Genomic DNA, 68,708 nt, shown 5'->3' with positions numbered 1-68,708 from the left:
GGGGACAGCGGGGACACCCTCGGGACGGGCGGGGGGGACAGTGACAGCCTGGGAATGGGGGGTGGGGACAGGGCTGGGGACAGGGACATTCTTGGAATAGGGAACGGGGACAGCGACACTCCCAAGATCAGGGGGTGGGGACAGCTGTGCCACCCCTGGTGGCCCTGGCAGAGGGGACAGCTCTGGGGACAGTGACACGCTCGGAATGGGGACAGGGACAGCTCTGGGGACAGTGACACCCCCAGGATCGGGGAATGGGGACAGCTCTGGGTGCGGCTGTGCCACCCCTGGTGGCCCCTGGAAACCGGGGACAGGGCCAGCTGTGCCACCCCTTGGTGTCCCCCGGCGGTGACAGCGCTGTCCCCTCCCGCAGGAGCCGCTGGCGCCGCAGAGCGGCCGGAGCCGCGCACGGGGTGATGTCCCCAAGGTGTCCCCTCCTCTCTGGGGACAACCCCAAACCCCGGCGGTGACGTCAACTGTGTCCCCAGAGCCGCGGTGGCCCCGCAGGTCCCTGTCCTTCCTGACTGAGGATGGCAGCGACGGCAGCGACACCGGGGTGGCCCTTGGGGACATTCCCGGGGCCGGAGCGCTCAGGGCCCTGCTGGACGGGCCGGGGGACAGCGCTGTCCCCTCCCTGTGGCCGGAGTGTCCCCTGGGGCCCCGCGGGGACAGCGCTGTCCCCTCCCTGTCCCCCCTGGCCTCCAGCACGCTGCTCTGGGACCGCCCCCCCCGCCAGGAGCGCCCCCCGGGCCGCGCTTTGGGGACAAGGACACGCCGTGCCCTCAATCCCCGCCTTGGGGACACCGCTGTCCCCTGGCCCCGCTTGGGTGGCCGCGTGTCCCCGAGGCGGCACCAGGGCGGGGTGTCCCCCAGGTCCCCCCACGGCCGCTCGGTGACACCTCGGGGCGGGGGTGACACCAGGGGTGACATCAGGGGTGACACTGGGGGTGACACGGCGGGTGACACGGCGGGTGACACTGGGGGTGACATCCCCTGGGGACGGGCCGCTGTCCCCGGCACGGAGGTGACACAGCCGGGGGATGGGGACCCGCCTGGCCTTGGGGACAGTGACGGCCCTGGGGACAGTGACAGCCCCGGGGACAGTGACAGCCCCGGGGACAGTGACAGCCCCGGGGACAGCACCGAGAGCTTCGTCACCGCCCGCGAGTCCCTGGGGGGAGCAGCCCCCGCCCCAAACCCAACCCCAGCGGATTTGGGGCTGGATTTGGGGTTGGGGTGGGATTTGGGACGAGATTTGGGACCGGATTTAGGTTTGGGGCAGGATTTGGGTTTGGGGCAGGATTTGGGTTTGGGGCGGAATATGGGACAGAATTTGGGTTTGGGGCAGGATTTGGGTTTGGGGCAGGGTTTGGGTTTGGGGCAGGATTTGGGTTTGGGGCAGGGTTTGGGTTTGGGGCGGGAGCGCTCCGGGGCCGCCCCCCAGATCCCCCCGTCCCCCCGGGCTGTGGGGGCGCTCCCGGCCCAGCTCGGGGGGTCCCCTCCCCTCTCCCCGCGGGGTCCCGGCGGTGTCACCCCCCGGGGCTGCGACAACCCTGGGGACCGGCACGTCACCCCCCGGAGCAGGAGCCGCCTGCGGGCGGTGGCAGCGCGGTTCTGCTCCTCCTCCTCATCCTCACCTTCCTCATCTTCCTCCTCCTCCTCCTTCCCCGAGACCCTCCCGATGTCCCCGAGAGTCCCCAGGGTCGCTGTCGCCTCCCCCCCGGGTCGCGGGGACAGGGACGTGTCCCCTGCAGACGGAGAAGGGACCGGCGGCTCTTGGGGTGACACCCAGACCGTCCCTGGATTGTCCCCAAGGGGTGGCAGCGTCCCCAAACCCGGCCCCGGGGTCCTGCGGGGACTTGGGGACAGGGGACACCCCCAGGACTGCTCAGGGTCCCCTCCCAGGGGATTTGGGGACAAGGACAAGGGACACCCCCAGAACTGCTCAGGGTCCCCTCCCAGGGGATTTGGGGACAGGGGACACCCCCAGAACTGCTCAGGGTCCCCTCCCAGGGGATTTGGGGACAGGGGACACCCCCAGACCCCTCTGTCCCCCGCCCGGGGCTCCCCCAAAGCCACCACCAGGCTCCGGCCGGTCCCGAGGAACCGGCGACACCCCCGGAAGTCCCCGTGTGTCACCCGGGGTGTCCCCAGTGCCACCAGCGAGCCTGAGGGTGGCTCGGGGTGCCACTCGCCCTTGGGGACACCCTCAGTGCCACTGTCACCTGTCTGTGCCACCCGCCCCGCCGAGAGCCACCGAGAGGACACACAGGAGGTGACACCCCGCGAGTGTCACAGCCCCGGGGGTGGCACAGGTGCCACCAGCGGCCCCGGGGGTGTCACAGGTGCCACCAGGAGCCCCGGGGGTGTCACAGGTGCCACCAGCGGCCCCGGGGGTGTCACAGGTGCCACCAGCATCCCCGGGGGTGGCCCCAGGCCGGGTGGCCGAGTGGCGCTCCAGGACAATCCCAGCCCTGTCACCGCATGGGAACAGCGGGAGTGGCACCAGGGTGAGTACAGGAGGTGACACTCACGGGTGATACCGCAGGGACCGCCCTGAGTGGGCAGGGGGTGTTGGGATGGGCACTGGGGGGTTTGGGGTGGGTATTGGGGGGTTTGGGGTCATTGGGGTGGGAATGGGACTGGATTGGGGTCATGGGGCTGGAATAGGTGGTTTGGGATCATGGGGGTGGGCATGGTGGGTTTGGGGCCATGGTGACGGGCATTGGGGGATTTGGGGCCATGGCCATTGGGGTTTGGGGCCATGGGCACTGGGGTTTTGGGGCCATGGCCTTTGGGGTTCTGTAGCAATGTGCATTGGGGTTTTGGGGCCATGGCCATTGGGGTTTTGGGGCCATGGCCATTGGGGTTTTGGGGCCATGGCCATTGGGGTTTTGGGGCCATGGGCACTGGGGTTTGGGGCTGGGCCGGGCCCAGGGGCCTCCCCTTGGCGCTGCCCCGCAGGGCACAGCCCCGAGCTGCTGGCTGCGCTCAGGACTGGCCATGTCCCCAGCTGTGCCCATGTCCCCAACTGTCCCTGACTGTCCCCACATCCCCAGCTGTCCCCACGTCCCCAGCTGTGCCCATGTCCCACAGGTCACAGCCCGGAGCTGCTGGCCGCGCTCAGGACCGGCCACATCCCCGACTGCGCCGAGGACGAGCGGGCACTGACCGGTCACTTCGAGCGGCCGGAGCACGGCCAGTCCTGGCCTGGGGGGCGGCTCAAGTCCAGCTTCAATTACCTCCTGCTGGACCCCAGGTGTGAACACCCCCCTGCCGCCCCCGGGCCGGGGTTTGGGGGCTCAGACCCCAAAACACTCGGGGTTTGTCCCGCAGGGTCACTCGGGACCTGCCCCGGCGCAGCCCCGGCCTGAGCCCGGCCGAGCAGTTCCGGACATTTGTCACCGCCGTGTTCTACGTGGGCAAGGGGACACGGGCCAGGCCATGGTGGCACCTGCACCAGGCGCTGGCACAGCACCGCCGGGGGACACAAAGGGTGGGGATTTGGGATTGGGATTGGGGATGGAAATGGGGCAATGGGGTTGGGGGAATGGGATTGGGGGAATGGGAATGGGGCTGTGGCATTGGGAAGGGGACACGGGCCAGGCCTTGGTGGCACCTGCACCAGGCGCTGGCACAGCACCGTCAGGGGACACAAAGGGTGGGGATTTGGGATTGGGATTGGGGATGGAAATGGGGGAATGGGGATTGGGGGAATGGGGATTGGGACTGGGGATGGGAATGAGGGAATGGGAATGGGGCTGTGGCCTTGGGAAGGGGACATGGCCAGGCCCTGGTGGCACCTGCACCAGGTGCTGGCACAGCACCGCTGGGGGACATGCAGGGTGGGGACATGGACATGGGGATTGGGAATGGGATTTGGGATGGGGGATTGGGAATGGGGGACTGGGGGCTGTGGGATTGGGAATGGGGGACTGGGGGCTGTGGGATTGGGAATAGGGGATTGGGAATAAGGGAATGGGAACATGGGAACAGGGCTGTGGCATTGGGAAGGGGACACAAGCCTGCACCAGGTGCTGGCACAGCACTGGTGTGGGACACAGAGGGTGGAGATGGGAATGGGATTGGGAATGGGAATGAAGGTGGGATTGGATGATTTGGATTGGGGGCTGGAAATGGGGTGTTGGGATTGGGAATGGGGGCTGGAGTCCATTAGGGTGCGAATGAGTGGCTGCACTGGGGGGGCTGGAGGGATTGGGAATGGGGCTGTGGTGACAATGCCGCTGTTCCCAGGGCTCTGGGACTGTCCCCAGGACTCTGTGGCTGTCCCGGGGCTCTGTGCCCACAGCGACAGCCCCACTGTCCCCAGGACTCTGTGACTGTCCCCAGTCTCTGTGGCCATCCCCGGGGCTCTGTGGCCCACAGTGACAGTCCCCCTGTCCCCAGGCTCTGTGACTGTCCCCAGTCTCTGTGGCCACCCCCAGGGCCCTGTGCCCACAGTGACAGCCCCACTGTCCCCAGGCTCTGTGGCCACCCCCAGGGCCCTGTGCCCACAGTGACAGTCCCCCTGTCCCCAGGGCGGCCCCAAGGTGCGGCGGATCCTGTCCATCTGGGCGGGCGGGCAGGGGGTGGTGCCCCTGCAGTGCTTCCAGCACCGGGTGCCGGCGGAGGCGCTGACCCGAGAGAGCTGCATGCTGGAGGCGCTGGGTGAGCCCCAAATCCCACCCCATAGCCAAACCTACATAGCCCCGAGCCCCAAATCCCACCCCAGTGCCAACCCCACACAGCCCCGAGCCCCAAATCCCCCCCCATGGAGCCCCAAATCCCACCCCATGGGAACCCAAGCCCCAAATCCCACCCCAGTGCCAACCCCACACAGCCCAGAGCCCCGAATCCCACAGCCTTCATTCCCAACCCCAAACCCCAAATTCCACAGCCCCAAACACCCCAATCCCAAATCCCACAGCCCCCATTCCCATAGCTCCCATTCCTAATCCCAAACCTGCCATTCCCAACCCCAAATCCTACAGCCTCCATTCCCAAGCCCACGCAGCCCAGAGCCCCATTCCCAACCCCAATCCCAAATCCCCCATTCCCACCCTCCCAGACCAGTCGGGGGGTCCCAGGACTGTCCCCGTCCCTTTGGGTGCTGGCCCCAATTCCTGTGGGGGCTGTGGGTGCTGACCCCATCCCTGCGGGTGCCCCCTTGACCCCATGGGTGCTGACCCTAATCCCTTTGGGTGCTGTCCCCATCCCTGTGGGTGCCACCCTTTGTCCCCATGGGCACCACCCTTGTCCCCATGGGTTTCCCCCTTCTCCCTGTGGGTTCCCCCTTTGTCCCCATGCACGTAACCCCTGACCCTGTGGGTGCCTCCTGGCCTGGTTGGGTTCCCCCTTGTCCCTGTGGGTTCTCCCCTGACCCCGTGGGTGCCCCCTGACCCCGTGGGTGGCCCCTGACCCCATGGGCACCACCCTTGACCTCGTGGGTGCCCCCTTGACCATGTTGGTGGCCCCCTTATCCCCATGGGTTCCTCCCTTGACCCCATGGGTTCCCCCCTTGTCCCCATGGATGCCCCTCTTGTCCCCGTGGGTGCCCCCTGACCCCATGGGTTCCCCCCTTCTCCCTGTGGGTGCCCCCCTGACCCCGTGAGTTCCCCCCTGACCCCGTGGGTGCCCCTTGACCCCCCGGTGTCCCCCCAGGGCTGCAGTCCCTGACCAACACCCGTCGGGGTCCGTGTTACGGGGTGGCCGCGGCCTGGCCGGGCCCCCGGCGCCGGCGCCTCGGGGTGCTGCTGCTGCACCGGGCCCTGGGCGTGCTGCTGGCCGAGGGCGAGAGGCAGATCTACCCTGGGGACATCCCTGGGCCACCCTGAGCACCCCGGGGTGACACTGAGCACCCTCCTGCTGCACCGGGCCCTGGGCGTGCTGCTGGCCGAGGGGGAGAGACAGATCTACCCTGGGGACATCCCTGGGCCACCCTGAGGTGACACTGAGAGCCCCAGGGTGACACTGAGCACCCCAGGGTGACACCTGCTGCACCGGGCCCTGGGCGTGCTGCTGGCCGAGGGCGAGAGGCAGATCTACCCTGGGGACATCCCTGGGCCACCATGAGCACCCTGGGGTGACACCAAGCGCCTCAGGGTGACACTGAGCGCCCCAGGGTGACACTGAGCACCCTCCTGCTGCACCGGGCCTGGGCGTGCTGCTGGCTGAGGGCGAGAGGCAGATCCACCCTGAGGACGTCCCTGGGCCACCCTGAGGTGACACTGAGAGCCCCAGGGTGACACTGAACACTCTCCTGCTGCACCGGGCCATGGGCGTGCTGCTGGCCAAGGGACAGTGCCAGCTGCACCCTGGGGACATTCCCAGGGTGACACTTCAAGCCCTAGGGTGACACTGAGTGCTTCAAGGTGACACTGAGCACCCCAGGGTGACACTGAGTGCCCAAGGGTGACATTGAGTGCCTCAGGGTGACACAGCGCCCCAGGGTGACACCAAACACTCCAAAGTGATACTGAGCACCTCAAGGTGACACCCAGGACCCCAGGGTGACATTGAGCACCCTAAAGTGACATCAAGCGCCCCAGGATGACATTGAGAGCCCCAGGGTGACACTGAGCTCCCCATGGTGACACCAAGCAGCCCAAGGTGACACCGACCACCCCAGGGTGACACCGACCACCCCAAGCTGTGACATTTTTCATTTTTTGGAGACCATTTTTCTTTCCCCTTCAATAAATCCTTTAACCCCTTCCTCCCCAGGGGATTTTTGGGGTCCCGTCCCCACCCCGCAGTGTCCCCAGCACGAACAGGACACGTTGGGGACACAGCACGGCTTTACTGGGACAGGTGACACGAACACGGTGGTGGCAGCACGAGGGGACACAGCTGTCACCCCCCCACAGCCGCCTGGCGTTTCTTGGGGGGCGTTTGGTGGCGTTTTTGGGGGTGCCAGGGTGGGGTAAAATTCTCATTATGAGACAGCAGCGGGCGGGGCTGGCACAGGGGACACCTTGGGGACACCTTGGGGACATTGTGGGGTGCCCTGAACACCCTCAGTGTAGTGCCAGCCCCGTGTGGGGCACGGGGACAGAGGGGTGACGCCTTGGGGACATCAGTGGGGACAATGTGGGGTGTCCTGAACCCCCTTGGTGCAGTGCCAGCCCCGTGTGGGGCACGGGGACAGGATGGGGACATCAGTGGGGACATCAGTGGGAACATTGTGGGGTGCCCCGAACCCCCTGGGTGCAGTGCCAGGCCCTTATGGGGACAGGCTGGGGACACCCTGGGGACATTGCAGGGTGCGGTCCCAGCCCCATGTGGGACAGGCTGGGGACACCCTGGGGACATCAGTGGGGTTCTCTGAGCCCCCTGGGCGCAGTGCCAGCCCCCTGTGGGGCACGGGGACAGGGTGGGGACACCTTGGGGACATCAGTAGGGTGCCCTGAACCCCCTGGGTGCAGCGCCAGCCCCCTGTGGGTCACAGGGACAGGATGGGGACACCTTAGGGACATTGTGGGGTGCCATGAACACCCTCAGTGCGGTCCCAGCCCCATGTGGGACAGGCTGGGGACACCTTGGGGACATCAGTGGGGTGCCCTGAACCCCCTGGGTGCAGTGCCAGCCCCGTGTGGGGCAGGGTGGGGACACTCTGGGGACACTCTGGGGACACCCTGGGGACAAGGGACACGGTGAGGTTTCCCTGGGGTCCGCGCTCTCTTTGGTTTCAGTGTCGGGGATTTGGGGCGGGGGGTGACAGGTGACACGGCCCGGACCGCGGGGGGCACCGGGGACATCCCCGGGCGGCTCCTCTGATGGTGCCGGGCGGGATCGGGGGGTCCCGGATCCCGGGGATCCGTGCGGGAATCCCGGGAATCGTCACCGGGAACCCTGGAAATCATCCCTGGGAATTATCACCGGGAATCCTCACCAGGAATCATCATCACTGGGAATCCCAAGGAATTATCACCGGGAATCCTTGGGAATCCTCACCAGGAATCCTCGGGAATTATCCCCGGGAATCTCCGGGAATTATCCCCGGGAATTATCCCCGGAGGAGGATCCCGGGGTCGGAGCCGCTGGGAAGGCGCGGGGGGGGGCCCGAGGGACCCTCAGAGCGATGGTGACAGCGGGGACACGGCCGAGGTGGCATTGAGGACACGCGGGATGGTCCCAAACCTTCATCCCGGGAATCCTCCTCATCCTCATCCTCATCCCAGCAGGAGCCGCCAAACCCCGCAGGGAACCCCCAAACCCGCCCCAAAAATCCCCTCCCGTGTCCCCCGGTGCCACCTCCGTGTCCCCCTGTGCCACCTCCGTGTCCTGCCCGTGTCGCCGCCTCCTCTGGGGGTCCCCGGAGCTGTCGCTGCGTGCGGCGATGACAACGATGGGGACAAAAAAATTATCCGGGATGGAACCGCTGCAGCGCCGGTGGGTGGGGACAGAGGGTGGGGACAGAGGGTGGGGACAGCGGGTGGGGACAGCGGGTGGGGACAGAGGGTGGGGACAGAGGGTGGGGACAGCGGGTGGGGACAGAGGGTGGGGACAGCGGGTGGGGACAGCGGGTGGGGACAGAGGGTGGGGACAGAGGGTGGGGACAGAGGGTGGCGTGTCCAGGGTCTGGTGATCAGGTGTGGCATGTCCCCACTGTCCTCCAGGGGTTGGGGACCAGATGTGACACGTCTGGGGATGGCCAGGGACCAAGTGTGACATGTCCAGGGTTGGGGACCAGGTGTGACATTGTCCCCGCTGTCCCCGGGGCTGGGGACCAAGTGTGACATGTCCAGGGCTGGGGACCGGCCGTGCCATGTCCCCGCTGTCCCCGGGGCTGATGAGCAAGTGTGACATGTCCAGGGGTGGCCGGGGACCGCGTGTGACATATCCAGGGTTGGGGACCGGCTGTCCCCGCTGTCCCCCGAGGTTGGGGACTGGCCGTGCCGTGTTTGGGGTTGAGGAGCGGCTGTGCCATGTCCCTTCTGTCCCCGAGGGTTGGGGACCGGCTGTGCCATGTCCCTTCTGTCCCCGAGGGTTGGGGACCGGCTGTGCCATGTCCCCGCTGTCCCCGGGGCTGAGGAGCAAGTGTGACATGTCCGGGGGTGGCCGGGGACCGCGTGTGACATATCCAGGGTTGGGGACCGGCCGTGCCATGTCCAGCCTTGGGGACCGGGTGTGCCATGTCCAGGGTTGGGGACCGGCTGTCCCCGCTGTCCCCGCTGTCCCCTGGGGTTGGGGCCCCGCTGTCCCCGCTGTCCCCCGGGGCTGGGGGCCGGCCCCGCCGCCTCTCCGCTCTGGCTGTCCCGGGCCCGCACATCCCGCACATCCCTGGCGGAGCCTCCTCGCTCCGGGCGCAGGGACACAAAGCGGGCCCTGGCCGAGCCCCCTGCGCGCTCCCGGGGGAGCAGCCCGGGTGTCGCCGGCCCTCATTTGGTGTCGCCGTCGCCTCGGGGCGTGTCGGGCTCCCAGAGGACGAACTCGTGCAGCAGCGTGTTCACCGTGTCGGGGCACTCCAGCATCACCATGTGGCTGCCCTCGTCGATCACCTTCAGGAAGGCGATCAGCAGGATCTGCGGGGGGACGGGCAAGGGGTGAGACCCTCGAGGGCGGCACGGGAGCCCAGAGCCTCTAACGGCACCTGTGTCACCTCCCTCGGGAGTGGCAGTGCCAGGGTGACCCCTCTGAGAGGCGGCAGGAGACCCCAGCCCTCCAAAGCCACCTCCTGTCCCCTCCCTTGGGAGTGGAAATGTCAGTGTGACCCCTCTGAGAGGTGGCAGGAGACCCCAGCCCCCCCAAAAGTCACCTCCTGTCCCCTCCCTCAGAGTGGCAGCGTCTGGATGAGCCCCAGGACTTCCCCAGTCCCCCAAATGCCACCCCCTGTCCCCTCCCTCGGGAGTGGCAGTGCCAGGGTGACTCCTCTAAAAGGTGGCAGGAGATCCCAGTCCCCCAAAGCCACTCTGTCCCACCCCTGGAAGTGTCCCTGGACAGGGCTTGGAGCACCCTGGGACAGTGGGACATGTCCCATGACCCTGTCCCTGCCCATGCCAAGGTGTCCTTGCCTCTGTCTCTGTCCCTGTCCCTGCTCTGTGTCCCTGTCCCATGTCCCTGTCCCTGCCCATGCCAAGGTGTCTCTGCCCACAACCCTGTCACATCCCTGGCAGTGTCCCTTCGAGCACCCTGGGACAGTGGGACATGTCCCTGCCCATGCCAAGATCTCCCTGTCCCTGTCTCTGCTCACACCAAGCTGTCCCTGCCCCTGTCCCTATCACACCCTGGCAGTGTCCCTTTATCACACCCCAACCCATCCCTGCCCACTCCACCCTTTCCACCAGAACATTTCCCCTCCCACTCCACCCACAACCCCAAAACCCCAATTTTATTTTTTTTTGTGGAGAGAGAGGATGGAAACCCCCCCCCCCAAACCCCCCTGAGAGAGGAGTACTCCTGCACCTCTGCCATCCTCTGGTCCTCCTCCACGGGCACAAACTTGTCGTGCATGCCGTGCACCAGCAGCACGGGCACGGCCAGCTCGGCGTGGTACAGCTCGTCCCCCTCGGGCCAGTACTGGCCGCTCATGGTGGCCCTCAGCACGAAGGACGAGACATTGAAGGCGTTGCCTTCCTTCAGCAGCTGCTTCTCTTTGGCACCTTGGCGGGCAAAGCCAGCCCTGAAATAGGGGAAATGGGGTTAGTCTGGAATTTGGGGTGTGGGAACACTCCAGACCCCAAAAAAGTCATCCCATTGTCCCCTCCTTCAGCAGCTGCTTCTCTTTGGCACTTGGTGGGCAAAGCTGGCCCTGGAATAGGGGAAAAATGGGGTTTGGGGGGTGGGAACACTCCAGTAACACTCCAGGCCCCAAAAAAGTCATCCCATTGTCCCCTCTGTCACAGTGACAGTGCCAGGATGAGATGTCAGAAGCCGCCAGTCCTCTAAAAGCCATCCCTTGTCCCCTCCCTCAACAGTGGCAGTGCCAGGATGAGCCCCCTGAGGGGTTCCAGAAGCCCCCAGACCCCCAAAAAGCCACCCCGTGTCCCCTCTGTCACAGTGGCAGTGCCAGGGCACCCCCCTGGGTGGCACAGGAAGCCTCCAGCCCCTCAAAAAGCCACCCCCTGTCCCCTCCCTCAGCAGTGGCAGTGCCAGGGTGACCCCCTAAGATGTGTCACAAAGTCCCCCCCACTGTCCCCTCCTTCAGCAGCTGCTTCTCTTTGGCACCTTGGCGGGCAAAGCCAGCCCTGGAATAGGGGAAATGGGGTTAGTCTGGAATTTGGGGGGTGGGACAGAGGATGAACACCCCAGACCCCCAAAAAGTCACACTTTGTCACCTCTGTCACACCGGCAGTGCCAGAAGGAGCCCCCTGGGGGTGGCACAGCACCCACCAGCCCCCCCAGAAGCCACCTCCTGTCCCCCTCCCTAAGCAGTGACAATGCCAGGGGTGTCCCCAGGCTGTCCCCAGTGTCACTCACTTGAGGAAGCTCCAGGCCAGGCAGGGGACAGGCAGTGCAGCACTCAGGGCCATGGGACAGTGACAGGGTGTCCCCAGCCCCACAGGCGCAGTACCAGGGGTGTCACTGGGTGTCCCCAGGCTGTCACCAGGGTGTCCCCAGGCTGTCCCCGGGTCTGACTCACTTGAGGAAGCTCCAGGCCAGGCAGGGGGACAGGCAGTGCAGCACGCAGGGCCATGGAGCAGTGCCAGGGTGTCCCCAGCCCCACAAGGTGTCCCCAGGCTGTCCCCAGGGTGTCCCCAGGCTGTCCCCAGGCTGTCCCCGGGTCTGACTCACTTGAGGAAGCTCCAGGCCAGGCAGGGGGACAGGCAGTGCAGCACCACGTAGCAGTGCCAGGGTGTCCCACCCCACAGTAGCAGTACCAGGGGTGTCACTGGGTGTCCCCAGGCTGTCACCAGGATGTCCCCAGGGGTGTCCCTGTTGTCACTCACTTGAGGAAGCTCCAGGCCAGGCAGGGGGACAGGCAGTGCAGCACGCAGGGGGGCAGGTTGAAGATGGAGCACAGGCTGGGCTCCAGTGCCGTGGGGCCGCCGCCGTTGATCATGATCACCTTGTGCACCAGCTGCGGGTACTCGTGGGCCAGGAACGTGCAGAACGACACCCTGGGGGACAGACGGGGGACACTGTCATGTCCCATGGCCCCGTGTGTGTCCTGGTGTCCCATGGCCACATCCTATGTCACTGTGCCATCCCTGGAGGTGTCCCTAGGACAGTGGGACATGTCCCTGCCCATGTCCTGGTGTCCCATTCCCATGTCCCTGTGCATGTCCTGGTGTGCCATGGCCATGTCCCATGTCCCTGTCCCATCCCTGGCAGTGTCTCTGGGACAGAGGGAGGTGTTCCTGCCCATGTCCCTGTCCCTGCCCCTCTCCCTGTTCCTGTCCCATCCATGCCCCTGTCCCTGTCACACCCCTGGCAGTGTCCCTTGCTCACACCTGCAGCTGTCCCTGCCCACGCCACCCTTGTCACCAGAGCATTTTCCCTCCCACCTCACCCCACCCCACCCACCCAGGGCTGCCCAGCAGCTCCCCCACAGTTTTGGGGAAGCCCCAGAGCCCCCAGACCCCCCTGGAGGGGATTCTGTGTCACCGTGCCCGGCCCAGCCCTGCCTGGGTGACCTCAGGGCTGTCCAGCCTTGTCCTGAGCCAATCCTGCCCGGATCTGACCCAATCCCACCTGTATCCGACCCAATCCCACCTGGATCCAAACCAATCCCAACTGGATCCGACCCAATCTCACCCAGGTCTGACCCAATCCCACTCAGATTTGACCCAATCCCACCTGGATCCAAACCAATCCCAACTGGATCCAACCCAATCCCAACTGGATCCGAACCAATCCTGCCAGGATCTGACCCAATCCCAACTGGATCCAAACCAATCCCAACTGGATCTGAACCAATCCCACCCAGATCTGACCCAATCCCAACATGATCCGACCCAATCCTGCCAGGATCTGACCCAATCCCAACTGAATCCAAACCAATCCCACCTGGATCTGAACCAATCCCATCCGGATCTCAACCAATCCCAACACGATCCGAACCAATCCCATCCGGATCTGAACCAATCCCAACACGATCCGAACCAATCCCAATTGGGTCCAAACCAATCCCAACTGGATCCAAACCAATCCAGTCCAGATCCGACCCAATCTCACCTGGATCCAAACCAATCCCACCTGGATCCAAACTAATCCCAACAGGATCCGAACCAATCACACCCGGATCCGAACCCAATCCCAACTGGATCTGAACCAATCCCAACTGGATCCAACCCAATCCAGTCCAGATCCGACCCAATCTCACCTGGATCCAAACCAATCCCAACTGGATCTGAACCAATCCCAACACGATCCAAACCAATCCCAACTGGATCTGACCCAATCCCACCCGGATCCGAACCAATCCCACCTGATTCCAACCCAATCCCACCGGGATCTGAACCAATCCCACCTGGATTCGACCCAATCCCAACTGGATCCAACCCAGTCCCACCCGGATCTGACCCAATCCTAACTGGATCCAATTTACCCACCTGGATCCAAAGCAATCCCACCTGGATCTGACCCAATCCAGTCCAGATCCGAACCAATCCCAACTGGATCCGAACCAGCTCCGGCTCCTCCTCCTCCTCTAGTCCCCGCCTAAGGAGGGGCCCTAATCCCGGCTTTATCCTATTTATAGTCCCTGCCCTTCTCCTTCCCTGTCTGGGATTAGCTCTGGGACACCGAGACACATCCCAAGGGTGCTCGGGAGCTCTGAAAACCGGGATAAATGGGATAAAACGGGATAGAAGTGGGACAAAAATGGGATAAAAATGGGACAAAAGTGGGATAAAAGTGGGATAAAAGTGGGATAAAAGTGGGACTTTTATCCAGAACGGGAACCCCACACTTCTAACACATGGGATTTTTGGCTCTTCCCATTTTCCGGGACAATCCCACCTCCCTTACCCATAGGAGTGCCTGATGAGGACATTCCTATTCTTGTCGTAGCGCTTGAACACAACCCAAGGATTCAGGAACCCTGAATCCCGTGATAACCCCAAAACGGGAACCCTACACTCCTAAAACACATGATTTTCGACCATTCCCATTTTCCAGGACGATCCCATCCCCTCTTACCCATAGGAATGTCCAATGAGGATGTTCCTGTTCTTGTTGTAGTGTTTGAACACAACCCAAGGATTCGGGAGCCCCGAATCCCGCGATAATCCCAGAACAGGAACCCTACACTTCTACAACATGGATTTTCGACCTTTCCCATTTTCCATCCCCTCTTACCCATAGGAATGTCCAATGAGGATGTTCCTCTTCTTGGTGTAGCGTTTGAACACAACCCAAGGATTCGGGAGCCCCGAATTCCGCGATAATCCCAAAACGGGAACCCTACATTTCTAAAACATGGGATTTTTGACCATTCCCATTTTCCAGGACGATCCCATCCCATTCCCATCTCCCTTACCCATAGGAAGGTCCAATCAGAATATTCCTCCTCTTGATGTAGCGTTTGGACACAACTCAAGGATTCAGGAGCCCCAAATCCCGCGATAATCCCAAAACGGGAACCCTACACCCCTAAAACACGGGATTTTGACTATTCCCATTTTCCAGGACAATCCCATCCCCTCTTACCCATAGGAATGTCCGATGAGGATGTTCCTCTTCTTGGCGTAGCGTTTGAAGACGGCCCTCATGTCCTCGGCCAGGGCGTAGAAGGTGTACGCGGCGGCCACGGGCGGGGCCGAGCTGCAGCCGTGCCCCGCCAGGTCCGGGGCCACCACCTCGTACCCCAACCCCGAAAAAAACTCCAGCTGCTCCTTCCAGATGTCCAGCGATCCTCCCACGCCGTGGATGAAGAACAGCACCACGTCCCCGTGGCTGCCTTTACAGCTGGTGATGCGTTTCTGGCAATCCACCGTCACCACCTTTTTGGGTTTGCGCTTGCGGCGTTTCCCCGGCGTGGGGACCCCGGTGGGGTCCGGCATCTCCAGCTCGGAGGATTCGGGGTTTTGGCGCTCGGGGGTGGTGGAATCGCTGAGATTCTCGATGAGGAGCTGCCCGTTGCGGTACAAAGTGATGCGGCGTTTGCAGCGCACGGTGCCGCGGGATGATTTATCCTCATCCTCATCCTGGTTTTGGGGTTGTCCCTGCGGGAGCTCGGGGCGGTTTTTGGGGACGTTGTGGCGCACGCGGAGGATGCGGCCGGGTTTGACCTCCAGGAAGGTGAAGCCGTCGCCGTGGTCAAGGCTGTCCAGAGGCCCCACGGCGTTGGGGCTCTTGCCCAGCAGGCAGCACAGGAAGCCGTCCGTGATGCTGGTCAGCATGGTGGGGGGTCCTGGGGAGGGGAAAAATGGGGGGAAATTAGAGAAAAATATGTGGGGAAATGAGGGAAAATGTGAGGGGAAAAATGTGGGATAATGTGAGAAAAATGTGGGGAAATTACAGAAAAAACGTGGGGAGAAATGTGGGAAAAATGGAGAAAAAATGTGGGAAAATCAGGGAAAATGTGAGGGGGAAAATGTGGGATAATGTGGGGAAAATGTGGGGGAAAATGTGGGGGGAAATGTGGGGGGAAATTACAGAAAAAATGTGGGAAAATGTGGGAAAAAATGTGGGGGAAATGTGGGGATAATGTGGAAAAATGGGGAAAAAAAGGTGGGGAAATGTGGGGAAATTACAGAAAAAACGTGTGGGAAATTACAGGAAAAATGTGGGGGAAATGTGGGGAAATGTGGAAAAATGTGGGAAAATGTGGGAAAATCAGGAAAAAATGTGAGGGGGAAAATGTGAAAAAAATACGGGAAAAAATGTGGGGAAATGAGGAAAAAAATCAGGAAAATGTGAGAAAATTACAGAAACGTAGGAAAAATGGGGAAAATGTGGGGAAAATGTGGGAAAAGTGAGGAAAATTGTGGGAAAATGTGGGAAAATCAGGAAAAATGTGAGGGGAAAAAGTGGGACAATGTGGGGAAAATGTGGGGAAATGAGGGAAAAATGTGGGGGAAAAGTGGGGAAAATGTGGGAAAAAATATGGGGAAAGCATGTGAAAATGTGAGGGAAAATGTGGGGAAAACGAGGAAAAAATGTGGGATAATGTGGGGAAATGGGGAAAAATGTGGGGAAAATGTGGGGAAATTACAGAAAAAATGTGGGGGAAATTACAGGGAAAATGTGGGAAAATGTGGGGAAAATGTGGGAAAATCAGGGAAAATATGAGGGGAAAAATGTGGGACAATGTGGGGAAAATGTGGGGAAATGGGGAAAAAAAGGTGGGGAAATGTGGGAAAATTAAAGAAAAAATGTGTGGGGAATTACAGGAAAAATGTGGGAAAATGTGAGGAAAATATGGGAAAATCAGGAAAAATGTGAGGGGAAAAATGTGGGACAATGTGGGGAAAACGTGGGAAAAATGTGGGGAAAAATGTGGGAAAATTACCAAAAAAAAAAAAAAAAAAAGTGGGAAAATCAGGAAACACGTGAGAGAAAGAATGTGGGATAATGTGGGAAAAATGTGGGGAAAATGTGTGAAAAATGTTGGGGGAAATGTGGGAAAATGTGGGAAAATGGGGAAAATCTTGGAAAAATGTGGGAAAAATGTGGGGGGGAAGTGGGAAAGTTAAGGGAAAAATGAGGGAAAATGGAGGAAAATGGGGAGAAATGTGGGAAAATGTGAGAAAAACATGGGAAAATGAGAGGGGAAAAAAAAGAGGGAAAATAAGGGAAAGTGTGGGAAAACATAGAAAACAGGGATTCAGCCCCAGTTCCAGCAGGTGGTGGAGGAAATGGGAACCCGTTGGTGATGCTGGTCAGGATGGTGATGACTGGGGGAAAATGTGGGGAAAATTTGGAAAAATGTGGAAAAAACATGGAAAAATGTGGGGAAATGTGGAAAAATGGGGATTCAGCCCCAATTCTGGCAGCTGGTTGTGGCAATGGGAACCTGTCAGTGATGATGGTCAGCAAGGTGATCCCCGGAAAAATGTGAGAAATTGGGATTTATCCCAAATTCCAGCACTGGGGAGCGGTGATGGGTTGGTGCCCTAAAAGCAGATCCCAGAGGATCCAACATTCCCCATCCCACTTTTCCTGGGTCACATCCCTGTCCCCGAGCCCTGGAATCCATCACAGCCCCTGGAAAAGGGATTTGTTCTGGCTGAAGGAATAAAAATCCCGTTTGGAACAAAAAACTCTGTTTTTCCCAACAAACATGGAGAGCAGGGAAGCTCCAGCCCTGGGAATTCGTGATTTATCCCATTAATTATAAATATTTATCCCATTAAATAGAAATATTTATGTCATTAAATATAAACACAGGAAGCAGCATCTGAGGTGGGAATGGCAGAGATGGGATTAAATTAAAATTGAATTGAAATCCTTCAATAAAATAAAATAAATAAAATAAATAAAATAAAATAAAATAAAATAAAATAAAAATAAAATAAAAATAAAAATAAAATAAAATAAAATAAAATAAAATAAAATAAAATAAAATAAAATAAGGAATGGAGGGTGTGGAATCGGCCTGGCTGTTCCCAAAGCTCCTTCCTGGAGTGGAAACGTTGGGATTATTCTGGGAAAAGCTGGAATGGGGGCACAGAGGTTGGGAATGGGTTAATTCTGGATGAGGGAAAACGAAGGTGGTGAATTATTGATGGGGGTGGGAAATGAGAACAAGGGGGATCCTGTGGGGTCGGGAACCCGGATCACAATCCCACAGGATCCCAGTTCCCAATGCCATGGAATCCCAGTTCCCAATCCTGCAGGATCCCAAATCCCTCTGGAAAATCTGGATCCACTTGGATCCTCCCAGGCTGGAGATCCCGGTCCGGGATCTGCCCTTTCCCAAGGAAATCCCCCTGAAATCCTGGAATTAAGGCTGGAAATTCCCTCTGCCATCCCCAAATCCGGCATTTCCAGGGATAAATCCCATTGGGAACTGGAGATCCCGAGGATCCAGCCCCATCCCAGCCCTCATTCCTGGACTTCCACCTCCTGGGAACATCCAGGGAGGGAAAAAGGATCCCTGTGGATGCAGGAAATCGGGAATGCTGCTGTTGCCATGGAAACCGGACAGGATTATCCCAATTCCCAATTCCCATCCCAGATCCTGCACATCCCATCCCGGGATTTGGGGAATTTGGGGCATTTAGTGCCCATTATGTGATGGGAATGGTGGGATCCAGCTGAGGGATCCAACAGAGGGATCCAGCCAAGGGATCCGACCCTGGGATCATGACTGAGGGATCTGGGTGAGGGATCCCAACAGAGGGATCTGAGTGAGGGATCCTGGGGCCAAAGGGATCCAACACAGGAATCTGGCCAGTGGATCCTGCCAGAGGGATCCAGCCAAGGGATCTGACCCTGGGATCATGACTGAGGGATCTGGCCAAGGGATCTGGTTGAGGAACCAGCCTTGGGATCCCAACAGAGGGATCTGGGTGAGGGATCCTGGGGCCAAAGGGATCCAACAGGGGAATCCAGCCAATGAATCCTGCCAGAGAGATCCAGCCAAGGGATCTGGCTGAGGGATCCGGCCATTGGGATCCTGCTGTGAGGATCCTTCCATCGGGATCCTGACACCGGAGCTGGCACAGGGGACACAAGGGTGGCACAGGGGACATGGAATGACTTGGGAGACGTGGGAATGGCACAGGGAGGGAACAGAAAAAGGGAACAGGAAAGGGGGAAAAAGGAAAAGGGAATAGGGAAAGGAGAACAGAAAAAGGGAGCAAGAAAAGGGGAAAAGGAAATGGGAGCAGGAAAAAGGAACAGGGAAAGGGAACAGGAAAAGGGAACAGGAAAGGATGAAAAGGAAAAGGGGAACAGGAAAACAGGAAAAATAAAAGGGAACTGGAAAAGGGGAACAGGAAAAGGGAAGAGGGAAAGGGAGGAGGAAAAGGGGAGCAGGAAAAGGTGAACAAGGAAAGGAGCAGAGAAGGGGGAGCAGGAAAAGAGGAACAGGAAAAGGGGAACAGGAAAAGGGAACAGGGAAAGGGAGGAGGAAAAGGGGAGCAGGAAAAGGTGAACAAGGAAAGGAGCAGAGAAGGGGGAGCAGGAAAAGAGGACAGGAAAAGGGGAACAGGAAAAGGGGAACAGGAAAAGGGGAACAGGAAAGGGGAATCATCCCTAAGGATCAGAACAGGAAAAAGGAGCATCCATAAGGCAAAGAGAGGGGAAAGGGGAGCAGAGAAAAGGGAACATCCCTAAAAAACAGGGCTGGGAAAAAGGAGGAGAGGAAGAGAAACATCCCTAAAAAAAAGAGATGGGAAAAGGGAACATCCATAAGGAAAAGGGAGCAGGAAAAGGAAATATCCCTAAAAAACAGAGCAGGAAAAGGGAACATCCATAAGGAAAAGGGAGCAGGAAAAGAGAACAGGGAAAGGGAATCTTCCCTAAGGAAAAGAGAAGGAAAGGACAGCAGGGAAAAGGGATCATCCCAAAGGATCAGAGCTGGAAAAAGGATCACCCCCAAGGCCTCCTGTCCCCCTTTCCCCCTTTTTGGGAAGCACAAAAACCTCGGGACACGAAAGAGCCTTTGGGATCTGGGTTTGGGATCAGGATTTGGAATTGGGGTTTGAAATCAGGGTTTGGAGTCTGGGTCTGGGGTCAGGATCTGGAATCAGGTACTGGAATGAGGGTTTGGAATCTGGGTTTGGGATCAGGGTCTGGAATCAGGTACTGGAATCCGGGTTTACAATCAGGGTTTGGAATCTGGGTTTGGGATCAGGGTTTGGAATGAAGGTTTGGGATCAGGGTTTGGAATGAAGGTTTGGGATCAGCCCTTGGAATGAAGGTTTGGGATCAGGGTTTGGAACCAGCCCAGCCTCTCCCCCTCCCCAGCCAGGGGCAGCTTTTCCCGAAATCCCAGCCGGAATTCCAGGGGGGATTGGGACCCTCCCGCAGCAATCCTTCCCCGCCGTTGCATCACGAGCGAAGCTCTTCCTTAAGTTGGATTTCCAGGATAAATCCCCCCCTTCCTCCTCCTCCTCCTCCTTCCCCTCCTCCTCCTTCCCCTCCTCCCTCCCTGCGCGCACCTGGAGAAATCCAGGTTATTCCAACCCCCACTCCTCGCATCCCAAATTTTATTGGGTTTTTTTTTTTTCCCCGATGGGAAAATTTCCCGCATTTTTTGGGTCATTTTCCGCCCCCCTTTGGCGTCAGGACATTCCCGCAGCACCGCAGAGAGGGGAGGAAAAAAAAAAAAATCAAAAAAAATCAGCGCTCACCTCATTTATTGCCGAGGGTTGTCGGAGATCGGGATGGAGGCGAAAAAAAAATTTTAAAATGCTGGAATTCCGCAGAATTCCCGATGGGAAAAGCAGAGCAGGCGATGCCCGAGGCGGTGGGGAGCAGGGTGGTTAAAATCCTGATTTTTAATTTATTTTTTTTCCCAGGCGTTTTTGGAAAGGCGGGAGGGAGGAAACCTCTTCAGCTGCCTTCAGCACCCCTCCAAAAAATCCCCAAAATTCCCCAAATTGCCGGAATTCCTCCGGCAGGCGCCTGTCCCCCGCTCCGGGGGGACTCGGGGGGGTTTGTCCTTGGAGCTGTCGCCATGGAAAGCCCCGAAATCCCTCCTGAGGGGGCGGGACCTGCCCCTGATCGACACCGGGATCGGCCAGTGACAGCGGGGGAGGGACAGGGATGGGGATGGGGATGGGGATGGGGATGGGGATGGGGAAAAGGGAAAGGGAAAAGGGGAAAAGGAAAAGGGGAAAAGGGGAAAAGGAAAAGGGGAAAAGGGAAAGGGAAAAGAGAAAGGGGAAAGGGGAAAGGGAAATGGGAAATGGGAAATGGGAAAAGGGAAAAGGAAAAGGGAACTGGGAAAGGGGAAAGGGAAAAGGGAAAAGGAAAAGGAGAAGGAGAAAGGAGAAGGGGAAAGGGAAAAGGGAAATGGGAAAATGGAAAAGGGAAAAGGGAAAATGAAAAGGGAAAGGGGAAAGGGAAAAGGGAAATGGGAAAGGGGAAAGGGGGAAAAGGGAAAAAGGAAAAGGAAAAGGGAAAAGGGAAAAGGGAAAGGGAAATGGGAAAAGGGAAAAGGGAAATGGGAAAGGGGAAAGGGAAAAGGGGAAAAGGGGAAAAGGAAAAGGAAAAGGAAAAGGAAAAGGAAAAGGGGAAAGGGAAATGGGAAAAGGGAAATGGGAAAGGGGAAAGGGGAAAGGGGAAAGGGAAATGGGAAAAGGGACAGGAATGGGGACAGGGATGGGGATGGGGACACGGACAGGGATGGGGACAGGGACAGGGATGGGGACAGGCATAAGGGAGAGGGACAGGGATAAAGGAGGGACAGCGACAGGGGACAGGAGGGGACAGGGATGGGGACAAGGATGGGGATGGGGACAGGGACAGAGATGGGGATGGGGACAGGGAAAGGGGGACAGACACGCGGATGGGGACAGGGACAGGAGGGACAGGAAGACAGGAGGGGACAGGGATGGGGACAGGGATAAGGGAGGGACAGGGATGGAGATGGGGACAGGGATAAGAGAAACAGAGACAGGGACAGGGATAAGGGAAAGGGATAAGGGAGGGACAAGGATGAGGACAAGGAAAGGGGGACAGGGATGGGGATGGGGACAGGGGGACAGGGATAAGGGGCAGGAATGGGGGACGGGAATAAGGGAAAGGGACAAGCACAAGGACAGGGACAGGGATAGGGATGGGATGGGGACAGGGAAAAGGAAAAGGGAAAAGGGAAAAGGGAAAAGGGAAAAGGGAAAAGGGAAAAGTGTCACCTTGATTCTTCAGCCCTCTGATTGTTTCTCATTCTACTAGAGCTTTCTCAGGATTTAAACATAAATAAAGACTGACGGTTTTGTAAACAACATTCTTTCCAGGGGGAAGGACAAAGTGATGGACTTCTGAGTTGAGCACTGGGGTCAGAGGGGTGTTCCTCTCATCCCCCAATCCTTCATCAAATCCCAAACCCTATTTAAACCCCAAATCCCAACAAACTCCTCCTCTTTCGCTCCTCACTTCAACCTGACCTGTGAGTGTGGTTCTTTTGTGTCGTGCAGTGTGACAGAAAGGGACAGGGGACAGGAGGGGACAGGGATGGGGACAGGGATGGGGACAGGAGGGGACAGGGATGGGGACAAGGAAAGGGATAAGGGAGGGACAGGGACAGGGACAAGGACAGGGACAAGGACAGGGAGGGACAGAGGTGACATTTGGGGTGGGGTGGTGACACTGTGGTGATTATGGGGTGACAAAGGGCACGAGTGTGGCAGTGCCACCAACCTGTCACAGGTGTGACAGTGCCATGAGTGTGTCACTGCCACAAAGGCGTTACACATGTGGCAGTGCCACCAAAGCGTCTCAAGTGTCACAAATGTGTCACTGCCACAAAGTGTCACACGTGGCAGTGCCATGAGTATGTCACTGCCATGAGTGTGTCAGTGCCACAATCATCTCACAATTGTGTCAGTGCCAGAAAAGTGTCCCAGGTGTGGCAGTGCCACCCCTGTGTCCCAGCCCAGGTGTCCGTGCCCTCTTTGGACAAGAGGCCAAACACCAAATCAGGCCTGATTTTTGGGTTTATTTCCATTAAAATTTCGGGGTTTGGGAGGGTTGAGCCTCCTCCCTGCTGAGGCACAAAACCAGGAGGGAAAAGCCCGGAGCTGCTCCTGCTCTTGGGATGGGGCTGGGATTGATCCAGAAAGGGAAAATCCTGGGATTGTTTGGCTTGGAAAGACCTTAAACCCCATCCAGCCCCATCTTGGACCTTCCATTAACCCACCTTTCTCCAGCCTCTCCCTGGGCACTCCCAGGGATCCAGGGGCCAGTTTATCTGCCACAGTTTCTCAGGGAATTCCATCCCATTCCCTCTCCACCCCCACGGCCAGGAATTCCTTCCCAAATTTTCCGGTTTAAATCCATTCCCTGTGTCCTGGAATTCCATCTATCCCTTACCGCTCTCTGGGAGCCGTTTCAGGCACCGAGAGTGGCTTTGAGGCCTGTCGCGACAGCCTTGGTGACAATGACAGCCCCCAATGAGGCGACAGGGCCGCAGCGCCATTGCCATGGTAACCCCGCCACGACCCTAGGGACTACGACTCCCATCAGCCCTTGCGGCGCGACGCCGGCTGTGATTGGCTGGGAGGACGGAGCCAATGGGAAGCGGCGTTGTTGGCGGGCGGAGCAAAATGGCGGCGCTGGGCCCGGTGTGGGCGCGGGCTGGGGGCCGCAGGTACCGGGAGGGGGAATTCCAACCTTAAAATTCCAAATTTATCCCGATTTTCCCTCTCCTCACTCCTTGTTCTTGCTTTAATTTTTCCCAAGCCTCCTCCTGCTGCGAGGTTTTCCCTTCCCGCTGCTCCCAAACCCTCTGGAGCCTCTTCCCAGGACTCTCAACCCCTCCGTTCTCTGCCGCGTCCCGGTCCCGGCCTGGAATTCCCAACAGATCCGTGGAAAATCTCGAGGGAACGAGTACCAGCCCAACAACTGGAAGCGGAAAAAGACGCACGGCTGGATCAAACGGATCAGAACTCCCGGCGGGATCGCCGTGATCCTGCGGCGGATGCTCAAGGGCAGGAAATCCCTGAGCCACTGAGGGACCCTCTGGGATTCTTCGGGGATTCGGGATGATCCCGCCGAGGCACGGAGGTGGTGCCCAGCCCTGCTGTCCTCGTCACCCGGGCGGTCTCTGAGGGTTTGGGGTCGCGGCTGCTGCTTCAGTTGTTAAATTCTTCTCGTTTTTTCCCTATGTTTATTCCAAAGAGGTTTTTTTGTTTGTTTGTTTATAAACGTGGGAATGCGGAGTGTGTTTAATGCGTTAATTAGGACGGGAAACTTAATGAGGAGGGGGGAATTTGGGGTGTTCCGGGGTCAGGTATTTGGGAAGGATTCGGGATGGGGAATCAGGAGTGGAATTCACGTTGGCTTCACTCAGCAGCGCCTTCGCTGCTCCGTCCTGCGGGATCCTGATTCCAGCGTCACCTCTGGGATGGGATAAAGGGAAGGAATTCTCCTCTTCCTCCTCCGCGCGCCGCTAATGAGCTGCCCCTTAATTAACAAGAGAATTCGCCGGCGGAACTATAACCCCCAGCCCAAACTACAACTCCCAGCATGCCCCGCGCTGGCTCCATCCGGGTCCTTTCGCACTCCACCCGCCCCGCCCTTTCCGCGCGGCTACTTCCTGCCTCAACCCAACCTTCCCTTAGATGATTGACAGGCGCAGCGCCCAATAGCAACGCGGCGTCCCGCGGCGCGGCCCAATCGAAGCGCACGAGGCGGGCGGCCATGACAGTGGGCGGGCCGGGGCGGCTCCTCCCGGCTGGCGGCGGTGAAGATGGTACGTGAGACCCCCGCCGCAATGGCGCCCCCGGCCCGCCCTCAGCGGCCCGGCCGCGCCTCCCGGGCCCCGGCGAGCCGGCCCAGGCCTTCCCGGTACCGCAAGGGCGGAACCGCGGCCGCTGGCGGCCTGTAGGGCCCGCGCCTTCCGTGGCCTGGGCGGGGGTGGTGGGGCTGAGGGGGGTGAGGATCAGGGGGACCCTCAGGGGGCTCCGCAGGGTTTGGGGGTGCGGGGGTTGGAGGGTTCGGGGGTTCCGGGGGTGCCGCAGGCTCGGGGTGGGGTTGGGGTACCCCAGTGTGGGCGGGGGCAGCCTGAAGGGGGTCTGAGGTGTTTGTTTTGGGTGGGGGGCGCCCCGAGGTGCGGCTGGGCCGTTGGGCTGGTGGGGGAGCCGAGAGGAGACCCTGAGGGGGGGCTGAACCACTTGTGTTATGGGGGGTTCAGGGGGACACCCTAAGGAGAGGGGACACCCTAAATTTAGGCTGAACCATTTGTGTTATAGGGGATTTAGGGGCACCCTAAGGTGGGGCTGAACCATTTGTGTTATGAGGGGTTCAGGGGGCGCCCTAAAGTGAGGGGGCACCCTAAATTTGGGCTGAACCATTTGTTTCGGGGTGGGGGTTCAGGGTAACACCCTGAAATTGGACTGGGGGGTTCAAGGGGGACCCTAAAGAAGAGACTGAGCCATTTCCTTGCATGGGGGCGCCCTAAAATTGGACTGAACCATTTGTTTTGTGGGGGAGTTTTAGGGGGGCACCCTAAGGTGGGGCTGGACCATTTTTGTTATGGGGGGATTTAGGGACACCCTAAGGTGGGGCTGAACCATTTCTTTGGGTGGGGGACACCCTAAAATTGGGCTGAGCCCTAAAAGTTTGGGGTGGGGGTTCAGGGGGCTGAACCATTTGTTTTATGGGGGGATTTAGGGGCACCCGAGGGTGGGGTTTAACCATTTGTTTTATGGGGGGTTTAGAGGTGCTGGGTGCTCCCCCTTGGAATATTTTGGGATGCCCCCTGGGATTTGGGGGTTCCCCACCTTCAGTTTTGGGTTTGGTGGGTGGAGTTGGGTGGCTCCTCCACCCTCAGGATTTTTGGGAATTCAGGAATTGGAGCCTCCCCAGTTCTGGGATGATCCTTTGGGAATTTTTGGGATGGGAATTTTGGGATTTGGGCTCCTCTGGGATGATCCTTTGGGAATTTTGAAGTGGGAGTTGTTCCATGGCCTTGGATTAGCAACATTCCCAAATATCCCAAAGGTTGGGAATTGCAGCTTTAGGGTCACCCTGGGAAAACTTGGGGCTGCCCAAATCCTGGGAATTTTCTGTTCAAATCCCTGGAATTTGGGGCTTTGGATGGACACAAATCTCTGGGATCTGTCAACTCTTCCCTGGGGTTTTTTTTTGGGAATTCTGATTCTCCCTGGGTTTTTTGTTTTGTTTTGTTTTGGTTTTTTTTGGATTTGTGTCTCTCCCTGAGGTGTTTTTTGGGAATTGTGTCTCCCCAGGCAGATTTCCTGAAGGGGCTCCCCGTGTACAACAAGAGCAACTTCAGCAGGTTCCATGCGGATTCCGTCTGCAAGGCCTCGGTGAGTGCTCTGGATCCTGGGATTCCTGAATCCTGGAATTCCCACATCCCAACATTCCCAAATCCCAGCCTTTCCATTCCCAGAATTCCCAAATCCCAGCATTCCCTATCTCAGTGTTCCCAAATCCCAACGTTCCCCATCCCAGTGTTCCCAAATCCCAGAATTCCCAAATCCCAGACTTCCCATGTTCCATTATCCCAAATCCCAGCATTTCCAATCTTGGAATTCCTGAATCCTGGTGTTCCCAAATCCCAGTGTTTTCCCAGGGTTCCACATCCCAATATTCCCACATTCCCACCTGCCCATACCGCAACGTTCCCCAGTCCTGGCATTCATCATTCCAGGATTCCCAAATCCTGGTGTTCCCAAATCCCAGCATTCCTAGTATCCCAAATCCCAGCATTCCCAACATTCCCAATCCCACATCCCAATGTTGCCAAAACCCAACAATCCCAGTCCACACATTCCCACTATCCCAAATCCCACCATTCCCATTTCCAACATACCCAGAATCCCAAATCCCAACATTCCAACTCTCAACATTCCCAAATCCCGGCATTCCCCATTCCAGGTGTTCCCAAATCTCAGCATTCCCAGCATTTCCCAATCCCAGTATTCACCAGTCCCAGCATTCCCAGAATCCCACATCCCAATGTTCCCAAATCCCAACAATCCCAATCCTGACATTCCCAATATCCCTCCCACATTCCAACATTCCCAAATCTAAACATTTTCCAAACCCACATCCCAGTCTTCCCAAATCCCAGTGTTCCCTAATTCTAGCAATCCCAATCCCAACATTCCCACCATTCCCATATCCCAGCATTCTCAAATCCCAACATTCCCAAATACCAGGATTGCTAAATCCAGGTGTTCCCAAATCCCAGCATTCCCAGTATCCCAAATCCCAACAGTCCCAATTCGAACATTCCCAGTATCCCTCCGACATCCCAGCATTCCCAAATCCAAACATTGCCAACATTCCCCAATCCCAACATTCCCAATCCCACATCCCAATGTTCCCACATCCCAAAATCCCAATTGAAACATTCTCACTATCCCAAATCCCAACATTCTCCAATCCCGGCATTCCTCATTCCCAGATTCCTAAATCCAGGCGTTCCCAAATCCCAGTGTTCCCAATCCCAACATTCCCAGAATCCCAACATTCCCAAATCCCAACACTCCCAATCACAGCATTCCCAGAATCCCACACCCCAGCATTCCCAAATCCTGGCATTCCCCATTCCTGGATTCCTCAATCCCAACATTCCCAGTATCCCATATCCCAGTGTTCCCCAATCTCAATATTCCCAAATCCCAGAATCCCCAATCCAATCATTCCCAGGATTCCCATAATCCCAAACCCCAGAATTCCCAAATCCCACCATTCCCAGAATCCCAAATCCCGCCATTCCCATTGCTGATGGCTGTTGGGAATTCCCGTTTCAGAACCGCCGGCCCTCGGTGTATTTGCCCACCAGAGAATTCCCCTCGGAGCAGAGTGAGTTACCCCGGAAAATCCCACTTTTCTTGAGCTTCATCCCAGAATCACAAATCCCAAATTCCCCTCTCTGTATTCCCAACTTTCCCCCTTTTCGTTCCCAAATTTCCCCTTTTTATTTTCCAATTTTCCCCTTTTTTATTCCTAATATTCCCCTTTTTAATTCCCAAATTTCCACTTTCTTTATTCCCATTTTTTCCCTCTCTTTATCTCCAATTTTCCCTTTATTTATTCCCAACTTTCCACCTTTTTTATTCCCAATATTCCCTCTCCTTATTCCCAATATTCCCCCTTTTTATTTCCCATTTTTCCCTTTATTAATTCCCAACTTCCCTACTCTGTATTCCCAGTATTCTCTCTCTTTATCTCAAATTTCCCTCTCCTTATTCCCAGTATTCCCTTTATTGATTCCCAACTTTCCCCTTGTTTATTCCCAATATTCCCTTTTTTATCCCCAATATTCTCCTTTTTATATCAAATTTCTCCCTATTTATTCCCAATATTCCCCTTTTTATTTCCCAATATTCCCCCTTGTAATTCCCAATTTTTCCCCTTTTAATTCCCAAATTTCCACCTTTTTTATTCCCATTTTTTCCCTCTCTTTATTCCAAATTTTCCCTTTATTTATTCCCAACTTTCCCCTTCTTTTTTCCAAATTTCTCCCTTATTTCTTCCCAGTTTTCTCCTTATTTATTCCAAATTTTTTCCATTATTTATTCCCAATTTTCCCTTTTATTTATTCCCATTTTCTCTTTAATTATTCACAATATTCTTCTTCTTTATTCCCAAATATTCTCTTTATTTCTTCCCATTTCTCATTTTTTGTTCCCATTTTTCCCTTTATTAATTCCTAATTTTCCCTTTATTAATTTCCATTTTTCCCTTAATTATTCCCAAATTTTCTCTTAATTACTCCCAATTTTCCCTTTATTAATTCCCAATATTCCCCTCATTTATCCCCAATATTTTCCGTATTTGTTCCCATTTTTCTCTTTATTTATTCCCAACTTTCCTCTGACAATTCCCGATTTTCCCTCCCTCCTTCCCCATCCGAATCCTCCTAAAACATGGAATTTTTTCCCTGTTTTTCCTTGGAATTCTCTCCCAGTTATCGTGACAGAGAAGACAAACATCCTCCTGCGCTACCTCCACCAGCAGTGGGACAAAAAGGTGAAAAAAATTCCATTTTTGGCATCAAAAATTCCCAATTTTTCTGGGAATTTGGGACTGATTAATTCTGATGTTAATTATTAATGTGGGAATTCCAGTTGGGAAATCCTGGGATTGTTTTTTTGCCTCTGGAAATGAGGGAAAAATGGGAAATTTTGGGGGGTTGAGGGAGGGGGAAATTGGGATTGAGGGGAGGAGGGTTGAGTTTGGGATTTGGGAATTTGGGAATGTTGGGATTTGTGGGATTGGGGATTTGGGATTGGGAATGCTGGGATTTGGGAACCATCACAATTGGGAATGCTGGGATTTGGGAACCATCACAATTGGGAATGTGGGAATATCGGGATTTGGAATTTTGTGGGAATGCTGGGATCTGGGAACTCTGGGATTTAGGAATGCTGAGATTTAGAATTTTGTGGGAATATTGGGATGTGGGATTTTGGGATTTGGGAATCCCACAATGTGGGAAAACTGGGAATTCCCACCCTGGGCCTGTCCTCTTCTTCTGGACAATCCCCCTCTGGACAATCTCCTCCAGAATTCCCCCTCTGGAATTCCCTGTGGACAATCCCTCTGGACAGTCCCTCTGAATTTCCCTCTCTAAAATCCCTTTAGAATTTCTCTCTGGAATTCCCTCTGTAAAATCCCTCTGGACAATCCCCCTGGACAATCCCCTTTGGAATTCCCCCTCTGGAATTCCGTGTGGACAATCCCTCTGGACAATTCCCTCTCTGAAATTCCCTCTCTAAAATCCCTTTAGGACTTCCCTCTGTAAAATCCCTTTAGAAATTCTCTCTGAAATTCCCTCTGGAAAATCCCTCTGGAATTTTCCTCTGGACAATCTCCTCTGGAATTCCCCCTCTGGACATTCCCCTTTGGACAATTCCCTCTGAAATTCTCTTTGGACAATCCCCTCTGGAATTCCCTGTGAACAATTTCCCTCTGGACAATTCCCTCTCTAAAATCCCTTTAGGATTTCCCTCTGTAAAATCCCTTTAGAATTTCCCTCTGAAATTCCCTCTGGAGAGTCTTTTCTGGAATTCCCGCTCTGGAATTCCCTGTGGACAGTCCCTCTGAATTTCCCTCTGTGAAATCCCTTTAGAATTTCCCTCTGGAATTCCCTCTGGGCAATGCCCTCTGAAATTCCCTCTGGAGAATCTTTTCTGGAATTCCCGCTCTGGAATTCCCTGTGGACAGTCCCTCTGAATTTCCCTCTGTGAAATCCCTTTAGAATTTCCCTCTGGAATTCCCTCTGTAAAATCCCTCTGGAATTTCCCTGTGGACAATCCTTCTGGACAATCCCCTCTAAAATTCCTTTAGGATTTCCCTCTGGAATTCCCTCTGTAAAATCCCTCTGGACAATCCCCTCTGGAATTCCCTGTGGACAATTCCCTCTGGACAATTCCTTCTCTAAAATCCCTTTAGGATTTCCTTCTCTAAAATCCCTTTAGAATTTCACTCTGGAATTCCCTCTGTAAAATCCCTCTGGAATTTTCCTCTGGACAATCTCCTTTGGATAATCCCCTCTGGAATTCCCTCTGGAGAATCTCCTCTGGAATTCCCTGTGGACAATCCCTCTGGACAGTCCCTCTGAATTTCCCTCTCTAAAATCCCTTTAGAATTTCTCTCTGGAATTCCCTCTGTAAAATCCCCCTGGACAATCCCCTTTGGAATTCCCCCTCTGGAATTCCTTGTGGACAATTCCCTCTGGACAATTCCCTCTCTAAAATCCTTTTAGGACTTCCCTCTGTAAAATCCCTTTACAATTTCCTTCTGGAATTCCCTCTGTAAAATCCCCCTGGACAATCCCCTTTGGAATTCCCCCTCTGGAATTCCTTGTGGACAATTCCCTCTGGACAATTCCCTCTCTAAAATCCTTTTAGGACTTCCCTCTGTAAAATCCCTTTAGAATTTCACTCTGGAATTCCCTCTGTAAAATCCCTCTGGAATTTCCCTGTGGACAACCCTTCTGGACAATCCCCTCTGAAATTCTCTTTGGAGAATCTCCTCTGGAATTCCGTGTGGACAATTTCCCTCTGGACAATCCCTCTGAATTTCCCTCTGTAAAATCCCTTTAGAATTTTTCTCAGGAATTCCCTCTGTAAAATCCCCCTGGACAATCCCCTTTGGAATTCCCCCTCTGGAATTCCCTGTGGACAATCCCCTCTGGACAATTCCCTCTCTAAAATCCCTTTAGGACTTCCCTCTGTAAAATCCCTTTAGAATTTCTCTCTGAAATTCCCTCTGTAAAATTCCTCTGGAATTTCCCTCTGGACAATCTCCTCCAGAATTGCCCCTCTGGAATTCCCTGTGGACAATTCCCTCTCTAAAATCCCTTTAGGATTTCCCTCTGTAAAATCCCTTTAGAATTTCTCCCTGGAATTCCCTCTGTAAAATCCCCCTGGACAATCCCCTTTGGATAATCCCCTCTGGAATTCTCTTTGGAGAATCTCTGGAATTCCCCCTCTGGAATTGCCTGTGAACAATCCCTCTGGACAATCCCTCTGAATTTCCCTCTCTAAAATCCCTTTAGAAATTCTCTCTGAAATTCCCTCTGGAAAATCCCTCTGGAATTTTCCTCTGGACAATCTCCTCTGGAATTCCCCCTCTGGACATTCCCCTTTGGACAATTCCCTCTGAAATTCTCTTTGGACAATCCCCTCTGGAATTCCCTGTGAACAATTCCCCTCTGGACAATTCCCTCTCTAAAATCCCTTTAGGATTTCCCTCTGTAAAATCCCTTTAGAATTTCCCTCTGAAATTCCCTCTGGGCAATGCCCTCTGAAATTCCCCCTGGAGAATCTTTTCTGGAATTCCCGCTCTGGAATTCCCTGTGGACAGTCCCTCTGAATTTCCCTCTGTGAAATCCCTTTAGAATTTCCCTCTGAATTTCCCTCTGTAAAATCCCTCTGGAATTTTCCTCTGGACAATCTCCTTTGGATAATCCCCTCTGGAATTCCCTCTGGAGAATCTCCTCTGGAATTCCGTGTGGACAATTTCCCTCTGGACAGTCCCTCTGAATTTCCCTCTCTAAAATCCCTTTAGAATTTCTCTCTGGAATTCCCTCTGTAAAATCCCCCTGGACAATCCCTTTTGGAATTCCCCCTCTGGAATTCCCTGTGGACAATTTCCCTCTGGACAATCCCTCTGAATTTCCCTCTCTAAAATCCCTTTAGAATTTCTCTCAGGAATTCCCTCTGTAAAATCCCCCTGGACAATCCCCTTTGGAATTCCCCCTCTGGAATTCCCTGTGGACAATCCCCTCTGGACAATTCCCTCTCTAAAATCCTTTTAGGACTTCCCTCTGTAAAATCCCTTTACAATTTCCTTCTGGAATTCCCTCTGTAAAATCCCCCTGGACAATCCCCTTTGGAATTCCCCCTCTGGAATTCCTTGTGGACAATTCCCTCTGGACAATTCCCTCTCTAAAATCCCTTTAGGACTTCCCTCTGTAAAATCCCTTTACAATTTCCTTCTGGAATTCCCTCTGTAAAATCCCCCTGGACAATCTCCTCTGGAATTCCCCCTCTGGAATTCCCTGTGGACAATTCCCTCTGGACAATTCCCTCTCTAAAATCCCTTTAGGATTTTCCCTCTGTAAAATCCCTTTAGAATTTCCCTCTGGAATTCCTTCTGGACAATCCCTCTGTAAAACCCCTCTGGAATTCCCTCTGGAATTCCCTGTGGACAACCCTGTGGAATTCCCTGTGCCATTCCCATCCCCAGAATGCTGCCAAGAAGCGGGACCAGGAGCAGGGGGAGCTGGAGGGGGAGAACTCGGCTCCTCCTCGGAAAATCGCCCGGACCGGGAGCCAGGACATGACCGAGGACACTTAAACCCCAACCGCGGAAAAATCCGGGAATTCGGGAATTCCCAAAGCTCTTCCCGCTTTTTTTTGTTTGTTTGTTTTCTTTTTTTTTTTTTTTTTTTTTTTTTTTCCCACCTTCCTTCTTCAACCCTCTGGGAATTCCTGGGATCTGCCCTATTTATTTGGGATTTGCCTCTTTCCCGGGTTTTTTTTTTTTGTATTTATGGCACGGGGGGGTTTTTTATGGAGAGGGGAAATTTGGGGTTGGTCCTTGTTCCCAAAATTCCCAGTTTTTTTTTTTTTTTTTTTTTTCCTGGGATTTCTTGGATCTGACCCTGAGATCTCCCAGGGGAATTAATTCTTTATTCCAAAAAAAAAAAAAAAAAAATCACTTTTTTCTGGGATTTATCCCCTTCCCAAAATTCCCAGTTTTTTCCTGGGATTTTCCTGGGATTTGCTCCTGAGATCTCCCAGAATTTATTTCCCCAAAATTCCCATTTTTTTTTTCCCTGAGATTGTTCCTGTGATCTTCCAGAATTCCTTATTCCCCCCAAAAAAAATTCACTTTTTTTTCTGGGATTTGTTCCCTTCCCAAAATTCCCAGTTTTTCCTGGGATTCCTGGGTTCTAGTTCCCCTGTGGTATCCCAGAATTTCTTATTGCCCCAAAATTCCCATTTTTTTCCTGAAATTTTCCGGGATTTGCTCCTGAGATCTCCCAGGGGAATGAATTCCTTATTCCCAAAAAATCACTTTTTTTTCTGGGATTTATCCTCTTCCCAAAATTCCCATATATTTTTTTTCCTGGGATTTCTCAGATCTTCTCCTTAGAAAATTCCAGGATAATTCTTCTTTTTTTTCCCCAAAATTCCACTTTTTTTTGGGATTATTTGGGTTCTCCTCCCTGTGACATCCCAGAACTCCTCATTCCCCCAAAAAATTCCACTTTTTCTGCCATTTCCCTTCCCAAAAATCCCATTTTAAGCATTCCCCACATCCCTTTCCCTATAAAAATCCAGGGGTTTTTTTCCCCCTTGATAAATTCCCAGGAATCTTTTGGATATTCCCAAAATTCCCAACTTTGAGGCCTTTCCCATTTTTCCAGAAAATTCCCAACCCCCTTTTTTTTCCATGCTCCAATCATGGCTGGAGCCAATTCCTGGGAATTTGGATCCTGGGATTTATTTTTGGGATTGGGAGGGGATTTTTTTAAATCCTTAAATCCCCCAAAATTATTTTCCTGGGAAATCATCGGATCCTCTCCGAGGGAATCGCTCGGAATTCCAAAGGGAAGGACTTGGGGAGCTGCTCCTGCCTCGGATTTGGGAAAAATCCTGGATGGAATTCGGGAATTTCAGGATTGGAATTCAGGAATTTCTTGGATGAAATTTGGAAATTTTGGCGATGGAATTTTGGGAATTCCCGGATGAAATTCCAGGAACGTGGAGCTGAAAATCCTCAGGATTGAGACAATTCCCAGCCGCCTCTCCAGGACCATCCAGAGCCTCGGAATTCATGGAAAAAAACCCAAAAAACGCTCGGGAAAAACCAGGAAAAGGACAAAAAAAAATCCCAAAAAAATTCCAGCTGCTTCTCCACAAGGAAAAATCCTGGAATTCGGGGCCTTTCTTTCCTTCCCCTCGCTGGAAAATCCCGAAAAAAACCCCAAAAAATTCCCAGCTTTGACTCTCTGGGAGAATTCCTGCCTCTCCTTTTTTTCCTGGAATAAAATCCAGGATCCATCCTCGGAATTCCAGGTTGGAAACGGCCAAAAATTCCTTTGGACATCAGAAGAGGAACCTCGGGAAGAGCAGCAGGACACGGATCCCGTCGGAATTCCCGGAATTTTGGGACTGGAATTCCAGCCAGAACTTTTGGGGGCTTTGCCTCCATTTTTCCCCAAGTTTTTTTTTGTTCTTTTCTTTGATTTTTTTTTTTTTTTTTTTTTTTCTTTTTTTTTTTTTTTTTTTTTTTATGGAAGCAACTTTGGAATTCCTGGAATGCTGAGAGGGGGTGGAGGGTGGGAAGGGAGGGAAGGAAAAGCGGAATTCCCGGAATTTTGTTTTATTTTGTTTTGGTTTTTTGCGGGTTTTGTTTTGGGTTTTTTTTTGGCGGGGGGGGGTGGATGGGGAAATTTCCAGCTGGAAAAGTCCTGGGATGAGCCGGATTTTTTGGAGGAAATTCCAAGGGGGGAATTCCCCAAGGAGAGGAAGGCGGATCCATCCCGAGGATTCCGGAGTTTTCTCGGGAATTGTTGTTCCATTAAAGTGTTGGCACTTCCTGCTGGAATTCCCCCGGATTTTCTTCCCCAAGGGGGGAAAAAGGGGAACGATGGGAAAAAAACAGGGAATGGGGAATTCCAGAGGGGGAATTCCAGCAGGGACAGATCCAGGTGGTGGCACCATCACGGATCCCTCGATGTCACCAAGAGCCACCAAACCCTCTGGAGCCTCTCAGGGGCAGAATCCAGTGGGACAGGGATGGATCCATGGATTTGGGGTCCCTGTCTGAGGTGGTGGCACCATCCCAGATGTCACCAAGGGCCACCAGACCCTCCTGAGGACACCCCCAATCCCTTGGTGCCACCCTCATTCTGGAGCTGGGGGACACCCAGTGACCCCAAGATCCTCTGGGGACCCCCCCCATTGGGACAGGGACACATCCAGTGACATTATCTGAGATCCCTCAATGTCACCAAGAGCCACCAAACCTCCCCAGAGACACCCAGAGCCCCTCAGTCCCTTGTTGTCACCCTCACTCTGGAGCTGGGGACACCCCAGTGACCCCAGGATCCCATGGGGACCCTCCCAGTGGGACAGGGACACCTCCAGGGGGTGGCACCATCCCAGGTGTCACCAAGGGCCACCAAACCCTCCTGGAGACACCCCCAGTCCCCCAGACCCCCTCAGTCCCTTGGTGTCACCTTCATACTGGAACTGGCGACACCACAGTGACCCCAGGATCCCACGGGACGGGGACACATCCAGGTGGTGGCACCATCCCAGATGTCACCAAGGGCCACCAAACCCTCCTGGAGACACCCCGGGCACAGCGAGGGCCCAGCACGGCCCTGCCTCAGTTTCCCCGCGGAGAGGAGCCGCCGGCGCCGCATCCAGGGAGCTCCGAGAGGATCCCGGGGTGGGATTGATGGGATGGGATGATGGGATGGGAATATGGGATAGATTAGGATGGGAATAATGGGATTTATGGGATGGGATTTATGGGATGGGAATATGGGATAAGATGGGATGGGATTGGGATGAGAAGATGGGATGGGAATATGAGATTTATGGGATGGGATTTATGAGATCCAAGGGATGGAATGTCTTGAGATTGGGATTGGATTTATGGGCTGGTATGGAATGGGGAATATGGGATGGGAACATAGAATGGGATGGAAACGTTGGATGGGATGGGATTGATGGTATCCATGGGATGGTATGGAATGGGAATACGGGATGGGATCCATGGGATGGGATTTATTGGATGGGATTTATTGGACTTATGGGATTGATGGGACAGGATTGGATGGGAATATGGGATGAGATTGATGGGATTGATGGGACGGGATTTATTGGATTTATGGGATTGGGTTTATGGGATTGATAGGATGTGATTGGATGGGAATATGGGATGGAAATATGGGATGGGATTTATTGGATTTATGGGATTGATGGGATGGGATTGGATGGGAATATGGGATGAGATTTTTGGGATTGATGGGACGGGCGCTGTGGCAGGAAGGAGGCAGAGCCGGCGGGGTGGAATTTATTAGAAAATAAAGTGTTTAATAAAAGAGCAGCTCCTGCTCCATTCACAGCACGGGCGGGGCGGGGACAGCGACAGGGACACCGGGAGGAGCAGCAGGAGCAAAACCAGGGGGAGGAAGAGGAGGAGGAAGAGGAGGCGCCCCCTCCCCAGCCCCCTCCGTCCAGTGTTTCCAAATCCACACCAAGAACCGCGGGGGGACCCCGGGGGGGCTCAGGACCCGGCCAGGTAAATCCCTGTGGGGGAAAGGAGAAGAAAAGGAGCCCCTGAGCGCCCCAAAGAGCAGGGAAAGGACCCCAAGTACCCCAGGGAAGGGACCCTGTGCACCCCAAGGAGTGCGGAAGGGACCCCAGATAGGAAAGAGACCCCCATGCACCCCAAAAAGCAGGAAAAGGACCCTAAGTGCCCCGGGGAAAAGACCTTAAATACCCCAGGAATGGGACCCTGAGAACCCTAAAGAGCAGGGAAAGGACCCTAAATACCCCAAAAAACAGGGAAAGGATCCTAAACACCTCAGGGAAGGGACCCCAAATACTCCAGGGAAAGGACCCTATGCACCCCAAAGAACAGGGAAAGAACCCCCAAAACCCCAGGAAAGGGACACTGTGAACCCCAAAGAGCAGGGAAAGGACTCTAAATACCCCAGAGAATAAACCCCAAATACCCCAGGGCAGGGACCCCAAATACCACAGGGAAGAGACTCTAAACGCCCCAGGAATGGGACCCTGAGCACCCCAAAGAGCAGGGAAGGGACCCCATGAACCCCAGGGAGCAGAAAAGGAACCCTTGAGCACCCCAAGGAGCAGGGAAGACACCCTAAATACCCCAAAAAGCAGGGAAAGGATCCTAAATACCCCAGGGAAAGAACTCCCTAAATACTCCAGGGAAAGGACCCCAAAAACCCCAGGAAAGGGACACTATGAACCCCAAAGAGCAGGGAAAGGACCCTAAATACCCCAGGAAAGGGACCCTAAACACCCCAGGAAAAGGACCCCAAATACTCCAGGGAAAGGACTCCCTAAATACTCCAATGAAAAGACCTTAAATATCCCAGGGAAAGGACTCTGTGCACCCCAAAGAACAGGAAAAGGACCCCAAAAACCCCAGGAAAGAGACACTGAACTCCAAAAAGCAGGGAAAAGACTCTAAATACCCCAGGGCAGGGACCCTAAATGCCCCAGGGAAAGGACTCCCTAAATACCCCAGGGAAAAGACCTTAAATACCCCAGGGCAGGGACCCCCTGTCCCCCCATGACCCAGAGGATGGAGAGAAAACCCCACACCCCCAAACACTGTCTGGAAAGGACCCCCATCCCCATCCCCATCCCCGCACCTGTGGCAAACCTCTTCTTGACCAGCGACATGCGGTACCCGGCGCCCGCCAGCTCCACCTCCACCCCCGACAGGGTGCTGCCCTCGCTGCTGAACTGGGCGGCCACGGGGCTGGGTTTGCTGGGCCCCCCCAGCGGCTCCCAGCTGGCCGAGAGCCGCCCGCAGCCTGGGGGGGACAGCCAAGGGGTTGGGGAGGGGGTCGGCATGAGGAGACCCCCCTCCCCACACTGTGTCTCATCCCTCTTTTCCCCGGGGGTCTCACCTCCCTGCCCCGGGGCGCCAGGAATGTCCAGCAGCTTCCAGAGCAGCCGCTTCTCCTCCAGGTTCCTGCCGGGAAAAGGGATAGGGATCCGCTTTTCTGGGGCTCAGATACGTTTTCTCTGGGCTCAGAATCCCCTTTTCAATCCCCTTTTCCCCGGGCTCAGGGTCTGCTTTACCCGGGGCTCAGAATTCCCTTTTCCCAGGGCTCAAGATCCCCTTTTCCCGGAGCTCAAATCCATTTTTCCTGTGGTTCAGAATCCCCTTTTCCCAGCACTCAGAATCCCCTTTTTTGGGGGCTCAGAATTCCCTTTTCCCAGGCTCAGAATCCCCTTTTCAGGGGGATCAGAATACCCTTTTCCCAAGCTTAGAATCTCCTTTTCCCGGCACTAAGAATCCCCTTTTTTGGGGGCTCAGAACTCCCTTTTCCCAGAGCTCAGAATTCCCTTTTCCCGAGCTCAGGATCCCACACCCCCAAATTCCATCCCCACCTCCCTGCCTTCCTCACCCCATCAGTGACCCCATTTCCTGCTCAAGGTTCCCATTTCCCAGTTCAGTGTCCTCTTCTCCCACCCCGGGGGGGTTCAGGACCCCACTCCTGTGGGCCCCATCTTGGGGACCCCCCCAAGTCCTGTGTCCCCCAACCCTGGGGGAGTTTGGGGCCCCCAGCCCTGTGTCATCCACCACTCTGTGAAGGTTTGGGACCCCAAACCCTGCATCTCCCACCTCATTCAGGCCCAGGACCCCAGACCCCACATTTCCCACCCTGTGGGTTTTTGGGACCCCCTCAATGCATCTCCCACCCTGTCCAGGCTCAGGACCCCCCACCCTTCCTCTCCCACCCTGTGGGTTCTTGTTACCCCATCCCTCCATCTCCCACCCTATGAGTTTTAGGACCTCAGACTCTGCATCTCCCTCCCTGTTCAGCCTCAGGACCTCAGACCCCATGTTTCCCACCCTATGAGGGTTCAGGACCCCAGACCCTGCATCTCCCACCCTGTGGGTTTTTGGGACCTCCTCTCCCACCCTCTCCAGGCTCACAACCTCAAACCCTCCATCTCCCACCATGTGGGGTTTTGTGACCCCAAACCCTGCATCACCCACCCCATTCAGTCTCAAAACCCAAACCCTGCATCCCCCACCCTACGGGTTTTTGGGACCCCAGACCCTGCATTTACCACCTCGCTCAGCCTCAAGACCCCAAACCCTGCATCTCCCACCCTGTGCCGGCCCAGGACCCCAAACCCTGTATCTCCCACCCCATGGGTCCAGGACCCCAAACCCTGCATCTACAACCCCAGTTCAGCCCCAGGACCCCAAACCCTACATCTCCCACTCGGTTCACCCCATCACCCCCCACCTGTCCCCTCCTACCCTGTGGGTTTTTGTGACCCCAGACCCTGTATCTCCCACTCCATTCAACCTCAGAACCCTGCATCTCCCACCCTGTCCAACCTCAGGACCCCCCACCCTTCCTCTCCCACCCTATGGATTTTTGTGACCCCATTCCTCCATCTCCCACCCCATTTAGTGTCAGGATCCCAAACTCTCCATCTCCCAGCCCCAGGACCCCCCATCCTTCCTCTCCCACCCTATGAGGGCCCAGGACCCCAAACCCTGCATCTCCCACCCCATTCACCCCCAGGACCGCAGACCCCGTGTCTCCCACCCTGTGAAGGTCCAGGACCCCAAACCCTCCATCTCCCACCCTGTGGGTTTTTGTGACCCCAAACCCTGCATCTCCTACCCTGTAGGTTTGTGAGACCTCAAACCTTTCCTCTTCCATCCTGTGGGTTTTTGGGACCTCATCCCTCTTCTCCCACCCTGTCCAGGCTCACAACCCCAAACCCTGCATCACCCACCCCATTCAGCCCCAGGACCCCAAACCCTTCATCTTCCACCCCCAGGACCCCAGACCCCGTGTTTCTCACCCTGTGAGTGTCCAGGACCCCAAACCCCTCCTCTCCCACCCTGGGCCCACCCCTGCTGTCCCCATCCCGGTACCAGCTGGCGGGGGGCTGCAGGCGCAGGTTGTTGAGGGGCTCCTCCAGGGGCAGCAGGACGTGCACGTTGCCCAGGGGCACGGGCAGTGCCAGGGCGGCCGCGTTGTACCCGTACTGCACCGAGACCCGCGTGGAGCCCGGAGAGCACTCCCAGCGCACACACAGCCTCAGTGGGGCCGAGCTGGGGCCCAGCCGGGAGAACTGGGGGGTTACAGGGGGGTTAGTGGGGTTTGGGGGGCACCGGGACTCTCCTGTGCCCGGGGTGGATACCCCGTTGTACCCATACTCCACTCCCAGCGCACACACAGCCTCAGTGGGGCCGAGCCGGGGCCCAGACGGGAGAACTGGGGGGTTACAGGGGGGTTAGTGGGGTTTTGGGGGGGTTTGTTGGGGTTTGGGGGGCACCAAGACCCTCCTGTGCCCAGGACTGTATCCATATTCCACAGCCACCCGCACACTCCCAGCGCACACACAGCCTCAGTGGGGCTGAGCCGGGGCCCAGCTGGGAAAACTGCGGGGTTACAGGGGGGTTATTGGGGTTTGAGGGGTTTCTTGGGGTTTGAGGGGCACCGGGACCCCCGTGCACAGGGTGGGTCCCCTTGTTGTACCCATACTCAATGCTGACTCGAGCGCTCCCAGCGCACACACAGCCTCAGCAGGGCCGAGCCGGGGCCCAGCCGCAAGAACTGGGGGGTTTGGGGGGGTTTATTGGGGTTTGGGGGGCACCAGGACCCTCCCGTGCCCAGGGTTGTACCCATACTCCACACTGACCCACACACTCCCAGCACACACAGCCTCAAGGGCACTGAGCCGGGGCCCAGCCACGAGAACTGTAGGGTTTGGGGGGGGTTATTGGGGTTTGGGGGGCACCAAGACTCTCCCATGCCCAGGGTTGTACCCATACTCCACTCCCAGTGCACACACAGCCTCAAGGGGACCAAGCCAGGGCCCAGACGGGAGAACTGCAGCACATCAGGGGGTTCGGGGGGTCTAGGGGGGCACTGAGACCCTCCTGTGCACAGGGTAAATGGATCCCAAACACTGCGTCTCCCACCCCATTCAGCCTCACAACCCCAAACCCTGCATCTCCCACCTTGTTCAGCTCCAGGACCCCAAACCCTGCATAGGTTCAGGACCCCAAACTGCACATCTCCCACCCTGTGGGGGTTCAGGACCCCAAACCCTGCATCTCCCACTTCATTCAGCCTCACAACCCCAAACCCTGCATAGGTTCAGGACCCCAAACCCTGCATTTCCCACCCCATTCAGGCTTAGGACCCCAAACCCTGCATTTCCCACCCCATTCAGGCTTAGAACCCCAAACCCTGCATTTCTCACCCTGTGGGGGGATCCAGCCCCCCAAGCCCCACATTTCCCACCCTGTGGGGGTCCAGCCCCTTAAACCCCACATCTCCTGCCCTGTGGAGGTTCAGGACCCCAGATCCTGCATCTCTCACTGTAAGAGGGTGCAGCACCCAAACTCTGCATCTCCCACCTCATTCAGCCTCACAGGCCCCAAACCCTGCATTTCCCACCCCATTCAGGCTCAGGATCCCAGACCCCACATTTCCCACCCTGTGGGGGTTCAAGATCCCAAACCCTGCATCTCCCACCTCGTTCAGCCCCAGGACCCCATACCCTGCATTTCTCACCCTGTGGGGGTCCAGCCTCCCCAAACCCCACATCTCCCACCTTTGGGGGGTCCAGCCCCCCAGACCCCCCATCTCCCACCCTTGGGGGTCCAGCCTCCCCAAACCCCACCTCTCCCACCTCGTGGGGGGATTCAGCCCCCAGACCCCCCATCTCCCACCCTTGGGGTCCATCCCCGGGGCCCACCTGGTACTTGAGCAGGGCCACGTTGTGGTATGGCGCGGCCGGGCTCTGCTCCGCCTGCCGCTGCAGCTGCCCCGTCAGCGCTGCCATGTTCAGCCAGAAGTCCTTGGTGCTGGGGTCGCTCTGGGAGGGGTCGCTGTGGTGTGGGGGGACAGGGGAAGCACGGTCTGGGTACCCCCGGAAGGTGGGACCCCGGTACCCAGCTCCAAACCAGCCCCCGGATTGCTGGGGGTCCCAAAATTCAGCTCCCTGTTGCTGCATTTGCAGGATGCCCAGAGACCGAAAAATCCCAAATCTCAGCTCCCCATTGCTGTGTTTACAGGATGTCCAGAGCCCCAAAAATGCCAAAATCTCAAATCTCAGCTCTCCATTGCTGCATTCATAGGACACCCAGAGTCCCAAAAATCCCAAAATTCAGTTCCCCATTGCTGCGTTCACAGGACGCCCAGAGCCCCAAAAATGCCAAAATCCCAAAACTCAGCTCCCATTGCTGCGTTCACAGGACGCCCAGAGCCCCAAAAATGCCAAAATCCCAATATCCAGCTCCCCGTCACTGCATTTGCAGGATGCCCAGAACTCCAAAAAACGCCAAAATCCCAAAACTCAGCTCCCCATTGCTGTGTTCCCAGGATGTCCAGAGCCCCAAAATCCCAAAACTCAGCTCCCATTGCTGCGTTCACAGGACACCCAGAGCCCCAAAAATGCCAAAATCCCAAATCTCAGCTCCCCATTGCTACATTCACTCTGTCCCCAGGAATCCCCAAAACTCAGTTCCCCATTGCTGCATTTGCAGGATGCCCAGAACTCCAAAAAATGCCAAAATCCCAAACCTCAGCTCCCCATCACTGCATTCACTGTGTCCCCAGGAATCCCCAATATCCAGCTCCCCCTTGCTGCATTCACAGGATGCCCAGAACCCCAAAAATACCAAAATCCCAATATCCAGCTCCCCATTGCTGCATCCACTGTGTCCCCAGCAATCCCCAATATCCAGCTCCCTGTCACTGCATTCCCAGGATGCCCAGAACCCCAAAAATGCCAAAATCCCAAATTTCAGCTCTGCATTGCTGCGTTTACAGGATGTCCAGGGCCCCAAAATCCCAAAACTCAGCTCCCATTGCTGCATTCCCAGGACACCCAGAGCCCCAAAATCCCAAATCTCAGCTCCCCATCGCTGCATCCACTGTGTCCCCAGGAATTCCCAAAACTCAGCTCCCCGTCACTGCATTCACAGGACGCCAAGAGTCCCAAAGATGCCAAAATCCCAAAATTCAGCTCCCCATTGCTGCATTCCCAGGAAGCCCAGATGCCTCAGAATCCCCAGATCTCAATATCCAGCTCCCCATCACTGCATCCACTGCATCCCCAGGAACCCCCAAAACTCAGCTCCCCATTGCTGCATTCCTCAGCTCCTGAGGGCATCCCCAGGAAAACAGGGACACTCTGTACCCCAAAACCATCCATCACCTCCCAAAGTTCCCTGTGCCCTCCTGTACCCCCAAATCCGCCCCCATCACTCCATCCACCACCTCCCAGAGCCCCTGTACCCCCCAGACACCCCCTGCACCCCAACACCAGCCCTCATCACTGCATCCATCACCTCCCAAAGTCCCTGTGCTCCTCCTGTACCCCAAGCCCCAACCCCATAACTGCACCCACCACTTCCCAAAGTCCTCTGTACCCCAAACCCTGCATTCACATCTCCCAAAGTCCCCTGCACCCCAACACCATTGCCCATTACTGCATCCACACCTCCCAAAGTCCCCTGTACCCCAAAATCTGCCCCCATCACTGCATCCACATCTCCCAAAGTCCCCTCCTGTCCCCCAAAACCCTGCATCCATCACCGCCCAAAGTCCCTGTGTTCTCCTGTACCTCAAAACCCACCCCCATCACTCCACCCATCACCTCCCAAGTGTCCTCCTGTTCCCCAAGACCCTGCATCCATCACCTCCCAGAGCCCCTGTATCCCCCGGACACCCCCTGCACCCCAACACCTGCCCCCATCACTGCATCCACCACTTCCCAAAGTCCCCTGTACCCCAAAACTTGCCCTCCATCACTCCATTCATCACCTCCCAGAGACCCTGTATCCCCCGGACACCCCCTGCACCCCAAAACTTGCCCCCATCACTGCACCCACACCTCCCAAAGTCCCTGTGCCCCCCTGTACCCCAAAACCTGCCTCCCATAACTGCACCCACCACTTCCCAAAGTCCCCTGTACCCCAAACCCTGCATTCACACCTCCCAAAGTCCCCTGCACCCCAACACCAGCGCCCATCACTGCATCCATCATCTCCCAAAGTCCCTGTACCCCCTAGACAGCCCTTGCACCCCAAAACTTGCCTCACATCACTGCATCCATCACCTCCCAAAGTCCCTGTGTCCTCCTGTACCCGAAAACCCACCCCATCTCTCCATCCACCATCTCCCAGAGCCCCTGTACCCCCCAGACACCCCCTGTACCCCAACACCAGCCCCCCACCTCTGCCCCCCGTGTCTCCCGGGCTGTCCCCGCTGTCCCCGCACCTGTAGAGCAGCTCGGCGTTGGGCAGGAACTGCTCGATGGCGCCCGCGTTGAGCAGCCTGAAGCTGAGCACGGGCGGGGCCGCGGGGCCGCTCAGCACCCGCACGATGCCCGCGGGGAACGACATGGTCAGCTCGCCTGTCACCTTCACCAGGCAGCTGCGGGGACAGGCAGGGGATCAGGGGACAGCCCGGGGACAGGGGACACCCCGGGGACAGGGGACAGCCTGGGGTCAGGGGACACCCCGGGGACAGGGGACAGCCCGGGGACAGGGGGACATGCCGGGGACAGGGGACAGCCCGGGGACAGGGGACAGCCCGGGGGTCAGGGGGACATGCCGGGGGTCAGGGGACAGCCTGGGGACAGGGGGACATGCCGGGGGACAGGGGACAGCCCCGGGGACAGGGGACAGCCCCGGGGACAGGGGGACATGCCGGGAACAGGGGACAGCCCTGGGGTCAGGGGACACCCCGGGGACAGGGGACATGCCGGGGACAGGGGGACATGCCGGGGGTCAGGGGACATCCCTGGGGTCAGGTGACAGCCCGGGGACAGGGGACAGCCTGGGGTCAGGGGACAGCCCCGGGGACAGGGGGACACCTCCAGGGGACAGGGGGACACCCCGGGGACAGGGGGACAGCCCTGGGGTCAGGGGGACATGCCGGGGGACAGGGGGACATCCCTGGGGACAGGGGGACATCCCTGGGGTCAGGGGACAGCCCGGGGTCAGGGGACAGCCCGGGGACAGGGGGACATGCCGGGGGACAGGGGGACATCCCTGGGACAGGGGGACATCCCTGGGACAGGGGGACATCCCTGGGACAGGGGACAGCCCGGGGACAGGGGGACATGCCGGGGGTCAGGGGACATCCCTGGGGTCAGGGGACAGCCTGGGGACAGGGGACAGCCCGGGGACAGGGGGACATGCCGGGGGTCAGGGGACATCCCTGGGGACAGGGGACAGCCCGGGGACAGGGGGACATGCCGGGGGACAGGGGGACATGCCGGGGTACAGGGGACAGCCCGGGGACAGGGGGACAGCCCGGGGACAGGGGGACAGCCCTGGGGTCAGGAGGACAGAGGGACTTTGGGTTACAGGGGTAACCCCGGGAGTCAGGGGACACCCCTGAGGACCAGGGGGACATCCCAGGGGTCACGGGGACAGCCCTGGGAGTCAGGGGGACATGCCAAGGGTCAGGGGGACACCCACAAGGGTCAGGGGGACACAGGGACTTTGGGGACTTTGGGTCAGGGGGACATGCCAGGGGTCAGAGGGACACTCCTGGGGTCAGGGGGACACAGGGATTTTGTGGATTTTGGGTCAGGGGACACCCCTGAGCGTCAGGGGGACACCCCCAGGCAGGACACGGCAGCCACAGGGGGGAACTGACGATGTGGGGAAAGGATTTTGTAAAAAATTCCCAAAGCCTGACAGACAAGTCACATAAATGGATGTGTCTGCAAACTCTGAGATGGGAAATGCTGGGCTAGAAATGCCACGGGAGGGGAGGGACGTTGCTGAGAGAGAGAAATGGAACTGGGAACAAAATCTGAAATCACGGCCTTGCAAACAGACCAGATAATTTGGAGAAGTAGAATTATGAAAGTTCATATTTTCATGTAAATATGAAAACAGAACTATGAAAGGCGCATTGTAGCCCACGAGGGGTGATTTTAGATGATTTGCTTTAAGGCATTAATCAATTCAGAAGATTGGCTTTAAGGCATCAACACCATCGTGTGGCAAAAGCTGATCAGCCAAGAATCACTTATAATGAATTGTAATTAAAAAAATAATTTGGCTTCTGATTGTGATGGTGTGAATTGTAACACCTGTATTGTCTGACCCTTCGCAGGAGACTAAAAATGGAATAAAAATCTTTAAAATCCTCTGAGTTGCCCCATCTCTGGGTCAGAAAAGGATCAGATAATCTTTAACCCATCTCTGGGTCAGAAAAGGGAATAATCCCACAGGTGACAACCCCATCACCCAGAGTAACATCTCTATTGTTTCATCCTTCACATGAGAATAAAAATGGAACAAAATTCTTTTAAAAACACCTCTCAGTTGCTCCATCTCTGGGTCAGAAAAGGGACAATCTCTACCCCATTCCTGGCTCAGAAAAGGGACAACCTTGACCCCATCTCTGGCTCAGAAAAGGATATTCTCTAACCCATCTCCAGGTCAGAAAATGCACAATCTTTCCCCCATCTCTGGGTCAGAAAAGGGACAACCTTTCCCCCACCCCCGGCTGAGAAAAGGCACAACCTTTACTCCATCCCCAGGTCAGAAAAGGGACAATCTTTCCCCATCTCTGGGTCAGAAAAAGGATAATCTCTAACCCATCACAAAGTCAGAGAAGGGACAATCTTTACTCCATCCCCAGGTCAGAAAAGGCACAACCTTTCCCCCATCCCCGGCTCAGACAAGGGCCAATCCCAGCCCGGGGGTCCCCGGTACCTGTCGGCGTCGCGGCCCTTGAAATAGGCGTGCACGTACTCGGTGAAGGCGGCGGCCACGGGCAGCGCGTCCTGCGAGCCCAACACCACCGGGCTGGGGCCGCGGGACAGCCCTGGGGAGGGGGCAGAGGGGTCAGGGCAGGGCTGAGACCCCCTCCCGGGCCTCCCCCCTCCCCAGGAGCGGCCCCGGCACGCACCGAGCGCGGGCGGCGCCGCGGAGGAGAAGAAGCCGCGCTCGCCCAGGCTGGCGGGGGCCGAGTGCGAGGGGCCGCAGCTCCACGAGGGCGACGGGCTCAGCGAGCGGGACTGCGGGGCCGGAGGGGACGGGAAGGGAAGGGGGGGTGTCTGCGGGGCTGCGGCCCCGGATCCGGTACCCCTGCAGCCCCAAATCCTGTACCCCTGCAGCCCCAAATCCTGTACCCCTGCGGCCCCAAATCCTGTTCCCCTGCAGCCCCAAATCCTGTACCCCTGCGGCCCCAAATCCTCCATCCCTGCAGCCCCAAATCCTGTACCCCTGCAGCCCCAAATCCTCCATCCCTGCAGCCCCAAATCCTGTACCCCTGCAGCCCCAAATCCTGTACCCCTGCGGCCCCAAATCCTGTATCCCTGCGGCCCCAAATCCTGTACCCCTGCAGCCCCAAATCCTGTATCCCTGCAGCCCCAAATCCTGTACCCCTGCAGCCCCAAATCCTGTACCCCTGCGGCCCCAAATCCTCCATCCCTGCAGCCCCAAATCCTGTACCCCTGCGGCCCCAAATCCTGTATCCCTGCAGCCCCAAATCCTGTATCCCTGCAGCCCTGAATCCTGTATCCCTGCAGCCCCAAATCCTGTATCCCTGCAGCCCCAAATCCTGTACCCCTGCAGCCCCAAATCCTGTATCCCTGCGGCCCCAAATCCTGTACCCCTGCAGCCCCAAATCCTGTTCCCCTGCAGCCCCACATCCTCCATCCCTGCAGCCCCAAATCCTGTACCCCTGCGGCCCCAAATCCTGTTCCCCTGCAGCCCCAAATCCTGTATCCCTGCAGCCCTAAATCCTGTACCCCTGCAGCCCCAAATCCTGTACCCCTGCAGCCCCGGATCCTCCATCCCTGCAGCCCCAAATCCTCCATCCCTGCGGCCCCGGATCCGGTACCCCTGAATTCTGCATCCCTGCATCCCAAAATTCTCCACCCCTGCAGCCCCGGATCCTGTATCCCTGCAGCCCCAAATCCTGTGCCCCTCCAGTCCCAAATCCTACAGTCCCAAATCCTACATCCCTGAATTCTACATCCCTGCAGTCCCAGATCCTGTACCCCTGCAGCCCCGGATCCTGCAGCCCTGAATTCTCCATCCCTGCAGCCCCAAATCCTGTATTACCCAAATTCCACATCCCTGCATCCCTGAATTCCATATTCTGGCATCCTTGGGTACTCCTGCATTCCCAAGTCCTGCATCCTCCAATTCTATTTCATGCATCCCTGCAGTCCCAAATCCTGCATCCCCGAATTCCACATCCCGATATCCCCTGTGTACTCCTGCATTCCCAAATCCTGCATCCTGCACAGCTGAATTCCCAAACTCCATATCCCTGCATCCAGCATCCCTAAAGTCCTGAACCCCTGAACTCCCACATCCCTGAATTCCCCAATTCCCACATCCCTGAATTCCCACTTCCCCGCATCCCCACACTCCCCCACCCCTCCATCTCTCACCCCTTTATCATCCCCCGGGGAATCTCCTCCCAGTCCCCCTTTCCCAGAGCCGCCATTCCCACACTGGGAGCCCTGGGAAGCCTGACCGCCCCTCCCGGTGCTCCCAGGTCCCTGCTCTGTTCCCAGCCCCTCCCGGGGGTCCCCTCTCCCCTCCCATCCCGGGGGTCCCTGCTCCGTTCCCAGCCCCAGGGGTCCCCACTCCCCCCCCCAGCCCCTCCCGGGGGTCCCCGCTCGCCCCCCAGCCCAGCCCGGAGTCCCCGCACCCCTCCTAGCCCGGGGGTCCCCTCGCCCGCTCCCCGCCCCTCCCGGGGGTCCCCACACCCCTCCCAGCCCCGGGTTTCCCTGCTCCCTCCCAGCCCGGGGGTCCCTCCTTCCCCCACACCCGAGGGTCTCCCCGCTCCCCCCATCCAGCCCGGGGTCCTCACTCCCCCCGACTCAGCTGGGGGTCCCCGCTCCCCTCCCCAGCCCAGGGGTCTCCTCTCCCCAGCCCCTCCCGGGGGTCTCCCCTCTCCCCCCCAGCCCAGCCCAGGGGTCCCCTCTCCCCAGCCCCTCCCGGGGTCCCCCCGCGCCCCCGAGCCCAGCCCAGGGGTCCCCACTGTCCCCCCCAGCCCCTCCCGGGGGTCCCCACTGCCCCCCCAGCCCCTCCCGGGGTCCCCCCGCGCCCCCCGTCCCCGCACCAGGTCGCTGTTGCTGCCCGGCCCGGCCGGGGGTCTCTTGGTGCGGGAGCGGCGCGGGGGGGCCACCAGAGGGACGTCCCGGGGGGCGGCGCTGGGCCAGGGGGGGGCGGAATCTGGGGAGGGGGACACGAACGGGGGGTGAGGGGAGAGCCCCGACACGGCAGGACCCGCCCCCCCCCCCCCCCCCCCCCCCAGGGACCCAAAACCTCCTCCCGGGATCCAGGACCACCCCGGGGATCCAAAACATCCCCCCAGGATCCAGGACCACTTCCCAGGGGACCCAGGAGCCCCCACAGGGATCCAGGACCTCCCCCCTGGGGACCGAGGACCAACCCCAGGATCCAGGATCTCCCCCCGGAGATCCAAAACCACCCCGCGGGGACCCAGGACCCCTCCCCGGGGATCCAAAGCCTCCTCCCGGGATACAGGACCCCCCTGGGGATCCAAAACTTCCCCCTAGGAGCCAGGACCACCCACCCGGGATCCAGGACCACCCCTGGGGACCCAGGACCCCCCTGGGGATCCAGTTGGGCTGGGCTCAGCTCGGTTCTGGGGTGGGGGGCTGGAGTTGGGGGTCACTGGGGGACAGGGTCAAGGGTAATGGGGGGCAGAATTGGAGGTAGTGGGGGCAGGTTTAGGGGTCATAGAGGGGGTGAAGTTTGGGTTACGGGGGGCACAGCTCAGGGTAATTGGGGGCAGATTTGGGGGTCACAGGGGGAAGGGTTAAGGGTAATGGGGGTCAGAATTTGGGGTTATGGGGGGCAGAGTTGGGGGTCATGGTGGGGCAGGGTTAGGGGTTATGGGAGCAAAGTTGGGGTTTTGGGAATCAGATTAAGGGGTCATGGGGGGCAAAGTTTGGGGGTCATGGAGGGGCAGAGTTCGGGGGTTATGGGGAGCAGATTTAGGGGTCATGGGGGCAGATTTAGGGGTTATGGGGGGACAGAGGGGTCACAGGGGGCAGAGTTTGGGGGCTCTGGGAGTCAGATTTCGGGGTCATGGGGGGCAGAGTCTGGGGGCTCTGTCAGTCAGATTTCAGGGTCATGGGGGGCAGAGTCTGGGGGCTCTGTCAGTCAGATTTCGGGGCAATGGGGGGCAGCCCCCCGGCACTCACCCGGCTCCGAAGGCAGGGGGGGCGTCCCCGCCGAGCCCCCCTCGCTCAGCCTCGGCCCCGGCGCGGGGCAGCCCCAGGGCGAGGGGCTGGAGGACTCGCCCCCGCTCGGGGGAGCCGGCGAGGAGGAGGAGGACGAGGCCGAGTTGGAGGAAGGACGAGTGACCGGGGGCTGCTCCCCGCCGGGGCTGCGGGCTCTGCCCCACGCCTGGGGGTCCCCGAAAGGGTCGGGCGAGGGGGCTTCTCGTGGGACGGGCCCGCTCAGGCAGCGGCTGCGAGCCCGGGGCGCGGCCCCCGCGTCCCCCCAGAGCCCCTCGGCGCCGGGGCCGCTGAACACGGCCAAGCTGGGGGGCTCGGGGAGGCGGCCCGAGGGGCTGCGGGGCCGGGGGGCCCAGGCGCTGCTGCCCGCGGGGTTGGGGGGCAGCCCGGGCTCTGCCTTGGGGCCGGGGCTCTGCGGAGTGCCCGGCTGGGGGGTCCAGGGCCGGGAGTCCGGGGACGGGCCGGGGGCGGGGTGCGAGGGCGAGTCCAGCCCCGAGTCCTCCACGTTCTCCGGGGACGAGGAGGAGAAGGGCGACGAGGACGAGGTGAGGACGTAGGAGCGGGGGGCTGCGGGGGGCTGCGGTCAGAGAGCGGACCCCTCCCCACGGGGGAGTTCCCATCCCGTCCCCCACCCCGTTCCCCATCCCGTCCTTGTCCCATTCCCCATCCTGTCCCCAATCCCATTTCCCATCCCCTTCCCATTCTGTCACCATCCCCATCCTATTCCCCATCCTCATCCCATTCCCCATCCTGTCCCCAATCCCATTTCCCATCCCCTTCCTGTCTCCCACCCTGTTCCCATCCTGTCACCATCCCCATTCCTGTCCTGTCCCCATTCCTGTCCCCACCCCATTCCCTATCCCATCCCCATCCCATCCCATTCCCCACCTCCTCCCCATTCCCCTTCCCTATACTGTTCCCATCCTGTTCCTCATTCCCCATCCTGCTCCCCATCCCATTTCCCATCACCATCCTGTCCCCATCCCAGTTCCCTGTTCCCATGCCATTCCCATCCCGTCCCCCATCCCATCCTGCTCCCCATCCTGTTTCCCATCCCCATTCCCCACCCCATTCCCATCCTGTCTCCATCCCCATCTCATTCCCCACCTCTTCCCCATTCCCCATCCCCTTCCCAATACTGTTCCCATCCCGTTCCTCATTCCCCATCCTGCTCCCCATCCCATTTCCCATCACCATTCCATCTCAGTTCCCTGTTCCCATGCCATTCCCATCCCATCCCGCTCCCCATCCTGTTTCCCACCCCCATTCCCCACCCCAATTCCCCATCCCTTTCCTGATCCCATCCCCATCCTGTTCCCCATTCCCTGTCCCGTTCTCCATCCCGTCCCCCATCCTATCTCCCATCCCATTCCCCATTCCCCACCCCATTCCCGTCCTATCTCCACCCCATCCCTGTCCCCTTCCCCATCCCATTCCGCATCCCATTCCCCATCCCCATCCCAATCCCCCAAATCCTCACCCGGGAACTCCTCTCCCTCGAAGGCCGACTCCAGGGGGGGCCCGAAGAGCGCGGCCGAGGGCAGCGTGTCCTGGGGGGGCTTCATCCCCACCTCCCTGCAGGGGACAGGGACACGGCTGGGGAGGGAGGGGGTGGCTCAAAGCCCACCCAGGACACCCCCAAATATGAGAGGTGACCACCCCATGTCACCCCAATGTGTCCTTGTCCCCTACCTGTTCATCTGTGCTGCTGGAAGAGCCCTCCCCGTGCTGTCACCTGTGGGGACAGGGGACACTGCAGTGCACCCCGCCCACCCCAGGACCCCAAAATCCCCCCAGGACCCCCAGCCCAGCCTCACCCGCTGCCAGTGTCCCCTCGGGGTCCGTGTCACCCGGGGCTGGGGTCAGGGATGTGACGTGTCCTGTGGAGGGATGTCACTGTGAGGGGACACGGGGACACCAGGGTGGCTCGGGAAAGGTGGGTGTCCCCACAGGGTGGACAAGTGGGCAGGGAATGGGGTGCAGGGAGGGTGGCACTGTCCCCAAGGAAGGGGGCTCAGGAAGGACAGGATGTCCCTAAGGAGCGGGTCTTGGGAAGTGTTACCTTGTCCCCAAGGAATGGGGCTCAGGAAGGGTGGCATTGTCCCCAGGGAATGAGGCTCAGGGAAACTGGGATGTCCCCAAGGAATGGGGTTCAGGAAGGGTGGCATTGTCCCCAGGGAATGGGGCTCAGGGAAACTGGGATGTCCCCAAGGAATGGGGTTCAGGAAGGGTGGCATTGTCCCCAGGGAATGGGCTCAGGGAAGCTGGGATGTCCCCAAGGAATGGGGTTCAGGAAGGATGGAATGTCCCCAAGGATTGGGTCTAAGGAAGGGTGGAAGGTCCCAAGGAAAGGCTCCCAGCAATGACACCATGTCCCCAAGGGAGGGCTCTCAGGAAGGGTGGGATGTCCCCAAGGAAGGGGTCCCAGCAATGCCACTATGTCCCCAAGGATTGGTTTTAAGGAAAGGTGGGATGTCCCCAGGGCAGGGATCCCAGCAATGCCACCATGTCCCCAAGGAAAGGCTCTCAGGAAGGTTGGGATGTCCCCAAGGCATGGCCCTCAGGAATGCCACCATGTCCCCAAGGCAGGGGTCCCAGCAATCCCACCATGTCCCCAAGGCAGAGGTCTCAGCAATGCCACACTGTCCCCAAGGAAAGGCTCTCAGGAAGGGTGGGATGTCCCCAAGGCAGGGGGCTCAGGAATCCCACAATGTCCCCAAGGTACGGCTCTCAGGAATGATGCAATGTCCCCAAGGAAGGGTCTCAGCAATGCCACATTGTCCCCAAGGCAGGGGTCCCAGGAATAACACAATGTCCCCAAGGCAGGGGTCCCAGGAATAACACAATGTCCCCAAGGCAGGGGTCCCAGGAATGACATGATGTCCCCAAGGATTGGTTTTAAGGAAGGCTGGGATGTCCCCAAGGAAAGGGTCTCAGGAGTGACACCATGTCCCCAAGGCAGGGGTCCCAGCAATGCCACACTGTCCCCAGGACAGGGATCCCAGCAATGCCACCATGTCCCCAAGGAAAGGCTCTCAGGAAGGGTGGGATGTCCCCAGGGCAGAGGTCCCAGCAATCCCCCACTGTCCCCAAGGATTGGTTTTAAGGAAAGGCGGGATGTCCCCAAGGCAGGGATCCCAGCAATGCCACCATGTCCCCAAGGAAGGGCTCTCAGGAAGGGCAGGATGTCCCCAAGGCAGGGGGCTCAGGAATGACACCATGTCCCCAGGGCAGGGATCCCAGCAATGCCACACTGTCCCCAAGGATTGGTTTTAAGGAAGAGTGGGATGTCCCCAAGGCATGGCTCTCAGGAATGATGCAATGTCCCCAAGGAAAGGCTCCCAGCAATGCCACACTGTCCCCAAGGCAGGGGTCCCAGCAATGCCACACTGTCCCCAGGACAGGGATCCCAGCAATGCCACCATGTCCCCAAGGATTGGTTTTAAGGAAGGGTGGGATGTCCCCAGGGCAGGGGGTCCCAGCAATGCCACCATGTCCCCAAGGCAGTAGTCCCAGCAATGACATGGTGTCCCCAAGGAAAGGCTCTCAGGAAGGGTGGGATGTCCCCAAGGCAGGGCTCCCAGCAATGCCACACTGTCCCCAAGGAAAGGACTCTCAGCAATGCCACCATGTCCCCAGGGCAGGGATCCCAGCAATGCCACCATGTCCCCATGCCGCCCCCTCACTCACTGGACGCCTGCCTCCTGATGGTGCCCTGCGAGGAGACAAAAGATGAGACAACACTTAGGTGACCCGGGGGTGTCACCCCATGTCCCCAGGGCCCCCAGGCTCACCCCAACGCCCCCGGGGGCCAGGATGAGGTTGCCCACGGTGGCCTTGAGCTGCTCCACGGCGGCCTCGGCGCTGCCGGGCGCGTCCCGCGGCGCCACCGGTTTGATGTGCACGAAGAACTTGCGCGGCTCGTCCTCGTCGTAGTCCGAGTCGCTGGAGGAGCATCCAGCGTTCTCTGCCTCGCCTGAGCCCCGTCTTGTCAAGGGAATTCCCGGTTGGGATTGTCTTTGGAGCGCACAAAAATTCCGCCCCAGAATTTCCAGGTTTTCACCCCAGAGTTCCCAGGTTTTTCCCTCAGAATTCACGGGTTTTTCCCCCCCAGAATTCACGGTTTTTCCCCCCCAGAATTCCCTGGTTTTCCCCTTCAGAATTCTCCATTTTTTCCTTCAGAATTCCCAGGTTTTTCCCTCAGAATTCTCCAGTTTTTCGCCCCAGAGTTCCCAGGTTTTCCCCTCAGAATTCCCCAGTTTCCCCTCACGGGATTCTCCATCTCAGGTCCCGTCAAAGCAATTCCCTCTCCTCAGATCCCTGCAAAAATCCCTCCTCAGAATTTCCAGGTTTTCCCCTCAGAATTCCCCGATTTTCCCCCTCAGAATTCCCAGGCTTTCCCCCCGGGAATTCCCAGATTTTCCCCTCAGAATTCCGCCAGGTTTCCCCCCTCAGAATTCCCGAATTTTCCCCCTCAGAAATCCCCGGGTTTCCCCCCAGAATTCTCTGGTTTTCCCCCAGAATTTCCTCGGTTTCCCCCCCAGAATTCCCCAGTTTTCTCCCCCTCAAAATTCCCCAGTTCTCCACCAGAATCCCCTGGTTTTCCTCCCCAGAGTTCCCAGGTTTCCCACCCCAGAATCCCCAGATTTTCCCCCAAGAATCCCCCGGTTTTCCCCCTAGAATTCCCAGATTTTCCCCCCAGAATTCCCAGGTTTTCCCCCCAGCCTCCCCAAGGATACTGCGGGCGCTGTCGGGGCGCACGGTGAACCCGTCCTCGTCCACCTCGGGGCAGCCCTGCGGGGACATCCCAGTGCTCCCAGTGCTCCCAGTCTGGGAATGGCGGGGTCGGAGGGTCCGGGGGGCACTGGGACACTCACCAGGTCGTTATCCGGGGATTCCCTGCGGAAGGAATGACAGGGGGACAGTCAGGATGTGCAGGGGGAAGGGGTGTGGGATACAGGGATGAGGGAATTTGGGGATGTGGGAATTCAGGATGCAGAAATTCGGGGATATAGGGCATAGGAATTCAGGGATGTGGGAACTCAAGGATGAAGTAATTTAGGGATATAGGATGTGGGAATAATAGATGAAGGGATTTGGGGATGTAGGATGTGGGAATTCAAAGATGTGGGCATTCAGGGATGAGGGAATTCAGGATGCAGGGATGTGGGAGTTCAAGGATGCAGGAATTCGGGGATATAAAATGTAGGAATTCAGGGATGCAGAAATTCAGGGATATAGGATGCGGGAATTCAGGATGAAGGGATGTGGGAATTCAGGGATGTGGGAATTCAGGGATATAGGATGCGGGAATTCAGGATGAAGGGATGTGGGAATTCAGGGATGTGGGAATTCAGGGATATAGGATGCGGGAATTCAGGGATGTGGGAGCTCAAGGACACAGGAATTCAGCGATGTGGGAATTCAGGGATGAAACAAAGCAGGGATGCAAAGCTGCCGGGATGCAGGAATGCTGAGATGCAAAAATGCAGGGATGTGGGAATGCAGGGATTCGAGAACAGAGGGATGCAGGGATGCAAGGCTTCAAGGGTGCAGAGATGCAGAAATGCAAGAGTGTAGGGATGCAGGAATCCCAGGGTGCAGGGATGCAGGAATGCTGGGATTCAGGGATTCAGGAACGGGATGCAGAAATGCAGGGATCTCAGGATGCAGGGATGCGGGAATGGTGGGATGCAGAAATGCAGGAACAGGGTGCAGAAATGCAAGGTTGCCAGGATGCAGGGATGCGGAAATGCTGGGATGCAGAAATGCAAAGGTGTGGGGATGCAGGAACGCTGGGATACAGGGATGCAGGAATGCAGGAATGCCAGGATTCAAGGATGTAGGAACACAGGGATGCAGGAACACAGGGATGCAGGAATGACAGGATTCAGGAATGCAGGAACTCAGGGATGCAGTGATGTAGGAACGCCAGCATTCAGGAATGCTGGAATGCAGGGATGTAGGAAAGCAGGGATGCAGAAATGCAAAGCTGTAGGGATGCAGGAACACAGGAATCCCAGGATTCAGGAATGCAGGAACACAGGGATGCAGGGATGTAGGAACACCAGGATTCAGGAATGTAGGAATGTCAGGATGCAGGGATGCGGGGACGCAGGGATGGAGGAACGCAGGGACGCAGGGATGGAGAAATGCAGGGATTCAGGGATGCAGGACAGGACTCGGGCTCTCACACAGCGTCCCGCTCGCGCTCCTTGCGGCTCAGCCCCGGGATGCGGAAGGCTTTGCTCCGGCTCCTCTTGGGCCCTGGGGAGAGCGGGATGGGGGTGAGGAGGAGCCCCAGGAGCCCCCGCCGTGCCCAGCTGGGTGCAGACGTACTTGCCTTCCTGCGCTGGGGCCAGCCGGTACTCCTCGAAATCCAGCGCTCCTGCAGGGAGACAGGGATCAGCCGGGATCGGCCAGGATCAAGCCCAAGATCAGCTGGGATCAGCCCCAGGATCAGCTGGGATTAAGCCAGGATCAGTCAGGATCAGTCCAGGATTGGCCCGGGACCAGCCCAGGACCAGCCAGGAGAAGCCCAGGATCAGGCCCCGGGATTGGCCCCGGGATCACGTCCAGACAAGCTGGGATCAGAGATCAGCCCAGGATCACCCAGGGCCAGCCCAGATAAGCCGGAATCAGCCCAGGATCAGGCCAGGACCTGCCTGGATAAGCCCAGAATCAGGCATCAGCTCAGGATCAGCCCTGTATCAGCTGGGATCAGCCCAGATAAGCCAGGATCAGCCCAGATCAACTCAGGATCAGCTGGAATCAGCCTGACACCAGCCCTGGATCAGGGATCAGCTGAGATCAGTCCAGATCGCCCAGGATTGGCCTGAATAAGCCAAGATCAGCCCGGATAAGCTCAGGATCAGCTGTGATCAGCCCAAATAAGCTGGGATCAGCTGGGATCAATGATCAGCCCAGGATCAGCTGGGATCAGGGATCCATCCCGGCTCACCTGGCCGCTCTCTCCCCGTGCCCTTGCTCTCGGCAAACCTCCGCAGCAGCATCTCGGTGCCGATGTTCTCCACGTTCTGCTTGAACTCCTCGTGCACCTGGAAGAGGAAAACAAAAAAAAAAAAAGGGGGAAAGGGGGCATGGAATAACGAGGGGAAAATGGGAATGGGGAGGGGGCCGCTCACCTGGGGACTCACCTGGCCGATCTGCACGTGGGTGTCCTCCACAGAGTGCGAGTAGGAGCCGATGAGCCCCTTCATGTGCCGCAGGTGGGCCTCCTCCACCTCCTGGAAACGCTGGAGAGGGAAAAACGGGGGGTCAGGAAATGGGGGGGCATCCCAGGGGGTGGGCAGGTTGGTTGGGAAGGGTTTGGGATGTCCCCAGGTGGGCTGGGAAGGGTTTAGGAAGGGTGGGATGTCCCCATGGAAGGGGGTGTTGGATGGGTGGGATGTCCCCAAGGACATGGAGGGGGTTTGGGATAGGTGGAACATCCCCAGGTAGGCAGGGAAGGGTTTAGGAAGGGTGGGATGTCCCTATGGAAGAGGGTTTAGGATGGGTGGGATGTCCCCACAGAAGGGTGGGATGTCCCCAGTACCCATCCCTGCCCGAATCCCACCCTGCCCATCCACACCCACATCCCATAAATGCCCACCCTGCCCATCCCTTTCCCAATTCCCAAATCCCAGCAGTGCCTACCCCTTTCCCTGCGCCAGCCGTGCCCACCATGGCTGAGTCCAGCAGTGCCCAGATCCCTCCCTGCCCATCCCTTTCCCCAATCCCATCCCTCTCCACCCTGCCCATCCCTTTCCCCAATCCCACCTCTTCCCTGTGCCCACCATGGCCGGGTCCAGCACTGCCCATCCCTGCCCAAATCCCATCAATGCCCATCCCTTTCCCAAATCCCAACCCTTTCCCCAATAATCTCTCCCTGCCCATCCCTTTCCCAATCTCATGCCTTCCCTGTGCCCACCATGGCCAGGTCCAGCACTGCCCATCCTTGCCCAAATCTCATCAATGCCCATCCCTTTCCCAAATCTCATTCTTTTTCCAAATCCACCCTGCCCACCCCATCCCCAATCCCATCCCTTTCCCAAATCCCACCCCTTTCCTGTGCCCGCCATGGCCTAGTCCAGCAGTGCCCACCCCTTTCCCCAATCCCACCCCATTCCCCATCCCCGTGCCCACCATGGCCGAGTCCAGCAGTGCCCATCCCTTTCCCCATCCCATCGGTTCCCATCCCTTTCCCCAATCCCCCCTGCCCATCCCTTTCCCCAATAATCCCCCCCTGCCCACCCCTTTTCCCAATCCCACCAGTCCCCACCCCATTCCCCATCCCCGTGCCCACCATGGCCGAGTCCAGCATGCGCTGCTCGAAGTCGGCGCGGGCCGTGTTGTATTTCTCCACCGCCCTGCGCAGCGCCTCCCCCGCCTTCCGCGACTTCAGTTCTGCCTGTGCCACCGCCCGGGGACACGGACACACCGGGGACAGCCGGGGACAGCCGGGACAGCGACAGGGATCGTCAGGAACGGGACAGGGACCAGCCAGGGGACAGGGATTGTCAGGGATGGGACAAGGATCATTAGGGAGGGAACAGGGACCAGCCAGGGGACAGTGACAGCGATAGTCAGGGACAGGACAGGGACCACCCAGGGGACAGGCAGGAGAACGACAGGAATTGCCAGGGATGGGACAGGGATCAGTCAGGGGACAGGGGACAGGCAGGAGAATGACAGGGATAGTCAGGGACAGGACAGGGACCACCCAGGGGACAGCCAGGACAATGTCAGGGATCATCAGGAATGGGACAGGGACCAGCCAGGGGACAGGGGACAGCCAGGGGAATGACAGGGATTGTCAGGTGTGGGACAAGGGTCATCAGGGATGGGATAGGGACCAGCCAGGGGACAAGGGACAGTCAGAGGACAGCCAGGAGAACAGGGATGGGACAGGGACCAGCCAGGGGACAGCCGGGACAATGTCAGGGATCATCGGGGTGGGACAGGGACCACCCAGGGGACAGGCAGGGGACAGTGACAGGGATAGTGAGGGATGGGACAGGGACTACCCACGGGACAGGGGACAGCCAGGGGACAAGACAGCTGTGAGAATGACAGGGATCGTCAGGGAGGGGACAGGGACCACCCAGAGGACAGAGGATACCCAGGGGCCAGCTGGGAGAATCACAGGGATCATCAGGAGCAGGACAGGGACCATCCAGGGGAAAGCCAGGACAATGACAGGGGGGATCATCAGGGACAGGTCAAGGGCCACCCAGGGGACAGGGGACAGCCAGGAGAATGACAGGGATCGTCAGGGAGGTCAAGGGCCACCCAGGGGACATCCAGGACAATGACAGGGACCATCCAGGGAAAGCCAGGAGAATGACAGGGATTGTCAAGAACAGGACAGGGACCACCCAGGGGACAATGGCAGGGATCAGCAGGGAGGGGACAGGGGACAGCCAAGGGAATGACAGGGATTGTCAGAAACGGGACAGGGACCGTCCAGGGGACAGGGGACAGCCAGGGGAATGACAGGGATTGTCAGAAACGGGACAGGGACCATCCAGGGGACAGGGGATGGCCAGGGGAATGACAGGGATTGTCAGGAACGGGACAGGGACCATCAGAGGGGACAGGGACCATCCACGAGAATGACAGGAACCATCCAGAGGGGACAAGGAACAATGCAGGACAATGACAGAGGCCACCAGGGAGGGGACAGGGACCACCCAGGGGGAAGACAGGGGCCATCATGAAGGGGACAAGGACCTCCTGGGAGGGGACAGGGACCATTCAGGGAGGTGACAGAGACACCGGTGGGCACAGGAACCACGAGGGGGCGATGACCACTGAGGAGGACTCAGGGACCATCAGGGAAGGGACAGGAGCCACCAACAGGAAACAAGGAGCACCCAGAGGGGACAGGAACCACCCAGGGGGGACAGGAACCATCCATGAGGAAGACAGGAGCCATCAGGGAGGGGACAGGGACACCACGGACAGGACAGGGATCACTTGGGGACAACAACACCATGGAGGGAGGGTCAAGAATCACCAGGGAAGGGACAAGGATCACTGAGGGGGGTGACAGTGACCACTCAGAGGGACTCAGGGACCATCAGAGAAGGGACAGGAGGCAGGGACCACCCAGGGGGAGACAGGAGCCATCAGGGAGAGGACAGTGACCTTCTGTGACAGAGCAGGGACACTAGGGAGGGGACAGGGACCACCCAGGGGGAGACAGGAGCCATCAGGGAGGGGACAGTGACCTTCTGTGACAGAGCAGGGACACTAGGGAGGGGACAGGGACCACCCAGGGGAAAGACAGGAGCCATCAGGGAGGGGACAGAGATCACTGGGGGACAACAGGACCATCAAAGGGAGGGTCAAGAGTCACCAGGGAAGGTGAGGGGGGTGACAGTCACCACAGGGAGGGGACAGTGACCACTGAGACCATCAGGGGCCATCAGGGAAGGGACAGGAGCCACCAACAGGAGCCAGGGACCACCCAGGGGGGACAGGGACCACCCAGGGGGAGGCACAGGGCCACCGTGGGGCGTCACCTTGTCGATCTCCTTCTGGCTGGTGCCCTCCTTGCGCAGCCTCTCGTACTCCTGGCACTTGCTGTGGTAGCTCTCCTTGGACTTGGGCAGCAGCTGGGCCACCCCATGGAGGAGCTGCACGGCCTCCAGTGTCCCCGACACCTCCTCCTTGGACTGCCGGGGGGGAAAAATGTCAGGATGAACACCACACCCATCATTGTACTCTGTAATGTTTTGTTTATAGAGTCTAGAAAGGTATTTTCTGATTGGGACATAGTGTGAGCAGGGGAAAGATTAAGGGTTGGGGTTTTTTTGGTGTTTTTTTTGGTTGGTTGGTTGGTTGGTTTGGTTTGGTTTGGTTTTTTCTTTGTGATATCTGAGCTGATCAGGAAAAAAAAAGGATGAGGAGAGGGGTTGCCACCACCTTGTGGTCCTGCATGAAGGCTGATGGATTTCTTGGTTTTTTTAATCAAAATAAAACCAGTCAAGAGCCAGGTTACCAGGCAGAGTGAGGCCATTCACAAATAAATCTATCAAATAAGATGATTTGGGATATTTGACACAGAAAAGAATGTTTTAATATCTATTGTATATGTAAAACAGCAACCCTTAAAACACAGTAAATGAGAGAAGGGCGAGGTGGGGCATCCCAGCTGCAACTTTTGCCCTTCCTAATTCTCTATTTTCATTTTTTTTAATTAAACGTATAAATTTTTAAAAGAGAGCAGAACCCTTTTTTCCCACAGGGGGACACTGGGGTGGCCTGGGGGACACCAGGGGGAGTGGGACAGGACAGGGAACCACTGAGACCATCAGAGCCACCAACAGGAGCCAGGGACCACCCGAGGGGGGACAGGAACCACCCAGGGGGGAAGAGGAGCCATCAGGGAGGGGACAGGGACCACTGAGACCATCAGAGCCACCAACAGGAGCCAGGGACCACCCGAGGGGGGACAGGAACCACCCAGGGGGGAAGAGGAGCCATCAGGGAGGGGACAGGGACCACTGAGACCATCAGGGACCATCAGGGAAGGGACAGGAGCCACCAACAGGAGCCAGGGACCACCCGAGGGGGGACAGAAACCACCCAGGGGGGAGACAGGAGCCATCAGGGAGGGGACAGGAGCCACCAACAGGAGCCAGGGACCACCCGGGGTGGGGACAGGAACCACCCAGGGGGGAGACAGGAGACATCAGGGAAGGGACAGGAGCCACCAACAGGAGCCAGGGAGCATCCAGAGGGGACAGGGACCATCCAGGGGGGACAGGGACCACCCAGGGGAAGACAGGAGCCATCAGGGAGGGGACAGGGACACCAGGGTGGGGACAGGGATCACTGGGGGACAACAAGACCATCGAGGGAGGGTCAGGGAAGGGACAAGGATCACTGAGGGGGGTGACAGGGACCACTCAGAGGGACTCAGGGGCCATCAGGGAGGGGACAGGAGGAAAGGAACCAGGGGGGACAGGGACCATCCAGGGGGGAAGACAGGGAGGGGACAAGGATCTCCTGGGGGAGGACAGGGACACCAGGGTGGGGACAGCAATCACAGGACCATCGAGGGAGGGTCAAGAATCACCAGGGAAGGGACAAGGACCACTGAAAGGGGTGACAGTGACCACAGGGAGGGGACAACGACCACTGAGACCATCAGGGGCCATCAGGGAAGGGACAGGAGCCACCGACAGGAGCCAGGGACCACCCAGAGGGGACAGAAACCACCCAGGGGGGACAGAAACCACCCAGGGGGAAGACAGGAGCCATCAGGGAGGGGACAGGGACACCAGGGAGGTGACAAGGATCAGTGGGGGACAACAGGACTGTCAAGGAAGGGTCAAGAATCACCGGGGAAGGGACAAGAACCACTGAAAGGGGTGACAGTGACCACAGGGAGGGGACAACGACCACTGAGACCATCAGGGGCCGTCAGGGAAGGGACAGGAGCCACCAACAGGAGCCAGGGACCACCCAGGGGGGACAGAAACCACCCAGGGGGGACAGAAACCACCCAGGGGGAAGACAGGAGCCATCAGGGAGGGGACAGTGACCTTCTGTGACAGAGCAGGGACACTAGGGAGGGGACAGGGACCACCCAGGGGGAAGACAGGAGCCATCAGGGAGGTGACAAGGATCACTGGGGGACAACAGGACCATCAAAGGAGGGTCAAGAATCACCAGGGAAGGTGAGGGGGGTGACAGGGACCACAGGGAGGGGACAGTGACCACTGAGACCATCAGGGAAGGGACAGGAGCCACCAGGGAGGGGACAGGGAGGGGACAGGGAGGGGACAGGGCCACCAGCGAGGAGTGTGACAGGACGGGGACAGCGTTACCTTCTTGTGCACCCGGCCCTGCTCCTCCCCGTAACGGGAGATCTCCTTGATGAGGTCGTGCAGCTTCTTCATCAGCTCCAGGTGGCACAGGGCCAGCTTGTCCGAGGAGATGCGGAAAACCTCCCACAGAGGGGCGAAGGTCCTGCCCAGGGGGGCCACAGGAGGGTCACCCGGGTGTGTCCCCCCCAAAGCCACCTGGAGGTGACCCCCAAAATCCTCCTTTCCCCCCGTACCCCAGCTGGGTGCCGTTGGTGGCCATCTTCGACAGCTTCACCATGGCCTTGGCGTAGTTCTCCTCGATGGCAGCCCTGGGGAGGGGGATTGGGGTGGAGAGAGGGGTTTGGGGTGGCTCAGAGACTCCCCCAGGGGGTTTTGGGGTGGCCCAAATTCACCCTCAGGGGGTTTGGGTTGATCCCAAGTTCCACCCCCAGGGATTGTCCCCACCAACCCCCAGGTACAATCCAGGGGAGGGGGGATTGGGGTGGAGAGAGGGGTCACAAAGCCTCCCCCAGGGGTTTGGGGGGTCACAAATTCACCCTCAGGGATTTTAGGGTGTCCCAGACTCCCGCAGGAATTTTGGGGTGTCCCAGATCCTCCCCAATGAATTTTGGGGACTCTCCATCTCTCCCCCTGGGGTTTTGGGGTGTCCAAAATCTGCCCCCAGGGATTTTGAGGTGGTCCAAATCCTCCCCCCAGGGATTTTGGGGACTCTCCATCCCCCCCACCAGGGATTTTGGGGTGTCTCAAATCCTCCCCCAGGGATTTTGGGGTGTCTCAAATCCTCCCCCAGGGATTTTGGGGTGTCTCAAATCCTCCCCCAGGGATTGCCCCCACCAACCCCCAGGTACAATCCAGGGGAGCGGGGTTTGGGCTGGAGAGAGGGTTTTGGGGGGTCCCAAATCCTCCCCAGGGGTTTTGGGATGGCCCAAATCCTCCCCCCCAGGGATTTTGGGGACTCTCCATCCCCCTCCCAGGATTTTGGGGTGTCCCAAATCTCTCCCAGGGATTCTGGGGTGTCCAAAATCCTCCCCCAGAGATTGTCCCCACCCACCCCTAGGTACAATCCAGGGGAGGGGGGATTGGGGTGGAGAGAGGGTTTTGGGGTGTCACAAATGCCCTCCCAAGGGATTTTGGGGTGGCCTAAATTCACCCTCAGGGATTTTGGGGTGTCCCAAATCTGCCCCCAGGGATTTTGAGGTGGCCCAAATCCTCCCCCCAGGGATTTTGGGGACTCTCCATCCCTCCCCAGGGATCCTCAGATGTCCCAAAGCACCCCCCAGGGATTCTGGGGCATCCCAAATCCTCTCCCAAGGGATTTTAGGGTGTCCCAAATCCCCCCCAAGGATTTTGTGGTGTCCCAAACCCTCCCCAGGGGTTTTGGGGGATCCCAAATCCCCTCCCCAGGGACTTTGGGGTGTCCCAAATCCCCCCCTCCCCCAGGGATTCTGGGGACTCTCCATCCCCCCCCAGGGATTTTGGGGCACCCCAAATCCCCCCAGCTATTCTGGGGACCCCCAGCCCGGGTACCTCTCCCTGACGAAGTCGGCCAGCTCCTTGGTGGAGATCTGCCCGTGTTTCATGTTGTGGTAGAGCACATCGAAGCCGTGGTTCTTCTCGCCCTGCCAGGGGAGCCCTCCCTGCCCTCAGACCCCAAATCCCCAATCCCCCCCACCCCCTTTTCCCCTGGGGCAGCCCAAACCCCCCAAATGGGGCACTGAGCCCCCCCTTCCCTCCACCCCTGCCCAGAACCAGCCCCGGGGGTTCCCACCGGGGAAACTGAGGCAGGAGGAGGAAGGGCTGGAGGGGGGGAAGGTGACCCCGCCGGGGGAAACTGAGGCACGAGGAAAAGCTTTGGGGAGGGGAAGGTGAATCCACCGGGTAAACTGAGGCAGGAGGAGGAGGATGGGCTGGGGGCAGGAAGGTGAACCCACCAGGGAAACTGAGGCAGGAGCAGGAGGAAGGGCTGGGGGCAGGAAGGTGAATCCACCAGGGAAACTGAGGCAGGAGGAGGAGGAAGGGCTGGGGGCAGGAAGGTGAATCCACCAGGGAAACTGAGGCAGGAGGAGGAGGATGGGCTGGGGGGAAGGTGACCCCACTGGGTAAACTGAGGCAGGAGAAAGGGCTTTAGGGGGGGAAGGTGAATCCATGGGGTAAACTGAGGCAGGGGGAGGAGGATGGGCTGGGGGCAGGAAGGTGAATCCACCAGGGAAACTGAGGCAGGAGGAGGAGGATGGGCTGGGGGGAAGGTGACCCCACTGGGTAAACTGAGGCACGAGGAGGAGGAAGGGCTGGGGGCAGGAAGGTGAACCCACCAGGGAAACTGAGGCAGGAGGAGGAGGAAGGGCTGGGGGTGCAGGTGAACCCGCTGGGGTAAACTGAGGCAGGAGAAAGGGCTTTAGGGGGGGGAAGGTGAATCCATGGGGTAAACTGAGGCAGGAGAAGGAGGGACTGTGGGGGGGAAGGTGAATCCCACCAGGGAAACTGAGGCAGGAGGAAGAAGGGCTTTGAAGGGAGGAAGGTGACCCCGCCGGGGGAAACTGAGGCAGGAGGAAGGGGAAGGTGGCGGCACCTCCCGACAAACCAGGAAGCGCCAACCGCGCCACTTCCCCCCTGTCCCCTCCTGTCCCCCCCGTCCCCCCCCAGGCCTGGGGACCCCCATGGGAGACACAGCGATGTCAACCCCCAGACCCCCTAACACACCCCCGCACCCCATTAATCAACCAACAGCATTAACGGAAATTAACGGAAATTAACGGAAATTAACGGGCCTTGACCGTTCACCTCCCCAAGGGGGTGTTTTGGGTGGGGGGGCACCCAAGGGTGGGGGGGTCCCGACTTACCCAAAAGTGCTCGGTGAAATAGGACATCTTGGAGGGGAGGGGGGGGAGGGGGCAGCACCGCGGGGACCCCCCGGCTCAACTCCCGGTGCCCTGGAGAGGGGGGGGGGGGGGACACACCGGGAATTACCGGGGGATTCACCGGGAGGGCTCCGGGGGTCGCCCCCACCCATTATTTATCAGTTTTCCCGGGAAAACGCAGCGCGGTGACCATGGAAACAGCGAGGGGTTCCCTCCCCAAAGGTGTGCGGGACCCCCGGGATAACGGGGGGGGGTCACAGGTACCGGGGGGGGGTCACCGGGCCCGGGGGGGGGTCACAGGTACCGGGGGTCACCGGGAGCCGCCGGGCCCGACACCGGATCCGCAGATCAATAATAAATGAGCGGTTTTGCTGCTGTTGCTGCGTGTGAGGCCGCGGCTGTTCCCGCACACCCCGCCCTGGCTGAGCTCCCCCCATTCCCCAAAATAAAATATAAATTCCCTCCCTAAAAAAATTCCTACCCCCCAAAAAAAATTCACCCCTCAAAAAAATTCTCACCCAAAAAATTCTCATCCCCCCCCCAAAAAAATCCCCCCCAGAAAAATAAATCCCCCCAAAAAAATTCTCACCCCCCCAAAAAAAATCCTCCCCAGAAAAATAAATCACCCCAAAAAAATAAATCCCCCAAAAAGTTCCCCCCCAGAAAAATAAATCACCCCAGAAAAATCCCCCCCCCAAAAAAATCCCCCCCAGAAAAATAAATCACCCCAAATAAATCCCTCCCAAAAAATTCCCCCCAGAAAAATAAATCACCCAAAAAAAATCCCCCCCCAAAAAAATACCCCCCAGAAAAAATAAATCACCCCAAAAAGATAACCCCCCCCAAAAAAAAATTCTCACCCCCTCAAAAAAAAATTAAATAAAAAAATTTCCCGGAACCCACAGAAAAAATAATAATAAAAAAAATTTTCAAGTTTTTCCCCCACCACACCCCAAATTTACCCCCCCCCAAACCACAACAACCCCCTATAAATTAACGGTGCGACCCCCCCCCCCCCAGGCCCGCTCCCCCCATCGCGCCCCAAATAAAAAACAGGAAACCCCAAAAAAAAAATAAAATTGGCGCCACCCGAGGTGTTGAGGGGCGGAAAAAACTCACCCTGGGCCTTTTGGGGGTTCGCGGGGTCCCCCTGAACATCCCGGGGCTCTGGGGGGGTTAAAGGGGGGTCAGGATGGGGCTGAGACCCCCCAAAATCCGCTCTGAGCCCCCCAAATCCATCCCCCCGTGTCCCGGCGGGGCGGGCTCAGCGCGGCGCCCCCACTTCCTTCCTGGGGGAAATTTTGGGGGGTAAAAAAAATTTTTTGGGGGGTTTCAGAGCCTTGTAGGACCCCCCCCCCCCCCCAAAAAAAAAATGCTCAGCAAAGGCCGGGCGGCCCCGGGAGGCCCCAAAGGGCACGGACGGCCCCGGCCAAAGTCCCCCCGGCACCGGGAGGGGATGGGACAGGCTGGGGGGGGAACCCCCTACCCAAATAAACATCCCTGAGAACCCCAAAAATGGGAGGGGCGGGACAGCCCGGGCCGTGACCTTCAGAGGGGGGAAATGGTTTGGGAATGGGGGCTGAGCACCCCAAAACCCGTCGGGAATGGGGGAACCGGGGGGCTGGGCACCCCAAAAAACACCGGGAATGGGGAACCGGGGGGCTGGGCACCCCAAAAAACACCGGGAATGGGGAACTGGGGGGGCTGGGCACCCCAAAACCACCGGGAATGGGGAACCGGGGGCTGGGCACCCCAAAACCACCGGGAATGGGGGACCGGGGGGCTGGGCACCCCAAAACCCGCCGGGAATGGGGAAACGGGGGGCTGGGCACCCCAAAACCGGCTGGGAATGGGGAACCGGGGGGCTCCGCACCCCAAAAACCTGCCGGGAATGGGGAGAACCGCGGTAAGGAAGGGGAGGGGGAAAACCAGGGGCGTGCACCCCAATATATTAAATAATATTAAATATAATAATATTAAAAATAATAATAATAAAATAAAATAAAAAAGGAGGGAAGGAAGAGCCGTGCACCTGCAGCGGGGCGGGCGGGGAGGGGAGGGGAGGGGAGGGGAGGGGGGGCCGCCCGCAGCACCAGCACCGGCACCGGCACCGGGAGGGAGCGCGGGGGCTGCACCGGGGGCTGTTAACGGTGCGGGGAGATGAAGATGGGGCGGAGGAGCCCCGGTATGGCAGCGGTGAGGGCGGTGATGCTGCGGGGGCGGCGGGACCGGGGGCACCGGGGATGGGGCTGGGATGGGGATGGGGGGATACAGAGGCGGGACCCCGCTGGGGGGGCTCGGTGCCGCTCCGGGCGGGACGCGGGACTCACCTGCGGGGCCGCCCCCGCCCCGCTCCGCCGCCGCGCCGGGAACGCGCCGGGACCGCCCCGAGCCCGCGCCGGGAGCGCGCCGGGAACGGGGCAGGCCACGCCCCCTCCCGCAGAGCCGCGCTCCCATTGGTCAGCGCGCCCGGCAGCGGTGACCGCAGCCAGAGACCGCCGCCTCTCATTGGCTGAGGCGCCGCCGCGCCGCGCGCGGGGAGGGGGTTCATTTGCATCTTTAAAGGCGACGCCGCCCCGGTATTAAAAAAAAAAAAAAAAAAAAAAAAAAAGCGCGGCGGGAGCGGAGCCGCCTGCACCGGGGAGATACCGATGTCGGTGTCGCTGTCTCATTCTCCCGGTTGTCACCATCCCCAGCTGTCACCCCCGCCCCCCCGGGCTCTCGGTGCCGCTCCCGGTGCGGCGGCGGCTCCCGGGGTGTCCCCCCCCCTCCCCTCCCGCCGGTACCAGCCCGTGCCTCGCTCCCCGCTGAGCTCATGGCCCGGCCCCGCCTGCCACCGGCACAGCTGCGGGGACATTTCCCGGCGGGGACAGGGGACAGGGGACAGGGGACAGGGCGAGGTGACACTCCCGCCCCCCCGGGGGAATTCACCGAGCGCCCCGCGGTGCCACCGGAGCCGGGCCGGGTCCGGTTACGCCGCCGCCTTTTTGTCCCCGGGCGCG

The 68,708-nt window shown here is 57.9% G+C and overlaps 4 protein-coding genes across 4 annotated transcripts; 2 read left to right on the top strand and 2 right to left on the bottom strand.

Annotated features, from left to right (window-relative positions):
- Nucleotides 1-9,380: 9,380 nt before the first annotated feature.
- Nucleotides 9,381-20,585, bottom strand: ABHD8 (abhydrolase domain containing 8; the record flags this gene model as incomplete). The annotated part of the gene is made up of 5 exons (XM_083879801.1): nt 20,187-20,585; nt 14,593-15,295; nt 11,889-12,059; nt 10,405-10,621; nt 9,381-9,524 (listed from the first exon to the last, which is right to left on the bottom strand). Exons 2-5 carry the CDS (start codon nt 15,282-15,284, stop codon nt 9,381-9,383), a joined length of 1,224 nt encoding a protein of 407 aa, XP_083735927.1. The 5' UTR covers nt 15,285-15,295; nt 20,187-20,585.
- A 2,473-nt stretch (nt 20,586-23,058) lies between these two features.
- MRPL34 (mitochondrial ribosomal protein L34) lies at nt 23,059-23,717 on the top strand. The gene is made up of 2 exons (XM_083880109.1): nt 23,059-23,146; nt 23,239-23,717. Exons 1-2 carry the CDS (start codon nt 23,070-23,072, stop codon nt 23,507-23,509), a joined length of 348 nt encoding a protein of 115 aa, XP_083736235.1. The 5' UTR covers nt 23,059-23,069; the 3' UTR covers nt 23,510-23,717.
- Nucleotides 23,718-24,182: 465 nt separating this feature from the next.
- Nucleotides 24,183-34,599, top strand: DDA1 (DET1 and DDB1 associated 1). The gene is made up of 5 exons (XM_083880062.1): nt 24,183-24,250; nt 25,749-25,829; nt 27,282-27,333; nt 28,442-28,503; nt 32,230-34,599. Exons 1-5 carry the CDS (start codon nt 24,248-24,250, stop codon nt 32,338-32,340), a joined length of 309 nt encoding a protein of 102 aa, XP_083736188.1. The 5' UTR covers nt 24,183-24,247; the 3' UTR covers nt 32,341-34,599.
- A 1,568-nt stretch (nt 34,600-36,167) lies between these two features.
- FCHO1 (FCH and mu domain containing endocytic adaptor 1) lies at nt 36,168-68,096 on the bottom strand. Its single transcript, XM_083879725.1, has 28 exons — nt 68,037-68,096; nt 66,826-66,873; nt 65,689-65,778; nt 64,376-64,467; nt 63,082-63,156; nt 62,849-62,990; nt 60,536-60,688; nt 58,315-58,419; nt 57,167-57,265; nt 56,971-57,067; nt 56,353-56,397; nt 56,204-56,276; nt 54,887-54,908; nt 54,749-54,803; nt 53,804-53,985; nt 53,700-53,724; nt 51,827-51,889; nt 51,702-51,744; nt 51,490-51,584; nt 49,974-50,576; nt 48,863-48,975; nt 46,495-46,799; nt 44,036-44,191; nt 41,508-41,640; nt 39,673-39,872; nt 37,673-37,737; nt 37,412-37,576; nt 36,168-36,314 (listed from the first exon to the last, which is right to left on the bottom strand). The coding sequence occupies exons 3-28, from the start codon at nt 65,713-65,715 to the stop codon at nt 36,292-36,294; spliced, it is 3,156 nt and encodes a 1,051-aa protein (XP_083735851.1). The 5' UTR covers nt 65,716-65,778; nt 66,826-66,873; nt 68,037-68,096; the 3' UTR covers nt 36,168-36,291.
- Between the last annotated feature and the right edge of the window lie 612 nt (nt 68,097-68,708).

Source organism: Zosterops lateralis (genome assembly GCF_965231275.1).
Source record: "Zosterops lateralis genome assembly, chromosome: 29".
NCBI lineage: Eukaryota > Metazoa > Chordata > Aves > Passeriformes > Zosteropidae > Zosterops > Zosterops lateralis.
Note: the sequence above shows the minus strand (reverse complement) of the source record. Positions and strands in the feature narration are given on the sequence as shown.

Coding starts and splice junctions, on each gene's coding strand:
- DDA1 (XM_083880062.1), top strand. Junction 25,830..27,281: donor ATTCCGTCTGCAAGGCCTCG/GTGAGTGCTCTG, acceptor TTCCCGTTTCAG/AACCGCCGGCCCTCGGTGTA. Junction 28,504..32,229: donor ACCAGCAGTGGGACAAAAAG/GTGAAAAAAATT, acceptor TCCCATCCCCAG/AATGCTGCCAAGAAGCGGGA.
- FCHO1 (XM_083879725.1), bottom strand. CDS start 65,715: ATGTCCTATTTCACCGAGCACTTTTGG. Junction 54,804..54,886: donor AATCCCCGGATAACGACCTG/GTGAGTGTCCCA, acceptor ATGTCCCCGCAG/GGCTGCCCCGAGGTGGACGA. Junction 53,725..53,803: donor TGGCCCCCGGGGGCGTTGGG/GTGAGCCTGGGG, acceptor GTCTCCTCGCAG/GGCACCATCAGGAGGCAGGC.
- MRPL34 (XM_083880109.1), top strand. CDS start 23,070: ATGGGAAGCGGCGTTGTTGGCGGGCGGAGCAAAATGGCGGCGCTGGGC. Junction 23,147..23,238: donor GCGCGGGCTGGGGGCCGCAG/GTACCGGGAGGG, acceptor ATTTTTCCCAAG/CCTCCTCCTGCTGCGAGGTT.